This window comes from Malania oleifera, chromosome 3 (genome assembly GCF_029873635.1).
Source record: "Malania oleifera isolate guangnan ecotype guangnan chromosome 3, ASM2987363v1, whole genome shotgun sequence".
Classification (NCBI taxonomy): Eukaryota; Viridiplantae; Streptophyta; class Magnoliopsida; order Santalales; family Ximeniaceae; genus Malania; species Malania oleifera.
This window is the reverse complement of record NC_080419.1, coordinates 16,605,230-16,677,318: the sequence shown is the minus strand read 5'-3', so window position 1 is coordinate 16,677,318 and position 72,089 is coordinate 16,605,230. Positions and strand designations below refer to the sequence as shown.

The window sequence follows — 72,089 nt, the reverse complement described above, 5'->3', positions numbered from 1 at the left end:
ATAAGAGAGGGTGTGGCTGAGGTCTGCTGCATGGGACTGCAAAACTGGATTGGCCTCTTTATAGAATTTGTTATGTTTGCTGTTTGTTTGTCATATATGAAGGATTGGATAAGAGCCTGCTAATCATTTCACTGATCAAAATATTTTCACCAGAACGTAGATTTTGGATCTTAAATTTAGATTTGTAAGTATTTGAAAAATACAGAGAATAAAATATATTGAGTTTGAGCGTATGAATTTCGAACCTTGGATTTGGATTGTTTAAATCCGGATAGAGTTTCATATGATTTTATTTGTGTTTTTTTTTCTCTCAAATCCAAATGAATTCAAATTCAGTATCTCTTTTGGACGCATGATGAGTTTCTTTCGAATAGTCATGCTTTCAAATTTAAGAACAAAAATCTATACTCCTAAGTAGAATCTCAATAAAAATACTATTCTAAGATGCAGACCCTCTCCCATCTCCCTTCGTTTGTGTGGTTCTAACACGATCAAGATCACATGCAATCACATAAATGAGCAATTTTTCGAAAGACTGTTTAGTAGTTCTGCATGAAGTTCGAACACATTTTGTAAAGCAAATTCTTTTGACCAAAAAAAAAAAAAAAACAATGACCTCCTCCATGGTTTGGTAAAAATATAATGACCACTTCAAGGATTCAAAAATTTCACAAGCCTTCTTTAACATTTGTTTTTTTACAGTACTTATACTCCTAAAAAAGTTTATATTTAAAAAAAAAAAAACAATAGGGAGAGTCTAGTGTATCTTTCACAAACCTCATGGAAAGTCTATACAAATTTTGAAACTTTAAGCGGTCCTTGGGATTTCTGAATCTCAAGGGAGGTGTGTGTCTCTTTTTCAATCTTCGGGGACGTCTGTATGGTTTATTAAATTCTTTTCACATTAGTTAATTCCAATTGTAGAATTATGACCTACATGAAATGGAAGGCCAATGGAAATTTTGGATGAATGGATTAAGGTGGCTTTTGATTTTCAAAATGTTGTGAGAGTTAATGGGGAAGTGGAAGGGTTTTTTCCTATTAATGCCTACTTTTATGGGGAGTGGGATAATAGCTATATATATATATATATATATATATATATGGTTGGATATTGTCTTCTTGCCACCAATCTTTCTCTCATCACTTTACCCATATGATATGATAAAGAATAGAGATAGAAACGATTCCTACAAGTCTTCTTCAAGGACTAGTTTATATCATGACTGATCTAGGTATGTTTGTTTGTGGCTTCTTTAGTTTTCAGCATAAAGGGAATATATGTGAAGATTGTGATAATTAAACATCCTATAATTTCAGTAAAATAATAGAATAAATTCTTACATGTGGTGTCAGAGTCAAGGTTGAAATTATCATGTTTTTCCTTTAATATAGAAATTGATTTTGTTAACTGTGTAATGTTTAGTATTCATGATGTTTGTTCGTTTGATTTCGAAAAATTCTCCTGTTGTTTGTCGGATTTAATGAAATATTGATGGAGGCATATAGTTTTTGGATTTATTGGATTGTTATATCATGATTTCGGAATTGTCATCATCTTTGTAGTGATATATTGTGCTAATTATGTATTTAAGGAAAAATTATTTCTAGGAAAGTGGGATTTAACCAGTCCATTATGACCCCCCCCCCCCACTAACTTGAGAATTTACCTTATATAATTTAGCCTGGGCCCACTACCATGTCATTAGCACCACCTCAGCAAACAGAGTTGTAGCAATTAGGGAATATTTCGTTATGCATACTTTATTGTTTGAGTTTAGTATGGACTCACTTACGTTGGGTTAATAAATGTATTTATGCATGCAAGGACTGAAATGTTTTGGGCCGAATTTTATATATCTTTCATGATGAAAATCTTATTCTAGGATTTTATTTATCTGCTATGAGATTGGACAATTTTTGCTGAGTAAGGTATCATCAATGTTTATTTTATGGTTAGTATGTTGTCACCAAAGTGATCTTACTAAGAAAAGTTATAAACATTAAATTGAAATATGATTTTGCAAAAATTATTACAGAATAGTTATTTGATTATTATGGTTAACCCAAAGGCACACCAACTTTCAAGTAATCATTGCATTAGTCAGGATAATTGAAAGAATGGTAATAAGATTGGGATGGATGCCTAAAGGTGACAGACCAATCGAACTTTAAAGGGTTATCAATTATGTCTAGGTGGGTGAAAATCACCAGTAAATGTAAATGTTAGTATATTGCATAAGTTAATCCAAAGATTAAACACGATTTACTAATGAAAGTGTTTTACTCAAAGCATTAATGTTGTGATCATTTTATTGCAGTGTCTGTTCTTGTTTCACTACATTTGTTAGCTTCTTCTGTTCCGATCTTTAATGGAACAAATTTCTCTAGCTGGAATGAACAGATTCAATTTTACCTTGGTGTTTTAGATCCGGACTTAGCTTTGTGAATAATAAATCAGATGCTATTACTGAAATAAGCAGTTCGGAGCAACGAGCTTTGTATAGGTCATGGGAAAGGTCGAACAGATTAAGTATTATGTTTATGCGGATGTGTATAGCAAACTATATTAAATCAACACTTCTTCAACTTGAAAATGCAAAGGAATATTTTAAGACTGTGGAAGATCGGTTTCGTTCAGCAGACAAGTCCCTTGCAGGGAGATTAATGGCTGAACTTACCACCATGAAGTTTGATGGTAGCCAAGGAATGAACGAACATGTCCTTGATATGACTAATCTAGCTGTCAGACTGAACTCACTGGGAATGAATGTTGATGAGAGCTTCCTTGTTCAGTTTATTCTGAATTCTTTGCCTCCTCAGTATTGGCCATGCAGATTTACTATAACACTATTAAAGAAAAGTGGAATGTGAATGAATTGATAAGTACGTTAACTCAAGAAGATGCAAGGCTTAAGCAACAAGGACAACATTCAATTAATGTCATGAGTCATGTAGTTGGAAGCAAAGGAAAGAAACTGAAAAAGAGTTTCAAGAAAGATCCATTGAAGGTTGCGGGACCTTCTCATGGCAATGAGGCTCCTAAGAAGGAACATAATGGACCGAAATGCTATTTGTGTCATGGCTATGGACATTTAAAGAAAAATTGCCTGAAATAGAGAGCTTGGTTCGAAAAGAAAGGTAAGCTATTAGCTTATGTATGTTTCGAATCAAATATGACACTAGTTTCTTCTAATACATGGTGGATTGACTCTGGTTCAACTATTCATGTTTCAAATTTGATGTAGGGATACCTTTAGATCCAGAACATAAAGGAAAATAAGCATTTTATAGTCTTGGGAAATGGAAATCAAGTACTAGTAGTTGGTGTTGGAACTTTTCGTTTGTTTTTAGAGTCAGACTATTGTTTAGACGTGTTTGATACTTTTTATGTTCCAACTATTTTTAGGAATTTAATTTCCATATCAAGACTAGATAATGATGGCTATGGTTTGTATTTTGAACATAAAGGTTTCCGTTTGTTGAAAAATGGCTTATGTCAGTTATGTGTTGGTTATGGTGTTTTATCTGAGGGGTTATATAAATATAATCTTAATAAATAAATAAAAAATTTGAAACACTCCTTACCTTGCATCATAATGTTGGAACTAAACGTAACAGAGTTAATGAAAACTCCTCTTTCTTGTGGCGTAAAAGACTGGGTCATATGGAGAGAGAGAGAATGGAGAGATTAGTAAAAGATGAGATTCTTATAAACGTTGATTTTACTGATTTCAATGTATGTGTTGATTGCATTAAAGGAAAGCAAATCAAACATACAAAGAAAGGGGCCACGAGGATGTGGAAATCTTCTGGAGATTGTTCATACTGATGTATGTGGCCCTTTTGACTCACCATCTTTTGGTGGAGAAAAGTATTTTATCACCTTTATTGATGATTTTTCACGTTATGGTTATATCTATTTGTTGCATGAAAAGTTTCAAGCAATATATGCTTTAAAAACATATATTGCTGAAGTTGAGTGACAATTGGATATAAAGGTGAAAATCATTCGATCTAATAGATGTAGTGAGTATTATGGTAGGTATGATGGAATTAGACAATGTCCAGGACCATTTGCTAAATTCCTAGAAGAAAATGGTATTTGTGCACAATACACAATGTCTGGTACTCCTCAGCAGAATGGTGTGGCTGAAAGGCGTAATCGTACTCTTATGAAAATGGTTAGGAGTATGTTAAGTAACTCCTCAGTACCCATTTCATTGTGGATGAAGGCTCGTAAGACAACCATTTATTTGCTTAACCGGGTTCCTAGTAAGGTAGTTCAAAAGACTCCTTTTGAATTGTGGACGGGAAGGAAATCAAGTTTAAGACACTTTCATATTTGGGGTTGTCCAGCAGAAGTTAGGATCTATAATCCATATAAAAAGAAATTGGACTCTAGAATTGAAAGCGGGTACTTTATTGGTTACCCAGAGAAGTCTAAAGGGTATAAGTTTTACTATCCTAACCATAGTACGAGAATTATTGAAACCGAAAATATCAGATTCCTTGAGAATTGTGAAATTAGTGGGAGTGATGTGTCATGTAATATGCTCATTGAAGAAGTTTGGGTGCCTATCCTGATGCCCAGAACTTCAACAGAAATTGTTGTTTCTCCAGTTATCGAACGGTATGATAACATTGAATAAAAATCTAGTGATCAGTCACTCCATAATGAGAATGTCACCAATGAACTGGTTGCAGAACAATCACAAGGAATAGCATTAGAGAGATCTCAAAGAGAAAGGAGATAAGCTATTTAGATGATTATTTGGTATATCTGCAAGAATCCGATTATGATTTAAGGACACGTAAAGATCCGGTTTCATTTTCACAAGCCATTGAAAGTAATGATTTTGAAAATTGAATCAATGCTATAAATGATAAGTTGAAATCAATAGAACAAACTAAAGTTTGGGACATTGTTGATTTGCCTGAAGGTTTTAAAACAGTTGGGTGTACGTGGGCTTTTAAGACCAAACACGACTGTAATGGTAATATTGAACGATATAAAGTTAGACTTATAGTAAAGGGTTTCACTCAAAAGGAAGGTGTTGATAACAAAGAGACGTTCTCTCTTGTATTTGAAAATGACTGTCTTATAATCATAATGGCTTTGGTGGCTCATTTTGATTTAGAGTTACACAAAATGGATATAAAAACTTCTTTTTAGAATGGGAATTTAGACGAAGAGGTTTATATGGATCTTCTTGAAGGTTTAATGATTAAAGGAAATGAGCATATGGTTTTTAAATTAAAGAAGTCAATTTATGGACTTAATCTAGCTTCCAGAAAATGGTATTTTAAATTTCATGATACCATAACGTCCTTTGGATTTAAGGAAAATACCGTTGATCAATGTATATATCTAAAGGTCAGTGGGAGTAAGTCTATCTTCTTGATTCTATATGTTGATGATATATTGCTTGCCAATAATGATCTTGGTTTATTGAATGGCACTAAGAGATTTCTTTCTATGAACTTTGAAATGAAAAATATGGGTGAGGCAACTTACATGATAGGAATTGAAATATTTCGTAATAGATCAAATGGAGTGTTAGGGTTGTCTCAGAAGGGATATATCAATAAAGTTCTAGAAATATTTCACATGACTGATTGTGCAACCACTCTTGCTCCTATTTGTAAAGGGGACAAGTTCAGTGAAAAGGATTGTCCACATAATGCATTAGAAAAGAAAGAATGAAAAATATTCCTTATACATCTATTGTTGGAGGCTTGATGTATGCTCAAACAGGTACGAAACCGGACATTAGTTTTGCAATTGGAATGCTCGGGAGATACCAAAGTAATACCAGGATGGAGTATTGGAAAGCTGCAAAGAAGGTTTTAAGATACCTGAAAGGAACAAGACACTATATGCTCACGTATCGAAAATCTGATCAGTTGGAGGTGATTGGTTACTCCTACTTAGATTTTTCTGGTTGTGTTGATAGTCGAAGGTCAACTTTTGGTTATTTGTTCCTATTAGCTGGAGGCGCAATATCGTGGAAAAGCGCCAAACAAACTATCATAGGAGCTTCTACTATGGAAGCTGAATTTGTGGCATGCTTTGAGGCCATAGTACATGGTTTATGGTTGCGGAATTTTATCTCGTGACTTGGAATTGTCGATAGTATTGACAAGCCGCTGAGAATATATTGTGATAACTTCGCAATAGTCTTTTTCTCCAAAAACGAAAAATATTCTAATGATGCTAAGCATATGGAGCTCAAATATTTGGCCGTTAGGAGGAAGTTTGAAAACAGACAGTGCTTATAGAACATATTAGGACTGAGCTCATGATAGCAGATTCTTTAACTAAAGGATTGGAACCAAAGGCATTTATGAAACATGTTGATCACATGGGTCTTTGTTGTAATCGTTGATGTATGATAGTGGATCTTTATGTTTTGTTCTATAACCTGTATAATGAATATTATTTTAATTTACCATCAATTACGTAATTATGAAGATGGATTATTGTTAACAGGAATGGTCTTTGACAAAGACATTACAGGGACATTATGGTTACTTCCTATTGTAGTACATGGAAGGGAAGATGTTGCCTTATTAATATTTATCGCCATGACTTATGTTGGTAAGTTATTTAATTATGATATTATTGTAATCTTACTAAAGTATGAATAAGATAATGTTATGCGCATATTATGATTATCTTGTTAATCCAAATAAATGTCATTCATATGGGCCAAGTGGGAGAATGTAGTTATGACCCACATGAAATGGAATGCCAATGGACATTTTGGGTTAATGGATTAAGGCGACTTTTGGCTTTCAAAATGTTGTGACAGTTAATGGGGAAGTGGAAGGATTTTTCCCATTAATTTCTATTTTTATGGGGAGTGGTATAATAGTCATAAATATAGGGTTAAATATTGTCCTCTTGCCACCAATCTTTCTCTCACCAGTTTACCCATATGTTCTAGTGAAGAATAGAGATAGAAAGAAGGCTAGGCAAGAGAAACGATTCCTACAAGTGTTCTTCAAAGACTAGTTTACATCATGGCTAATCCAGGTATATTTGTTTATGGATTCTTTAGTTTTTAGCATAAAGGAAATATATGTGAAGATCATGATAATTAAACATCCTATAATTTCAACAAAATAATAGAATAAATTCTTACACCAAAGTCAACAAGGATTACTTATTTGTATTGTTTTATATGGAAGAGTGGCCTTAATTCAACCTTGGTGTGGTTATTCACCTATTTATTTATTCATTTGATCTTATAAGTTCATCTTAAAGCCATAAAGTATGTGTAAAGAACCGGGAAAATAATAACAATGAAAAATAAAGGATAAAGGAAAAAGGAAAAAAGAAATGGAAAAGAAATTTAAAAGGGGTAACAACAGGGACTTGTCAACGAACTCGTTTTTTTTGTCGATGAAAGTCCTTCTTGGTATCTTCGACGAGTACACGTGTCTCGTTGACGAGGAATTACCAAGAGTAGGGCAAATTCAGGTTTTTAAACATTTTGTCGATGAACCTGATGTTCTCGTTGTTGAGTGTCCTTCTTTGGTTTGTCGACGAACCTTTTAGACTCGTCGACGAACGCCAGCCTATAAATAGCCCTGAGATTCTTTTCTTCCACGAAATTCTCTCTCCTCTCGCTCTCTCTCTCTCTCTAGGGTTCGACCCTACCGCCTTCTCTATTTGATTTTGGTTCGGATTTAGTTCGATTCGACAATCGAAAACCACCACGAGGTTCCTGGGGTGATTCTCTCCAAGTTACTTGAAGTAGAAATTTGATTTGGAGTTCTTGGGCACCACTCCAAAATTAGGGTAAGTAAGATATTTTTAATATTAAATTAATTATTAGGAGTGTGTGGGCCTAGGAAATGTTAAATGATTAATGTTTTGGGGTTGAACTGATTAAGTTAGGATTTGTGGAATACAGGGTTCCGTTTCCTATTCTTTTTTGGCACGACTTCGAGGAACAGGTAAAGGGAATAAATTATACCAAGCTTTTTATTAAATTAAATAAGTTATTTTCGAGTATAGGGACCGTATATATAGTACAATTTTTCTGAACGGAGTAAGCATTAAAAAATGATTGGTTTTGATTATAATTCATATTTGAGAAAAATCGTATGGCATGAAAATAATCTTTCATAATTAACTGGTTGTAAATATTGTACAGTTGTGAATACTGTTTGCTTGTTAGTGCTGTCTGGATGTGAATACTGATTGGTTGTGAATACTACTTGGCTGTGAACACTGTTTGGTTGTGAATATTGCCTGCTTGGGTGAATACTGTCTATGTGTGAACATAAACGTACAGTGAAATACGTAGCTGCCCCACGTGGGCCACATATAGTGGAGTACGTAGATGCCCTATGTGGACCACTTACAGTGGAGTACATAGCTGCCCTACATGGGCCACGTACAGAGAAGTACGCAATTGCCCTACGTGGACCACGTACAATAAAGTACGCAATTGCCCTACGTGGGCCATGTACTGGGAAGTGCATAGTTGCCCTAAGTGAGCCACGTACTGAAATCAATGGATTGTATTGTATCCCATGTGGATGAACTATGGTGTATATGTTTGCAGACTATGTGGGATGATTGATGTGAATGTGTGTATATACTGGTATGTGAACTTAAATGCATGAATATTTATGACAAAGTAAATCTTTCCACCCGAGGGCTTATGGTGAAAGGTGAATGCCCTAATCGGTATTTGTTGTAGCCACACCCGAATCAAAGGGTATGGTTACAAACGGTATCAGAGCAGAGGGAAGGTACATGTATGGGCGTGTAATCTTTCTAATCCTTGAGAACTTTCACCATAAATATTGGTTTTGGTTGTTTGAATACAGTCTGTATGCACTTTGCCATTTGTTGTGATTAATGGATGAGTTTATTTTATAAATATATATATTAAAACTCTTCTGCCACACACTGCTATAGTTTATTTCTTCCTTACTGAGAGGTGTCTCACCTTACCGAATTATTATCTTTTTAGGCCCTTTTGGTGGTTAAGCTTAGAAAGCTCAGAGGGTAGGGTAGTTTCTTTTTGGAAAGTTTGCGTAAAGACTCAAAGAATTATAGAAATTAAGTAAATAAAAGAAAGGAGAGAAAATGATTTTTCAAAAGGGACTCAGTAGGGTCTCATTGATGAACGCAGGGTGCTTGTCGACTAGAAGCCTTCTTGGGCTCGTCGATGTAGGCTCGTATCTCGTCGACGAGAACTTACCATGAGGGGTTTAACAGAGCTTGAATTTCATCGATGAGGGTTACAAGTTCATCGACGAACTCCCTTCACGGACTCGTCGACAAGGTGACGTGTCTCGTCGACGAATTCTCATTTTATAAATACACCAACCTCAGGTTTTCAGCGTGAATTTTTGCATGAAACTCTCTCTCTCTCTCTCTCTCTCTCTCTCTCTCTCTAAACCTCGTCTATCTCTCTCCTTCTCTCTAGATTTCTGACTTAGATACTCGCCGATTCGACGATCGGAAGCCGCCACGCTACTTCTAAGAAGATTCTCTTCAAGTCTGCTAGAGTAGTTCGTTGGTTAGGCAAACTTGAGCACTATTCTAAAATCTATGTAAGTTGGTTATTTTAAGTTTTAAGGTATTTGGTGTTTCTGGACGAGGTAAATGCTTTAGATAGAATAATACTAAAGTTTTATTGAGAAAAATGTAATTTTAGGATGTTAAGCTAGGGAACACACGAGTGTAGGTTTGGTTTAAATTGTGAGTTTTTTAGTAAGTTAGGTAAGGGGATAAATTAAGTCATTTTTTTTCATAAAATTATTTATTATTACACAATATTTATTTTCAGAAAAATATGTATATTATGGAACTATGTTTGGGAATAATGATGTTGAACAGGAGAATGATTTTAACATATTTTATAAGAAAATATAATTTTAGAGCAAATTATGAGTTTAGAAGGCTACTTACATTTGTGTGCCATAAGTATAATATTTCTATGAAAATTATGTTATATTGAAATATTATGATTTTTCCAAGATAAACATGTTATAGCAATTTTCAAGAAAACCTTAAAAACAGTACAAGAACGATGATTTTAAGATTATGTTAAAGAATTTATGTTTATTATGTTATGAATTATGTCGACATAAATGTCGTGATTTTACGTTATAAATTATGCTGGCATAAATGCCGTGATTTTACGTTATGAATTCTGCTGGCGTAAATGCCGTGATTTTTACATTATGAATTATGCCAGCGTTGACGCCGTAATTATGTATGATATGTAAGAAATCATGAAATGTGTTTATGTTAAATATTACTCTGAAATACGAAATAGTTATGTTTTAATATGGAATGTATTATATGTTATCAGAATCCGGATAACTTGGTTCAGTTTTATGAAGCACGGTATCATAGCTATATGTTCACATTTATGTTTATGTTAGTGCCACCACACATTTTATGTAGAGTGTGAGAGATGGCAGTCGATGTGGCTTTATAAGAGTGTCATAGTTACCCTAGTAGTTTGGCACAGGTGGAACAGACCCATCGTACTTACACGCCTATATTTGACTTAGCATGGTCAGTCAGCCATTGATAGGTCTCGCCTTTAGGCCGTATAACCCTGTCATGTTGGGGGTAAGACATGACAACAACTAACTATCTATCATGGGTAATAATTCAAATATGATATGATTATATAAGATGATTTTTTAGTACAGAAATTTAGTAGGTTAAACTATGTTATGTTAAATCATGTTTTACTCATATATGATACAAATGTTTATACCAGTTATGAATTATGTACTATTTATATGTATGTCACGACAAATACTTATGTTGCCACACACTGATATTAGTTTATATCCCTTACTGAGAGGTGTTTCACCCCAACCATACAAACATTTCAGAAAATCCAGGTAAAAGAGCAGATAAAGCTCCGCAACGGTAGGAGTTGGCCAAACTACCCTGTTAAAAGGGTAAATAGGCGAGATAGGGTCAGATGGTTTTTGTGTGATTATGACTATAGAATACTTTTTGGGTCCTTTTGTGGATGACTATATATATATATATATATATATGACAGATTCAATAGAATTTTGGTATTGTTTCTGGTGTTGTATGACATGTATGTAATTTTATGTTTTCCGCTGCTTAGGTATCAAAGTTGTATGACAGGTATATCCCTAGTGCCCATGGGTCCAAGTTGATCATGATTATGACAATTTAGTATGATGTTAAAATTATTAATATTATTATTACGTAGAAAAAAAATATGGCGAATAGGCAGGTCGTTACAATTTGGTATCAAAGCCTAGGTTGCTAGGTTTTGTAGACTTTAGAGTGCAGCGGAAACAATACTAGAGTATAGGAAAAAGATTTAAGGTTTTGTTTTGCAGTTTGGAGGCAGGACTTCTGTGGTGGTTTCTATGTCTTTTCTGGGGTGGCGATTTCAAGAAAGTCATAGAAAACTATTGTCGAGTTGTGTTTTTGAAGTGTAGAACTGAATCTTGAATTAAAATAGGGCTGTCATGGTAGATGGATATCATGAGTTTTGATTAAATACGTAAATTATAAGGATAGGGTTCCTAAGTCATGTTTATTGTCTTTATAGGATGGACCCAGGTGGTGGTAGTGCTTATGCAAGCGGTAGTGAGGGTGCAAGGTCCTCGGGTGCAGGCGGAGCTGATTTAAATGCAATATTACGTAGTGTGGCTCAGCAAGTCATGATTGAGATTGCATGGAACTCTAAGGAGCAGGGAGGTCCATCTGCAGGCCACGAGTGCACGATAGAGAAATTCACTAAAATGAATCCTTCGGCATTTTCAGGAGGAGCTGATCTTGCAGTCGTCGAGAACTAGATGTAGGAAATAGAGAAAATATTAGCAGTGCTGCAGTGCATGGAGGAGCAGAGGTTCTTATTTGCCACCTATAAAATGACAGGAGAGGCTGAAAGATGGTGGACTGTAGTAAAATTATTGGAGAACCAGAGGGTGGTGCCTATAGCTATGACTTGGTGTCGGTTTAAAGATTTGTTCTTTGACAGATACTATCCAGCCACTACCAGGGAGGTCAAAGTGGAGGATACCTGAATTTGAAACAGGGACAGCAAACAGTCCAGAAGTATGCAGCGAGGTTTATAGAGTTGTCCCGCTTCGTCACGTACATCATACCCGATGAGGCAAAGAAGGCGAGACAGTTTGAAAGGGGTCTGAGGCGAGAAATTTATAAGCAGGTAGCAGTGTTGAAAGTGCAAGACTTTTCCGAGTTGGTGGACAGAGCAGTTGTGGCTGAGGCTAGTGAGCGGATGGGTGCGGAGGAGCAGAGGCAGAAGAAGAGGACTATGCCTTCAAGCTTACAAGTAGGCTCTAGTCAGAGCTAGTGGAGGATAGGTAATTATGGCAGGGGATAAAGACAGGAGACTAGAGGTCGTGAGATTCAAGATATGCAGATTTACCCAGTTTGTCAGACATGTGGAAAAAGACACTTGCGGTGTATCGCGACATTTAGTATGAGATTGTCATACACCACTTGATACCGTACTTGCTCCCAGACCGCACCGAGGAGGTTATCAAGTGCCTTGTGGAGGCCAACAAAGGAATGTAGCCCTGGCAAGGGTTTATACTTTGACACCGAAAGACGCGGAGGCCGCAGACAACGTCGTGATAGGTTCCTTTACTACTTTATCATATCAAGCTATTGTTTTATTTGATATAGGTGCCACACACTTTTTTGTGTCTATGGGATATGTTAAATTGTCGAGTGTTGAGACACAGTTATTAAATGTTGAATTGTCAGTAGCAATACCGACAAGGTCAGTGGTGGGGTGTCGTAGGGTGCTCAGGGGTTACCCAGTAAAAATTCAGGGGAGGGTATTACTAGCTGACCTAATTATGCTAGATTTGCATGGATTTGATGTAATACTGGGAATGGACTAGCTGCCTACTAACCATGCTAATATTGACTGTCATATGAAAGAGGTGATTTTCAGACCATTAGGAAAGCCAGAATTCATATTTGTGGGGTCGTGGGTGTATTCTCTACCTCCGTTAGTGTCAGCCATGCAGGCGAGAAGACTACTTCTGGACGGATGTCAAGGGTTTATGGCTTATGTAAAGGAGGTGACAGAAAATGAATTGCAGCTTGGTAGTATACCAGTGGTTAAGGAGTTTTCAGATGTTTTTTCAAAAGAACTCCCTGGATTGCCTTTCGACCCCGAGATAGATTTTGCTATCCACGTACTTCCAAGGACGACACCGATCTCTAAAGCTCCTTACCGAATGGTTCCAGCAGAATTAGGAGAATTAAAGGATCAGTTGTAGGATTTATTGAATAAAAGGTTTATTAGACCTACTGTATCGCCATGGGGATCCCCATTTTTATTTGTGAAGAAGAAGGATGGGTTTATGAGGATGTGCATATATTACAAGGAAATAAATAAAGTAACAATTAAGAACATGTATCCTTTACCTCATATAGATGATTTATTTGATCAGCTTCAAGGTACACAGGTCTATTCCAAGATCGACCTCAAGTCAGGTTATCATCAAGTGAAAGTTAAAACTGATGACATCTTAAAGACAACTTTCAGGATCAGGTATGGACATTATGAATTTCTAGTTATGTTATTTAGTTTGACGAATGCTCCTACTGTATTCATGGATTTGATGAATAGAATCTTTCATCATTATTTAGACCAGTTCGTTATGGTTTTCATTGATGACATACTGGTCTACTCGAGGAGTTTTGAGGAGCATGAGATGCACCTAAGGCGAGCACTTCAGATGCTTAGGGAAAATAAATTATATGCCAAGTTTAGCAAATGTAAATTTTGGTTAAAGAAAGTTGCGTTTTTGGGTCATGTTATATCAGGGGATGAAATTTTTGTTGATCCTAACAAGATAGAGGCAATAGTGAATTGGGTCAGGCCGAGAAATGTACAGGAAATCAGGAGTTTCTTGGGACTGACAAGATATTACCATCGGTTTGTAGAGGGATTCTCAGCATTATCAGGACCTCTGACATGATTAACCAGAAAAAATGTCAGGTTTGAATGGGACGACAGTCATGAGTAGTGCTTCTAGGAAATGAAGCAAAGGCTCGTCACAGCACCAGTATTAACTATTCCATCGGGAGGTGATGGTTATGTGATCTACTATAACGCATCTTTGAGGGGGCTTGGATGTGTATTGATGCAATAGGGCATAGTGGTAGCATATGCCTTTAGACTATTGAAAGAATATGAAAAGAATTATCTCCCTTATGATCTAGAATTGGCTGCAGTGGTTCATACACTGAAAATTTGGAGGCATTATCTATACGGAGAGAGATGTGAAATATTTTTAGACCATAAAAGTTTAAAATACTTCTTCACGTAGAAGGAGTTGAACATGTGACAGAGAAGATGGTTAGAACTCATCAAGGATTATGATTGCACCATTAGTTACCATTCAGGTAAAGCTAATGTGGTGACTGATGCACTGAGCTGAAAATCCATGATAGCAGCATTGTCAGCAGCAGAAATTTAGCACCCGATCCAGATGGACTTGGAGAGACTTGGCGTGGAGTTAGTAGAGAGTGTTCACCAAACATTTATTGCTAACCTGGTGGTGCAGCCTACCCTACAGGAAAAGATTAAAACAACCCAGAAGAATGACGTTGAGTTGATGGAACTGATAGCTAAAGTGCAGGATGGACAGAGAGATGAGTTCAATATTTCTAATAACGGAGCTCTGAGGTTCCGTACTAGGCTGTGCATGCATGCAGATGTGGATATCAGAAGGATAATCCTAGAGGAGGCTTATAGATCGTTATACACAATTCATCCAGGCAGTACTAAAATGTATAGGAATCTGTAAGAGTATTTCTAGTGGAGCGCCATGAAGAGAGAGATTGCCAAATTTGTGCAACAATGTTTGACGTGCCAGTAGGTAAAGGCTAAGCACTAAAGGCCGGTGGGCTAGCTACTGCCACTTTACATCCTGAAATGGAAATGGGATCACATTTCTATGGATTTTGTAACAGGTTTACCACCAGTACGATAGGGATAGAATGCTATTTGGGCGGTCGTCGATCGACTGACGAAGACCGCTCACTTTATCCTTATCAAAGTCAACTACTCCGTAGACAAACTAGCGGAAATATATATTCAACAGATAGTACGATCACATGGTGTGCCTGTGTCTATAGTATCAGACTGAGACCCATGTTTCACGTCACGATTTTGGAGAAGCTTGTAGGAAGCTCTAGGGTCTCAGTTATCATTCAACACGACATTTCATCCTCATACGAACGGGCAATCAAAGAGGACGATTTAGATATTAAAGGATATGTTACGGGCATGTGTGCTAGATTTTGGGGGTAGTTGGATCCAGTATCTGCCACTGGTAGAGTTTGCATACAATAACAGTTATCAGACTAGCATTGACATGACACCTTACAAGGCGTTATATGATAGGAGATGTCATTTTCCTTTATACTGGGATAAGGTAGGTGAGAGGCGAGTTTTGGGACCAGAAATAGTGCAGTAAGCGTACGATAAAGTCCAAATTTTTAGAGAAATACAGCTCAGAGTTAGCAGAAAAGTTATGTAGATAATCGCCGCCGAAAATTGGAATTCGAAGTAGAAGACCATGTATTTCTGAAAATAGTGCCATGGAAAGGTACCGTGAGGTTTGGGAGGAAGGGTAAGCTGAGCCCTAAGTTTATTGATCATTTTGAGATATTTGAGAGAGTGAGATTAGTTGCCTACCGGCTAGCTTTACCAATAGTTTTATCTAGAATACACAACGTATTTCATGTTTCTATGCTGAGAAAATACGTCACAGATCCGTCCTATATGGTCAGTTATGCAGAGATAGAGCTCAGAGAATCATTGGCTTATGAGGAGATACTAGTGCAGATCTTAGATAGGAAGAAACAGGAATTACATAATAATAAAATTCCATTAGTAAAAGTCCTGTGGAGGAATCATGCAGTGGAAGAAGCTTCATGGGAGCTTAAAGAAGAAATATGACAGAAATACCCGCATTTATTTTAGTGGGGATCAGTAGTAATCAGGAAAAGATGCATGTAAGTATGTTAAATTTCTTTTGTGCAAGTTAGTTAGTACATGTAATAATTTTCTGTTAGTAGGTAGTATTTTGGTTTGAGAGAAATTTTCTTTTATGCATTTGTAATCACCCAGAACCCTGAATGTAACCACGGTATTCCTCCGCCACAAGCGAGGATAAATAATAAAATAAGTAGCTCATTTTTCTCAAGAGATGATGTATAGTTCAGATAGCAATTTCGAGAACGAAATTTTATAAGGAGGGGAGAATGTAAAGACCCAAAGAATTATAGAAATTAAGTAAATAAAAGAAAGGAGAGAAAATAATTTTTCAAAAGAGACTCAGCATGGTCTCGTTAACGAACGCAGGGCGCTCGTCGACAAGCAGCCTTCTTGGGCCCGTCGACGTGGACTCATGTCTCGTCGACAAGAACTTACTGGGAGGGGTTTAGTAGAGCCTGAATTTCGTTGACGAGGGTTACGAGTTCGTCGACAAACTCCCTTCATGGACTTATGGACAAGGTGACGTGTCTCTCAATGAATCGGTATTTTATAAATACACCAACCTCGAGATTTCAACGTGAATTTTTGCATGAAGCTTTCTCTCTAAACCTCATCTCTTTCTCATTCTCTTTAGATTTCCAGCTTCAATACTCGTCGGTTCGACGATTGGAAGCTGTCACACTACTCTTAGGAAGATTCTCTTCAAGTCTGCTAGAGTAGTTCATTGGTTAGGCCAACGTAGGCACTATCCCAAAGTTTGGGTAAGTTGGTTATTTTAAGTTTTATAAGGTATTTGGTATTTCTGGATTGAGGAAAATGCTTTAGATAGAATAATATTGAAGTTTTTTTGGAAATAAAATATATATAATTTTAGGGTGTTGAGCTGAGGAACACACTGGTGTAGGTTTGGTTTAAATTGTGGGCTTCTTTGTAAGTCAGGTAAGAAGATAAATTAACTCAGTTTTTTCATGAAATTATTTATTATTATACAACATTCATTTTCAGGGAAATATGTATGTTATAAAACTATGTTTGAGAATACTGTTGTTGAACAGAGAAATGATTTTAACACATTTTATAAGAAAATATGATTTTAGAGCAAATTATCAGTTTAGAATGCTACTTACATTTGTGTGTCATGAGTATAATATTTCCATGAAAGTTATGTTATATTGAAATATTATGATTTTTCCAAGATAAGCATGTTATAGTAGTTTTCAGGAAAACTCTAAAAATAATACAAGAACTATGGTTTTAAGATTATGTTAAATAGTGTAAGAATTTATATTTATTATGTTATGAATTATACTGGCGTAAATGCCGTGATTTTACGTTATGAATTATGCCGGCGTAAATATCATGATTTTTATGTTATAAATTATGTCAGCGTTGATGCCGTGATTATGTATGATATGTAAGAAATTATGAAATATGTTTATGTCAAATATTACTCTGAAATATGAAATAATTATGTTTTAATATAGAATGTATTATATGTTATCAGAACTCAGATAGCTTAGTTCAGTTTTATGAAGCACGGTATCATAGCTATATGTTTCACGTTTATGTTAATGTTAGTGTTACCACATATCTTATGTAGAGTGTGGGAGATGGCGGTCGATATGGCTTTATAGGAGTGTTGTAGTTCTCCTGGTAGTCCGGCATTGGTGGAACAGGCCAATCATACTTACACACCTATATTTGACTTAGCATGGTCGGCTAGCCATTTTTAGGTCCCGCCTTCAGGCCGCACAACCCTGTCATGTGGGGGGTAAGATATGACAACAACTAACTATCTATCATGGATAATAATTCAAGTATGATATGGTTATATAAGATGATTTTTTAGTACAAAAATTTAGTACATTAAACTATGTTATGTTAAATCATGTTTTACTCAGTTATGATACAACTGTTTATACCAGTTATGAATTATGTACTATTTATATGTATGTCACAACAAGTACTCATGTTACCACACACTGATATTAGTTTATCTCTCTTAGTGAGAGGTGTCTCATCCCAACCATACAAACATTTCAGGAAATTCAGGTAGAAGGGCGGATAAAGCTCCGCAGTGGTAGGAGTTGGCCGAACTACCCTATCAGAAGGGTAAATAGGTGAGATATGGTTAGATGGGTTTTTGTGTGATTATGACCATAGAATACTTTTTGGGTCCTTTTGTGGATGATTGTATATATATGAAAGATTCAGTAGAACTCTGGTATGGTTTCTAGTGTTGTATGACATGAATGTAATTTTATGTTTTTCGCTGCTTAGGTATCAAAATTGTATGACAGATATATCCCTGGTACTCATGGGTCCAAGTTGATCATGATTATGACAATTTAGTAGGATGTTAGAATTATTAATGTTATTATTATGTGGAAAAAAATATGGAAAATAGGCAGGTCGTTATAGTTTGGGTGGTTGTAAGAACAGAGATATGTTTAGTTAATATTTTGATATTTTTCTCACGATGTAATATGGAGAATTTGTTATATTCCTTTTTGGAGTTGTAGAAATTAGAACTCTGGTATTTTATTTGAGGTTGTTTATTATTTTCCGCTGCGTGAATGGTATCAGAGATAGTTAATGGTCTCATCACACCCCGGGCCCCACTTGGCGGGTTTGGGGCGTGACAAAGTGGTATTAGAGGTTTAGGTTATAGATTCTACAGAATTTAGAAGGATTAATACTAAAGTATAGGTTCGAGTTAGGATGAGGGTAAAAACTGGTAAAATTAAGGTATTTATAGGAATTTGAGTATTATTTCATAACTTGGAGGCAGAAATCTCTTAATGGACTTCTGTGATTTTTTGAATCAGACAACGGTTTCAATAAACCACGGTAAATCCATCGACAATGAAGTTTCCAAGCAAAGAGATTGAAACTTGAAATTAGAACTCGAAGGGTAAGATGATTAAGATTAATTGGGTATTGCATGTTTAATTGAGGATTTGAATATTAGTCTGGTTTCTTGTTTTATAACTGTGTCATTTATGTTAAGATATGGAGATTTTAAATATGTCTCTATCCTATCTTCATGATGGATCCTAGAGGTAAAGACGTGGATGGTGGAGGGAAAAACGAGTTGGGGGATTCCAGTGGAGATAAAATTGAAACCTCCAGACTGCTGTGAAATATAGCTCGGAAGGTTAGGGAAGAGATGAGACAAGACCCCAAGGGATTGAGTTGCCCACCTATGAACCAGGGTTGTTCGATCGATCAATTCACTTGCCTGAAACCCTCTTCTTTTGCGGAAGGTGCTAACCCAATCATAGCTGAGAATTGGGCGTAGGAGATGGAAAAGATACTAACAATTCTGGATTGCACTAAGAAACAGAAGGTTCTCTTCGCCAATTTTAAATTGACAAGAGAGGCCGAGTGGTGGTGACTAGCGGTGAAGCTATTAAAAGAGCAGCGGGCGGTACCTACTGTTATGACATGGAAGCATTTCAAGGAGGTCTTCTACAACTGGTATTTCCCCGCCACGACCAGGAATGCAAAGGCAGAGGAATTCTTCAACTTGACACAGGGGCATCTCACTGTGCAGCAGTATGCTACTAGGTTCGTGGACACTTCGCTTCTTTCATGGTCTCAAATGAATATCAAAAGGTGAGGTGGTTTGAGAGGGGCTTGAAATAAAGAATCCACGAGCATGTGACATGCTTACAGATTTAGAACTTTTAGAGCTAGTGGATAAAGCCACCGTTGTAAAGTCGAGCTTGTAGAGAGACATAGGGATGTCAGAGTAGAAAAAGAGACCCATGCCTCCCAGATCCCATGCTAATGTCAGACAGGGTCCATGGAGGGGAGATAGAGATACTGGGGGTCAGAGGCCAGTTAGGAGTGATCAAGGCCATCGAAGTAACTCAACACCCTCTTATTGTGTGAGGTGTAATAGGAGGCATTGGGGAGAAGGCCGGGGTAGGAGTCCTATGTGTTACCGGTGCGGCAAGTACGGCCACATAGTTTGAGATTGTCATGAACCCCTAGGTCAAAACTAGGGACCGTTGAGCAATGCACCTGCTCCATATCAGAATCGGGGAAACAATCTGGTGCCACGCGGCGGACCAGCATGTGTCTACACACTTGCCCCTGCTGAGACAGACACTACTAGAGGTGTAGGTAACATGTTTATGTTTGAGATAAATAATAAGTTTCATTTAATTCTGGGTGATGTAATGGTTCACATGCTGGAATATATTGAAATGTGTGAAATGTGGTTAGTTAACTTCTAACTATGTAAAAATGATTGATTAACAAATTTTGGGGGCGAAATTTTTATAAGGAGGGGAGGATGTAGAGACCTGAAAAAATAATAATAATGAAAAAATGAAGGAAAAAAGAAAGGGAAAAGAAATTTAAAAGGGGCATCAGTAGGGACTCGTCGACGAACTCATTTTCTTTGTTGATGAAAGTCCTTCTTGGTATCATCGACGAGTACATGTGTCTCGTCAACGAGGAATTACCGAGAGCAAGGAAAATTCGGGTTTTTAAATGCCTCGTTGACGAACTCAATGTTCTTGTCAACGAATGTCCTTCTTTGGTTCGTTGAAGAACCTTTTAGGCTCGTCGACGAACGCCGACCTATAAATAGCCCTAGGATTCTTTTCTTCCACGAAATTCTCTCCCCTCTCATTCTCTCTCTCTAGGGTTCAGCCCTACCACCTTCTCTCTTCGATTTTGGGCCAGATTTTGTTTGATTTGATGATCGGAAACCACCACGAGGTTCCTGGGGTAATTCTCTCCAAGTTAGCTGGAGCAAAAACTTGATTTGGAGTTCTTGGGCACCACTCCAAAATTAGGGTAAGTAGGATATTTTTAATATTAAATTAATTATTGGGAGTGTGTGGGCCGAGGAAATGTTAAATGATTAATATTCTGGGGTTGAACTGATTAAGATAGAATTTGTGGAATACAGGGTTTCGTTTCCCGTTCGTTTTTGGCAGGACTTCGAGGAACAAGTAAGGGGAATAAATTATACCAGGCTTTTTATTAAATTGAATCGATTATTTTCAAGTATAGGGACCGTATATATATATATATATATATATATATATATATATAGTACGATTTTTTTGAACGGAGTGGGCATTTAAAAATGATTGGTTTTTATTATAATTCATATTTGACAAAAACCGTGTAGCATGAAAATAATCTTTCATAATTAACTGGTTGTAAATATTGTACGGTTGTGAATACCATCTGCCTATTAGTGCTGTTTGGATGTGAGTACTGTCTGGTTGTGAATACTGATTGGTTGTGAATACTGCTTAGCTGTGAACACTGTTTGGTTTTGAATACTGTTCAGTTGTGAATATTGCCTGTTTGGGTGAATACTATCTATGTGTAAACATAAACGTACAGTGAAGTACGTAGTTGCCCTACGTGGGCCACGTATAGTGGAGTACGTAGTTGTCTTACGTGGGCCATGTATAGTAGAGTACGTAGTTGCCTTACGTGGACCACGTATCGTGGAGTATGTTGCTGCCCTACTTGGGTCATGTACAGTTAAGTATGTAGCTGCCCTATGTGGACCACGTACAAAGAAGTACGCAGTTGCCCTACATAGGCCATGTACAGTAAAGTACACAGCTGCCCTACGTGGGCTGCGTACTGAGATCAATTAATTGTATTGTATCCCATGTGGATGAACTATGGTGTGTATGTTTGCAAATTATATGGGATGATTTATGTGAATGTGTGTGTATGCTGGTATGTGAACTTAAATGCATGAATATTTATGGCAAAGTAAATCTCTCCGCCCAATGGCTTATTGGTGAGTGCCCTGATTGGTATCAGTTGTAGCCACATCCGAATCAAAGGGTACGGTTACAAATGGTATCAAAGCAGAGAGAAGGTACATGTATGGGTGTGTAATCTTCCCAATCCTCATGAACTTTCACCGTAAATATTGGTTTTGATTGTGTGAATAGAGTCTGTATGCGCCTTGCCATTTGTTGCGATTAATGGATGAGTTTATTTTATAAATATATATTAAAACTCTTCTGCCACATACTGCTATAGTTTATTTCTTCCTTACTGAAAAATGTCTCACCCCAGTGAATTATTATCTTTTCAGGTCCTTCTGGTGGTCGAGCTTAGATAGCTCAGAAGGCAGGGTACTTTCTTTTTGGAAAGTTTAGGTGGTTGTATGAACAGAGATATGTTCATTTAATATTTTGATCTTTTTTTGGCGATGTAATATGGAGAATTTGTTATATTCCTTTTTGGGGTTGTATAAATTAGAATTCTGATATTTCATTTGAGGTTGTTTATTATTTTCCACTGCGTGAATGGTATCAGAGACGGTTAATGGTCTCATCACCCCTCGGGTCTCACCTAACGGGTTCGAGGCGTGACAGTATGGGTTCATCATTTTCAAAATTAGGTCAAGATTGGGAGTACAATTAAGTGTAGTGAATGTATTATCTCCCATCATCTTTGTTTGTTAGCAAATTCTCTTGGAACACAGGTGATTTTGATTAAATTAATGGTGTTTGTGTTTTGAACTTACCTTTGTTTGATTATTATGCTCCCTCAAGACCCTCCAGTAGTATGGTTTGACAATAATGATCATCTCACCTTAGAAAACTAAGCAATGCACTAGTGTGCTCTTTTAGGGCATTAATCATTGGATTAGTTCAAATCATTTTTATTAATACAAAAATCAATCAACTCAACAAAGAAAGTAACTCAAAGTAAGGAAATAAAGATCAAAATGTTGTTTCAGAGAAGAGGCATAGTTAATCTTCAATTTTACCTCTTCTTTTTAGCATTAAATATCCTCAAGACTCACAGTTGTTGGTAATATAGTTATGCAACGAGAGTCTCTCACCTTAAAGAACTCTAATAATGCACTGATGTGTTCTTTTAGGAAATATGATGCCATTTTGACGAATTGTGTCACAAGAGGCATATATACGTAAAACTATGAATGCTCTTCAGGATGTGATGGTGATCATTCAGTTAAGATGATTGTAATAAAAAAGCGCTTACCTAGTAAAGTGAATCACGCATCACCTACTCAAGGAAGTAAGTAGAGAATCTCCTAAAGGAGGCACAAGTCAAACATGCAGGTAAGACATAAATCGCATATGAGATGGAATCGTTTGTCACTTAGTCGACAAAGAACATAGAGTCAATAAGTGATGATGATCGCCTAACTCATTAAGAGATGATCGTCTCCTAACTCATTAGGCGAATGTCGTCATCATTAAGTGACAAGGCAAAATTGCATTATCGACAATTATGTCACACACCCGCATCTCCACATTGTTATATATGAGCCCTTTGCCATGCCTCATATTTCTCCAATTAGTGATGATTTCCATTCTCTTATCAAATTCTAAAAGAGTTTTTTTTTTTTTTTACTTATTAAGTTGATTAATTTTGCTTAAATAAGTGCAAAATTGCAGAAGGAATAAAATTCCATCACTAGAGCCACACCAAAGCTTATTTGTTCTTCCATATAAGTTGGTCTAAGTCTTAACATGACATTTTAAGATTGCCTTGTGTTTGAAGAGCATGGATTTTGAGAGTTAAATTTGAATTTGTCTAGATATAAACAAAAACGTACCAAGTATCAAAATTCATGCTCCCAAACACTAGACACTCTATTTAAGAGCATGAATTTCAGTCTTTAGATTTGGAATTAGATGGATTTGAACAAATTTCAATATAATTTAATATTATATTTTATACAAATCCAACATAATTCTAAATCTAAGGCCTGTGAATTTCAAATTTCATGTGAATGTATCATTTCTTACAAATCTTTCTCTTACCATAGTATAATGTCATTTTAAACTAATTAAACTACTCCTAAATGATTAGATAGAAAAACTTGGTAGTCCTTCAAGTGACAACTTTTAAATACCTTTATTACCCTTTAAATGTCATTCATTTAAAATCTTATATGTTTAATTTGTAACATAATGTCCAAAATGTCTCTTTTTATTTTATTTTATTCCACATGATTCCCTTTCTCAACCCTTTATTTTCTAACACTTTGCCTTCTGTTAGTTTTGGTGTATTCCCAAAAAGAGAGAGGGGGGGGGGTAAAATGGGTATTTAAAATTTTGTCCTACCTAGGTTTATCCAAAGCTGCAGTATTACGCAACCTAAGGTCTGTCTATGCAATTATAAACCCAATCAACACATGTACTACATATAATGAATCAAGCATACAACATACATGTGTTGAAAATAAAAGTGTAGAAAATAAATTTGCAGAAATATAAAGAACACGCACGATATGTTATCGAGGTTTGGCCAATACTACCTACGTCCCCGCCTTGGCTAACAAGCACAAGGATTACCACTATAAGCTCACTTAACAGGTGGAGCAGTACCTAAACAATCAGGTCAATTAGCACAGGGCTGACCTTAACCTTTACAACCTGGTCAATTAACACAAGGCTAACCTCAACCTACACAATCCGTCCGGGCTGGATTACTGCCTCCTCAGGCCACATCTGGAACACAACAGATTTCTCAATAAAATTTGCATACAACAAATATGCTTCTTAACTAAGCAGATTATGTACCAATATGTACAAGTACTAATCAATGCATCTCAAACACAGTAAGAACTATAAGCTCAGTGCAGATATGTGCATCTACTCTCAGTATTATGTCAGTATACAATCCATGTGTGAGAGTGTATGTGTTGGCAATTTATCTTTGAAACACTATGCATATAATAATTTCAATCGCAAATATAGTTTCAAAGATTTCAATAGCTCAATCAAATATCTCAAACAAGATTTTCAAAAGTTCAACCACGAGATATTTCTAAAAAACAAGCCTTATTAAAAATATTTTTCTTCACAACACAAGACAAGCTTTTAAATCTTGTAATGAGAATGCAAAGAATCACAAGCTTAAAAAGGTTTCCCACAAATGAATTTATGAATTAAATCACTGGGAAGACCTCTAGGTTTACTCTCACTAAAATCAAAAATCAATACACTTATATGAGAGTATAAGCACATGAGAACTATATAGAATAACTCAAGATACTCTTTCTCAAAAGGATTTTGCAATAGAATGATCAATGGAAGAGTATATGACTTTGAGCATGAAGAATATGGAAGTAGGGAAGATTTTGGCCAATAAAATTTTCAGAAAATTTTTTGCTAATCTAAAACCCTAATCACCCCTTAATTTTGCAAATGAAATGTTATATATAGAAATGGGAAGAATTATAGTCCTTGGGAACATATTGGTCATTTTGGAAAAAGTTTAAGTGATGTTAATAAAATTTAACAGCATTTTTAACCTTAATAATTCTCGCCAACCCGAGAGCACCGGTCGACCGAACTTAAGGTTCGGTTGACCGAGTAACAGAGTTCGGTTAACCGTGCAAAAAATGAACTGAGAGTTCGGTCGACCGGGCGGTTGGATTCTCCCCCGTGGGGTTTCGGTCGACCAAAGCGTTGCTCGTATAAATCTGGTCAGTCGACCGAGGAGTCAAACATTGACTCGTGTGGGAGTTTGGTCGTCCAAGTTGTGTGAACTTGACAAGGTATGGTCGACCGAGTTATGGTCAAACTGTTGACCTCTGACCGGTTCGGTCAACCAAATGCTTTTATACATTCCAGTTCGGTCAACCAAACATGCATTTTTAATGCATTTCGGTTCTAATCCCTTTGTATATAAACCCTACTCATATGATGATTTAATTTAAGAAGATAGGGCATATTTTTATGAAACATAAGGAGTCCTGAGGTCAGTCTAGGTCTTCTTGAGGACACCGAAAAAATCCGGTGTTGATCGACTATTTAAGATCATTTGATTTTCAAGTAATGCGTAGGGACTTAGAGTCGTTCTAAGGCCTTTGAGATTTGTAGTTCCTACATGTATGATATGCATTAAATATTATAGACTTTTCCTATATTACTATTACAAACCCAAATGAATAATAATGAATTACAACATAAATGATTTTCAAGGTCTTCATGCTCTACTTCATATGTCATCAAAGTATTTGCGAATATAAACCTGCACACAAACTTAATAGACATTAAATACCTGAATATTTATCATAATCAAAACAGGGTATGACTCATAGGGTCAACACCTTCACATTCTCTTCACCTTCCAACACTATCTTTACCCTATCATCTTATAAAAAAACTCACTCTTCTCTTACCTTCTTAAGACATATCACTAGCTCATCTTCTCACAAGCTCATGGATCTGTGTGCTAATTTGTTTCACAAGTTCATATTGAAATTTTTTTTAAAAAAAAAACACTAATGATACATAAGATGAGGTAAATTCTTAAAAAGCTTTTCTCTAATTTTTCCTTTTCTTTTTCTTAGATGCTAAATTGTATTCATTTGCATTGCCAATATAGATCAAGTTCTCTTTCTCTCTTTCCCCCTTTTGTTTTGTTTTGTTTTGTTTGGATTAAAAAATAAAGAATGAAACATTAAGAAACAAATGATAATTAGAATAATAAAGACCCAATGAAGTCCATTAATTCTTGTTTTAATTTAAAGGAAAGACATATATTGATATTATCCCTAATTTGTTGAGGAAGTCTAGAGATTTTCTAATTCAGTAGTCCATGATCCTAACATTTAGATAGTTTGTAATCTTAACTCTTTACCATGGGGCATGGGGATACTTATGAGCCTATTGTAAATATTGACTTTTACTTTTGTAAGCATCTTATGAAAAACGCTTCCAAATTTTGTTTCGACAAGCTACTTCAAGACAATGCTATACAATAATTTTACATAAGGATTTTGTACTTTTGGGAAAAAAAAAAAAATTCTACTTTGCACACATAATTGATGAGATCAGCAAATTGGGATGAGAATGCATAAAGGTTTTTTTTTTTTTCACTTTATGTGTATTATATTTCTTTCTTAAGACTATGTTCTTATTTGTAATGATAATATCATTTTTTGGATATTAAAAATGTATTAGTCCCTAACAATTTGCTTATAAAATTAAGATAATTACACATAAACCAACTCTAATTCAGCAAATTCTTGACGATCTTATAAAAAATCTAATTAATTATAAAAATAGATGTAATAATTAAGCAAATTCTTGACGATCTTATAAAAAATCTAATTAATTAATTATAAAAAATCTAATTAATTATAAAAATAGTTGTAGAATTTTATTTTATAACTTAAATCATTATTATGGATAATTGAAAATTGCGTATTATTGTGCTAACAATAATATTAGATAAGATGTGTTTCAGGAGTCGGGTTGGTCGAACATTCAATTGATGCACGGAAGCCGTGTCTGCATTCTGGACTTTACCTGATCAGCGAAACCTAGGGGGAGGACGCTGATCCGTAAGTTTGGTGCAGCACTAGGGGATCCAAAGGACTTGTTGGTGACTGGAATTCCTATGTAATAATAATAAAAAATTAGATAATTTACAAATAATTTAATTTTATTACCTAAAAAAAGTCTATTACTATTTATATCATATAAAATATGGCACTTGTTTGTAAGTGCATCAAATGACTATCCATGTCCCACTTATTAGGAGCAAATCTGCTTGGGCCTAGTTGATTTGAGTAGTCCCATTGGGTTCAGACCAATTGACAAACCCTCCTTTCCCATCTGCTAAATGAGGCCCAAGTTGGTGTTCTATACTTGCCAATGGCTGATCCATTCACCTCAACATAGCCTAACTAAAAATCTGTTTCGTTTGGTATCTTTATTTCTTTTAAATTCATGCCAGTATAGATTGTGTATTTTAATTTGCTTATAATTCTTTTGTCCTTTTTCAAATTATGTTTTGTATAAAATTCCAAGAAACAAGTTTATAATCATACCCAACTATCTCCATCTACATATATACCTACCAACCAATCCCGATATATGTAATAAGTCGAACGATCAACAAAGTTTTTAGAAAAAAAAAAAAGAGGAATCGGACTATTATCTTTACAAAAGAAGATAAATGGATAAATCACATAAATTTATATTTGAATACATGAATTTTAATTTTATGTGAATTTAAATAAAAAATGGAATAAAATTATATTAAATTTCAAAATCTAATTTAAGATTCACAAAGTCAACTTCCCAAACATGTTCAAGTGAGGAAGTGTACCAAGTTTTGGGGTTTACAAATAGGAAAAACCATGGGATTGAAATTTCTTAAAGAGAACCAATTAAGATTTGACACGTTTTTAGGGTTGCTGATATAAGAAAAAACGGGGGATTGAAATTCTCACAGAGAACCAATCAAGATTTGACATGTTTTTAGGGTTGCATGATCTCAGTTGCTCTCAGGCCTAAGGGTCTGCCCCCAGCTAATCTCCACCACAAGATCAGACCTTCGATGGGACCCGCTCATGGAATTTTGAATGAGTGCGTAACACTCTAGTGTAACTTCCCCCTCCCCTACCAGTCTAATCTCGATCATCTCCGAGCTCAACTCAAAATACAAAATAATCAACCTCCAGAGAGAGAGAGAGAGAGAGAGAGAGAGGGAGGCAGGAGAGATGTCTTGCCTGGCTTCTTGCTGTGCGGCGTCGACATGTGGTCTCTGCAGTTCAGTAGCATCTGGGATCTCGAAACGTTCCGCGAGGCTCGCCTACTGCGGCCTCTTTGGTACCTCTCTCATCGTATCCTTCGTTCTCCGAGAAGTCGCAGCTCCACTCCTTGAGAAAATCCCTTGTAAGCCGTCTTTGATTCTTTTGTGTCGATGCCCATTTCTTCTTTATTGTACTTTCTCGATGAATTTTATGAATAGCCACTATCTACAGGTTTTGAACATAAAATTGTGTTAGAAAACTAAAAATATAAAATGATAAAACTTAGATACAGATAAAATAAAAATAAAATAACGATTCACAAATTGTGAGTCAGGGATATCTCGAGATTCAAGCCCTCTGTGGTTTATTGACTTAGCCCGGGTGCAGTAGAAACTTGTCGCCCCTAGGATACAACAGCCGGATTTGAATCGTATGACTCTCAAATTTCGCACAAACGAAGGAGTCCAAAGCTCCACAAAAAATACCTTTCTTTGCTTGTCAAACTCTTTAAACTCAAAAGAAGGATGATATGATGAGAATGAAGATAAGAGATTAATGTGCTGTGCTAATGCCTCAAGGTTCTATTTATAGGCACAAAATGACTCTTCATTCTCCATGTACTTAATAAATAAGTTATGTATATATTAAGTAGATGCAACCCCATATTCAAGGTACATTCATATAATTAATTTTATGCATTTATGAGATACATGAATAAATGACCATAATCCAATCCAAGACACATCTTTTCCAAGATAAAATAATAATATTATTATAATACACAAACAATATAATAATATTAAAATACACTAACTATTGCCCCCTCATTTTAATATTATGTATCTACCGTGCATGTAGAGAGTTTAACAATCAAAGATGAATAATTATGCATAATGAAGGTGTGTTCTGTATTGAACCTTCACTTAGCGAACAATAATCTTTACTCCAGAGTCATCTCAGACTTGAACTATGACTGTTTAAGGGAAGTAAAGTATTACTAGTAGCTCACACATAATCATTTAGGTGACATGAGTTTTAATAGCCAGCACGTTTTGGCCTTGTGCTAATCTTAGTTTCATGAGCATATTTGAGAATAAGCCAAATTCTCATAGAGAGTGGCCCCACTCCCATGCTCACATAGGCGAAATTTGTTAAAGGTGCTCCTGTAACTCCGACACCCCACTCATAAGAGATATAAATTATCATTAAGAGTTTTAAAAAACTCAACCTCCTCCGTTACAGGATAAATGCACTTACACCATAGGGATGAGTTTAAAAATAATAGTGCATTTCTTACAACCACCATATGATTCGTTCTTCCCATTAAACCCAATTACAAGATCTTTGGTCCTTGGTTTGGGTATCCTCATATGTCGTTCATGATTTTACGGACTTTAATCCCATCCCTCTCGATGTATTCCAGACCCTTTCTCTTGCTAAGGCCTTAGTTAATGGATCCGCAAGATTTTCAGAAGATTTTATATAACTTACATTAATGATGTCCCTACTCAAATATGATCTCACAATACTATGTTTTCTTCTTATGGGTCTAGATTTACTGTTATAATAATGGTTGTTCACTCTACCAATTGCAGCAGTATTATCACAATTAATTAGGATAGGTGGTATTGGTTTTTCTAAAAATCGGATTTCATACAACATATCTCTTAACCAACTTGCTTCTTCACTAGCTGAGGCTAAAGCAATAAGCTTAGCTTCCATAGTTGAGTTAGCCATTATTGTTTGTTTTTTATATTTTCAGCAAATAGTACCACCACCTAAAGTAAAAATATAACTTGTGGTAGAGAGAGAATCACCTGACAAAGTATTCCAATCAGCATCACAAAAACCTTTAAGTACAACAAGATACTTAGTAAAAAATAAACCATAATTTTTGGTACCAGCTAAATATTTCATTACACGTTCAAGAGCAATACAATGTTCTCTACCCGACTTGCTCGAAAATCTACTAAGTATTCCTATTGCATATGTAATGTCAGGTCTAGTTAAATTAGTTGTATATCTCAGGCTACCAATAATGCTATTATATTCCTCTTGATTAACCACTCTATTTTCATTTTTGATAGGAAACAAGTGATTTCTTGAATCAAAAGGAGTAGTAATACACTTGCATTTATTATAGTCATATTTATTCAAAAAATTTTCAATGTAATGCGTCTGATCAAGAAATATACCATCACATGATCTTGTAATTTTCATGCCTAAAATAATATTAGCCTCATTTAAATTTTTCATCTCAAAATATTTTTTAAGCATAATTTTAGGTTCCTTGAAAAGAGTGTACACTTTGAACCAAAATTTATCATAATAGACATGTCTATTAGCACTTGAGTTTGCCCACCACCTCTCAATACTGTGGACCATATTTATTAAATATTAGTAAGCATTGCCACAAATGGTTCCTCAACTATATTAGATTGAGGAAAAGGCCCAAGTTTACGAAATTTGCAAATTCGAGCAATTTACCCACTTTTGCCATAAACATAACAAATATTGTTGTTTTGCTTGTGTCTTTAGTTCAAATTGTTTAGATTAGGGTTGCCCTTATTCATTTTGTGAGGTCTAATGTTATTTTTCATATTTCTCCTCTTAGACTTTTGTTGAGGGTTTTTAGGAAAAAGACTATTTGGTAAAGTATTATGTTCGGAAGCAATTAACTTTACCTTTGTAGTATTACCGTTTTCTTGCATGATTGCATCTAACCTTCTTACCTCCTTGATATCATACTTATTTTGCAAAGCCTTCTATTTTTACTTTGCCTTTCCATCTCTTGATATGGACTCTTTTAAACCGAAAAGGCTTGTTGCGATCTCCAACATTTTCATTTGATTTCTCAATTGTAGGCTCCATATATTGATTCTCCTTAAAATTGTTAGAAAACTGATGATATAAAATGATAAAACTTAGATACAGATAAAATAAAAATAAAATCACGATTCACAAATAGGCCGAGGCACAGATGTCTCGTTCTCTTTAAGAAGATTCAAGCCCTCAGCGGTTTATTGGCTTAGCCCACGAACCAGTGCAGCAGAACTCCTCAAGACTTGTCTTCCCCAGGATACAACAGTCTGATTTGAATCGTATGACTCTCTTTAATTCCGCACAAACGAAAGAGTCCAAAGCTTTACAAAAAACACCTTTCTTTGCTTGTCAAACTCTCTAGACTTAAAAGAAGGGTGATATGATGAGAATGAAAATAAGAGATTAATGTGTTGTGCTAATGCCTCAAGGATCTATTAATAGGGCACAAAATGATCTTTCATTCTCCATGTACTTAATAAATAAGTTATGTATATGTTAAGTAGATACAACCCTAGATTCAAGGTACATTCATATAATTAATCTTATGCATTTATGAGATACATGAATAAATGACCATAATCCAATCCAAGGTACATCTTCTTTTTCAAGATAAAATAATAATATTATTATAATACACAAACAATATAATAATATTAAAATACACTAACAAATTGTAATGAAATCGGAATTGAATTTTTCTCTCATTTTTTTCATACTTCTCATTAATTTAACTTTCTTTTGGTGGGCATGAAATTCTTTTCTCATTGGCTGCGTAGCCATACCTTGTGTTTTCTATTCAAGAAATTTCTAGATAAACAATACTATCTGTAGACACCCCAATTTTTTTCCAGTCCATTTTTAGGAAGACCAGGCGCAATAAAAGTTGACTTTAAATCCTTAGAGTTGGATGACCCCTTTTTGGAAAAATCTGATCGAGTCCTGTGTGTCGATAAGTGAGTCTCAAATTTCAAAGTTGATCCCTTTGTAAAAAATGAGTCCCGATACTTTGAATTGTGTCCCGGTATTCTAAAAATTTGAGTCCCATTAACTTTAATTTTAAAACTGATTCCTTCTAACTTTCAGTTTAGGTCCTTAAAGTTTGAAATTGAGTCCTTGCATTTTGTTCAGTGGAAAATTGAGTTCGTTTTAATTTTTAATTTGAGTCCTTGAATTTTTAATTGAGGTTTTCAAATTTTTGAATTGAGTTTTGGATTTGAAACTAAGTCTTTCAATTGTAGAATTGAGTCTTTCAATTTTAAAAACCAGGTATTTTGTTGAGTCTTAAGGTTAGTTTTTATTACCAGTTTTTTTTTTTCCTTAAGCAAGGTGGGTCAACTTTGATGTGAGTTTCTGGTCAAAATTTGAAAGCATACATGAGGTCATACATTTTATTAAAAGAGGAAGGGCATGTGCCCAAAATTTTGAGGTACATTGGGGTGTTGCAAACTGTGTTGTGCATACATACAGTAAAAATATCAAAAAATTGTACATTACAAATGAGAGAATACAAGGAAAGAGAAAGCAAGTACAAAAAAATGTTGCAGGGAAAGGGAATGCGGGGGTACATCCCATACGTGAAAATACACACAAAAATTACACGAATAATAATAAATATAGGGAAAATCAAAGCAGCTCCAATCCCTGTCTGCCAGCTGGAATAGCTGAGAGCACCTCCCAAAGCTTCCTACGCACAAAGAAGGAAATAGCACATCAGTTACCAAAGGAAATTTATAAAAAGATAAATAAAAATCACATGTGCGTAGGGAGAGAATGAAAAATGGTTAAGAAAATATTCCTTGTCAGACAATCGCAAGAATAAATGGGAAAAGTTGTTAGAAGGGAATTCTGTTGGAAGGGAGCCTCACGGGAAGCATTTGGGCGCCAAAACTTCACCCAGACTCCCTATAAATAGGGAGTCTCGCACGGTGCACAACACATGCAATTAGAAAGGGAAGAAGGCTCTACAAAAATTGAGAGCGTTAGAGAGAAAAATCAGAGAGCTAGAGAGGAAACTCTGCAAAATTGAGAGAAGGGGAGTGAGCATTAGAAGAGCAACATAGAGAAATTAGCATTCGAATAGAGAGCAAGCAAAATAGCCATTAGCAAAAGAGAGCAACATCAACCCTCGGGGCAGCTAAGGGACAGAAGCAGAAGCAGGGCAGCATTCAGAATATAGAGTAGCATTCAGAGTACATAATACCTTCAGAATACTGGAGCAGACACCCAGACAAGCACAGAAGAAGGGGAGAAGAAGACCGGAGGAGAGGAAGAATTAAGGTAAAAATAAAATGACTATTCTCTCTTTGGATTATATACTATGTTTGTTAACAGGGATGCAAGTACCCCCATCTGAAGCCTCAGGTTCACATTTGAACCCAAGCTGAAGCACTGAGCATCCCAAACCCGAAACCCTTGACCCATTTAACATCTTGGACCTTGGTCCGAACTTGAACTTGAACCTGAACTCGAGTTCGAATCGAACCCTTTGAAATAACCTTGGTCCATTTTAAAGTCTACTCGAGGCCCTAACCCACTTCTAAAGCCTCTGAGCCCACTTCGAAACAGAAGGCCCACTAAAGCTCTTTAAGCCCCCCAAGCCCATTTTTAAAATAACCCTGGGCCCTTTTAAAAATTAACCCTAGGCTTGTTTTAAAAAACCAACCTGGGGCCCGTTTTGAAAATTTGAACCCCAGGCCCGTTTTAAAACCAACCCCACAAAGCTTGTTTTAGAATTTTAACCCCAGGTCCATTAAAATATTTTTTTTACCCCAGACCCGTTTTTAAAATCAAACCAAAACCCATTTTGAAAATTTTAACCCTAAGCCCATTTTAAAATCAAAACAAAGCCTGGTTTAAAAGTTTTTTTAACCCCAGGCGCGTTTTAAAATTGACCCTAAGCTCGTTTTAAAAATTTTAACCCTGGGTCCGTTTTTAAAATCCGAAGCCCATTCATTTTAAAGTTAACCAAACCCATTTATAAAACCCAACCAAAGCCCATTTTGAAAACAAACCCAAAGTCCACCGAGCCCATTGACCCCACTCGTTTCAAATCAAATCATTGCAGCCCCCACAAGAGTCAACCCGACATCAACTCATAGTATTGAGACGAGTTACTCATCTTCAACCCGAAACCCTGAACTAGAGCCCTAAGATCAATTGAGCCCTAGATCGTTCAAATGCAACCGGTGCTCAAACAACACTCACTCACATCATCACAAAAACAAAGCCAATATTCCAATCACAACCTAACCAGTATTCAAATCACATACATATCTTACAAAAAATAAAAAAAGAGAATTGGGAGAGATATTTATCTGTGTGTGTCTTCAAGAGTCAAATGGGTCCTCACCTTTGAGATTTCAGACCTCTCAAGGTCAGCAAAGGTTTAGGCCTGCGAGTTTGTCCCATAGTAAACGGGGAAAAGATATAGGGTGAGAGAGGGGAAGCTTCTGAAAGAGTTTTGCTTTGAGAAGGAGATAGGGATCGGAAAGTGAGCTAGGGTTTAGAGAGGATCAAAGGAAATTGCAGGCTTAGGGTTTCTGAGAAGAGTCTTTACAAGAGGAAAAGGAGAAGAGAGTGTGAACAGGGAATTTCAGCGGAGAGTTAGGGTTTCACCCGAAAGGTTTACAGAGAGATTGTAGGGAGCTAGGGTTGCAGAGAGTCGCAGAGGAGCGAGAGCTTGAGAAGGGAGAGAAAGAATGAGAAGAGACAGAGAGAGATACAGGATGAGTGAGGAGGGAGTTGTGGTAGAAACTAGGGTTTCATTCCCAGGTTTTCGAGAAGGAGAGAGCGGTATAGAGAGAATGAGTCTAGGGTTTCGTTTGCAGGGTTTCAAAGAGTTGAGGATCTGAGAGAGACAGTAGATAGGGAGAGGAGAAAAAAAGAAACAGTAGGGGCCGAGGCTCTGCTCGCAGGGTTGCATAAGGGAAGAAGATCTCAAAAACCTTAGGGTTCCTAAGAATGCTTGAGGGAGGACAGGGAAGAGAGGAAAGGAAAGAGAGAAGAGAGAGGGGCGAGAGAGAGGGAGAAGGAAGAAATGAGAGAAGAAATTTTTTTGGTTTAAATATCTCAGACCTCAGAACCATAGGATTTCAGCACGTGGCATGTTTTTGCCCGTTCGATCAGAAGGCCACGCAGTTCCTTCCAACACCGTCCATTTTGTATTTTTTGTCAATGTTCTGGATCTAGCCATGATAGCGATATGTGTTCATCTGCCCCCCCCCCCCCGGGGGCCGTTGGATCCCAGTTTTCCAAGAATGACTGCGATTGAGCCATGTCATCTACCCGAGCGTACTCCATTCTCCACCGTCGGATCTCTAATCCCCAGAAACGGTTGCGATCACGCTGTATCAAAAGTCCCATCAATGTCCACTCCTCCACTCGATCGTTGACACATGGCATCTCCACCTCCATACACACCCAGCCTCACGCGGCCTTTTGAGAGCTGTCTGATCACCCCCTCGTGACAACGAACACGATAAGGCCACGTGTCTGATCCGGGTCACGTTTGACCTGTCGCTCAGCTGCCGACGCATGGCCTCAAGCTGGCTTGAATCGGTTCCCCATGAACCATTGACTTTCCCCTGGCTGGTTGACGTCTTGACCCGATTCTGAACCGGATTCCTTTTAGATACTTTATTTATTTGTGTTATTTAAATACTCAATAATTCACAAAAATTCAGAAAAATCACAAAAAATTTCAAAAAAATTACAGAAAATTCAGAAAATTTGGAAAAAATTTTAAAAAAATATTTTTTGACTCAATTTTCATAAGTTTCCTTATTTTTGTACCATATTATTTAATTATCTTAAAATTTGGGGAAAATATGGAAAAATTTTAGGAAATCATAAAAAATTCAGAAAAATGAAAAAAAAATTGAAAAAATATCTTTGAGACCAAAACTTTTTTTTTTTTTTTTTGAACTTTTCATCCCAAATTAGTTCAAAACCCTTCCGATATTCTTAAATATCATTTTATACTTAGAAAAACCCTACAAAATTTCAAAATTTCAAGAGTCTATTTTGTACAATACTTTTCCGATTTTCTATCCCTATGATTGCAACAAATGGGTATGAGCTTTTTGAGCTTTGCATACCCTTGTGAGGGAATATGTACATATTGTATATCATGTCTACATTTGTGTGGTTCATTTCTTTACATTTTGTAAATTCACAAAGGGAGTAAGATAAAAAGGCTATTAAGTTTAATTTGGGATAATTTTTAATTAATTAGGTATCATTCATAGAACGGGCTTGTAGGGGGTGCTAATATCTTCCCCTTGCATAACGGAACTCCTGATCCTTACTTTGGTATGTGCAGACCAATTCTACCCTTAATTGGATAGCAATCGTGTGTTCTAACCACACTTTGAAAGGTTAGTGGTGACTTTATCACATCCATTTTTCACAAAAATCATCAAACCACACTTTTTATTTCGCCCGCACCTCGGGGCACTATTCGCTCCGCAAGGATGTCGCGACACTATCAAATTTTGGATAGATTACAGGATTATTAATTTTGTAACTGAAGGCCCACAATTGCATACTTCATGAAGCTAAGAATTTCTGCATTTGGGCATTGAGTTCTGATAAGTGTGCAGGGAAAATGTGGGATTGCTATTAGGATGTGTTTGGTTCAGGAAATTTAATATTCCAGTAAAGTTTCAAATCACTGGATTCTAGAGTTTTAGTACTCAAATTCCTAGGAAATTGTTCATTAGTCATAGTAATATTAAACTCCTAGGAATGTAATATTCCTATATTTCCTTTTACCCAAACCTTGGTGATAAATAATATCAAATTTTTTTTTCTAATATTCAAAACTACCCAAATACACTATGTAACAAGAAGCGATATTCTTATTCTTGTATAAACCTCTAGATAAAATAATTTCAATTTTTTTTAAGAAAATACCCAAAAAAATTCATACTTCAAAATGCACTTGCACAAGTATCTAACACTAATGAAAATTATAGGGAGATAATAACACTCATTAAAGAACATTAATTCACATTTTTATTACAAGGAAAGCTAAAAATATTAAAACCCATAACAACACAATAATATAAAGGGTCAATAACTAAAATTGATTTTAAAACAAGTTATAACAAAATCTATCTCCACATGAAGAGATATTATCAATTTCCTATTCTAAAGAGAAAATCATTAGTTTGTCTCCAATATTAATTATATTTTCAGTGCTAGCCAAAAATATAATAATATTCTATTTGGACTAAAAATTTAATTATTTTGACTAAATTAAATTCTCTAATTTAATTATCAAATAATAAAATAAATAATCCACTTGTAAAGATCAGAACACTCGTTAGTGTGCGACCCCATAGGTTCAATACTAAGCCGATAGTAAGTTGGTCAAATCAATTTACTAATCAAGGTTGGCGTCTAGCAGCACTTCTTAGTGACCAAATAGCATGAAGTATACAACTACGTTCAAGAACCTTTAGAAGAATAATTGTAGTATTTTCTTCCTTCATTATAGCTCCGGGTATACCTTAGGATATGGTCCGACTGTCAAATCCCAATAGGTAACCTACTATGTTCCATGTCTATTATAACTAACCAATGAATGACATAAGTAACTCTTTTCTTCTTTCATTCAATTGTCCTGGCTAATGTCTTATTTTAGTCGTTATAATTAATGACAACATAGGCTCAAACTCACCAAGAGTTGACAGATTCCATCTTGATCAATCATTAATTTTACAAGTATTAAATCATACCCAATATCCTTTCAATTATCACCGTAGGGAAATAGGTGTCCAGAATCAAAGTATGATAAATAACATGTTAATTACTATGACGATCCCAGGTCAAAGAAAATTCTTACATCATATTCCTTAAGAAAATATCCTATTGACAAATTGATGGTAATTCTAACCATTAGGAATTTTCGAATGAGTCAGTTCAATGATCATATCTCCATATGCATCATCTATATATGTAATTTAGTTAATGAGATCAACTAATCTCTATCTTATAGAGACCACCACATATATATTGATCTAACCAGATCATTAATGTCCTAATATTAATAATCCTAAGACTAAGAACAATTTAGATTGAATAGTAAAAGGCCTAACTTTCATTGTCACGATCTCCATCATGATGACAAGCCTATAAATTTAATCAAGGATCTTTATTTAGTTAAATAAATAACTAAATAATAAAACTGCTAATGGCAATTAGTAATCAAAATTGTTGATTAAAAAATGTGTTCGAACTATTACATGTGATGTAGTTATTAATAATTAACATACTGATTTTGTTTAATTTTTACATGCATATTTGTATTTCAAATAATTATGAATTATTTATTACATGTGATGTAAATTAATTGCATGTAGACGACCTAAATATTAAATCCATATGTTTTTAGTGATTATCTCACTATGTTATTAAAATTGTTTTAATAATTTTTCCGTCTCACTGAAAATTGAATTCTTGGGCAGTAAAATATAAGATATTTTATTATAAAGCTTTCCATCAAAATAAATAGTTATATTTATTTCTTGTTTACAAGGTGCGACTTGACAACTAGGAGACTTGTAGTTCAAAGAATAAAATAGAATTATTTATTGCGTTTGATGCATGCATGGAAAGAATTATTTCATTTTATACTATAGGCCTAGACTTCCCGCCGGCGCGGGGGGGGGGGGGGGGGTATGATATTTAACTGATTCTTTTCCAAAGTGATGGATGAACTCAACTATGCCAATATGAACGACCTAACAACCAGGGGGCTATTTGGTATGGAGCTAATTATGGAAGTCGTATTGAGATACAATTGGTAAAAGTACCTACTTTTAAAATATGCGTGAGAAACGGCTTGACTACCAAGGGACTCATTCATATTGTTAAAAAATTCCCATACTCCACTAAAAGAAAATAGAGTTTTCTGTAACTACAATGAGGGTAACGTAGTTCATGATATTAGTGGAAATATCATTTAGGTAAAAGGTCCATGTCTTTGTGATATAGTGTTCTTATATTATTTTATTTTTCCTAATCTCAAAATTCTCAAAATGTTTGCTAAATCACTGCGCGGTATACTTGATACCAGTAAATTGGTTGGACCAAATTTTGATTATTGGTCCGAAATTTGAGAATTATTCTCATGCATGAAAAGCTTATTAATATGATTGATGACAGAAGCCCCATCCCTAGATGATGCTAAGACTACCGAGGATATTCAGAAATACTTGGAAAAAAGTCTTACTGCCAAATGCATCATACTAGCGTCTATGAGTTCTGAACATCAGAGGAAATATCAGGATATGGATCAACCTGCTATCATCGAACATCTTAAGAAGATTTATGGTGCACAAGGCAAGATAGCTAGATATCAACTATCTAAGGCTTTATTTAAATCTGCATTGACTGTGAGCTCTCAAATTGGGCCCCATGTGATCAAAATGATTGATCTTGTTGAACAACTTGTGAAGTTGGGGTGCACACTTGGCAAGGAGCTTTCTCAAGATTTGATCTTGCAGTCACTGCCTAGTTCTTTTTCATAGTTCATTGTTAACTACAACATGAATAAAATGAGTTGTGATCTTCTTGAGATGCTCACTATGTTGGTTGATTATTATGATAATCAAATTGCATCTGAGAAGAATAAAGGAACTATCATGTTGGCTGGCTATTCTTCCAAAAGGAAGGGTAAGGATGAGAAAAGCCTAAGAAGAAGCCTACTGTGCCTAATGGTGGTGTGACCAAACCTAAAGGCAAAGAGGGCAGAGTTAATCAAGCTGCTAGTGAATGTTTCTTCTGCAAGAAGAAAGGTCATTGGAAGAGAAACTGCAAAGAGTATCTTGCATTTCTAAAGAAACCAAGTGAGACTATCATGAAAAATGTTTTCATGATTTCTTCAACTATTACCAATTCTTCAATGTGGGTATTAAATATTGGCAGTAGTTTTAACATCTACAATATGTTGTAGGAACTTCAAATCAGTAAGAGGTTAAAGAAAGGGGAAGATAATCTTCAAGTTGGGAATGGTGCAAATGTTGTAGCCTGAGCTGTAAGATCAATTTCTCTAATTATGTCTATGGGCAAAGTGCTTTTGTTAGAGAATTGTTATTATGTTCCGAAATTTGTTTCAAACATAATTTCAGTTTCTATGTTGGACAAGTATGGTTTTCGTATTGTTTTCAATAATAACATTTGCTCCATTTATCTAAATAATGATTTATATGTGAATGGTTATCTCCAACATGTTATATATGTCTTACCTAATGTACATGCTAATACGATTATGCATGTTTCTAATCTTAAGAGAAAAAGAGATGCTCAAGTAAATCAAATATATCTTTGGCATTGTAGACTTGGTCATATTGGAGAGAAGAATTAACAAGTTGCACAAGGGGGGTTACTTTGATATTTATGATTATGAATCATATCCAACTTGTGAATCTTGTCTCAAAGGGAAAATGATCAAATCTCCATTTGTTGGAATTGGAGAAAGAGCTTCTGAATTATTGGGACTAATTCATTCATATGTTTGTGGGCCCATGAAAGTTCATGCCAAAGGAGGATATTCTTACTTTATCACATTCACTGATGATATGTCAAGATATGGATTTGTGTATCTTATGAAAGACAAATTTGTGTCATTTGAATTGTTCAAAAGATTTCGTAGTGAAGTTGAAAATCAGACTGGTAAAAATATCAAAATATTGAGAACTGATAGAGGAGGAGAATATCTTAGTGATGATTTTATTGGATATCTCAAAGAGAATGCGATTCTCTCATAGTGGACACCTCCTGGAACACCACAACATAATGGTGTGTTTGAAAGAAGGAATCGAACCTTATTAGATACGGTGTGGTCCATGATGGGGTTCATGGATCTTCCAATAAATTTATGGGGATATGAAGGAATTGAACACCACAGCAGCATATTTATTAAATAAAGTTCCCACAAAGACGGTCTCTGTGACACCATATGAGATACGGAAAGGTCGTAAGCTAGGCCTTAAGCATATTAAGGTTTGGGGTTGTCCGACTTATGTTAAGAGATTGCAAACAGACAAACTTGACTCAAGATTTGATAAATGTAGAATCATTGGGTATCCCAAAGAAACTATGGGATATTATTTCTATCACCCTTCTGACCCGAAGTTGTAATGATGGAATAACATACTACAATTATTCTTCTATGGGATTCATTAAGGAGTGTTGCGAGATGCCAACCTTGATTAGTGGATTGGTTTGACCAACTTACTACCGACTTAGTATTGAACCTATGGGGTCGCACACTAACGAGTGTTCTGATCCTTGCTAGTGGATTATTTATTTTTTTATTTGATAATTAAATTAGAGAATTTAATTTAGTCAAATAAATAAATTTTTTAGTCCAAATGGAATATTATTATATTTTTGGTTAGCACTGAGAATATAATTAATATTGAAAACAAACTGATGATTTCCTATTTAGAATAGGAAATTGATAATATCTTTGTGTTATTTCACTGATTAAAGGAAAAATAATAATTTATCTCCATTAATGGTATCAATGGAGTGTGGCCGTATTATTGCAATAATAGTGGGGAGGTGATATATTATTATAATTATTTGCATAGTGCTGTATGTGATTGTATATAATATATATTGCAATAATGATTGCAATAATTTAGCCAAATGAGTACATGCTTGTGTGTGAATGGAAGATGTTGTGAGAGAATAAAATCATAAATCTCCCAATCCACATTGCTATGCAGTAGTGGTTATAAAAATATATAATATTATATTGTTAGTTTATAATATAAGGAATACCTTGTCTGTTTTGATTGCCATATAAAATCAAAAGTCTCCCAACTCACATTGCTATGCAGTAGCGGTTATAAAAATATATAATATTATATTATTAGTTCATAATATAAGGAAAACCTTGTCTGTTTTGATTGCCATTTAATATTAAAAGGCTCTCTCACATGGTTATAATATTATATCCAAGTGGATAGCCGATTGTAAGTAATAAGATGATATAATAATAAATCTTACATTATTGCAGCGTGTGCTATATATGCAATTATTCCTTCCTCACATGACTTACATAATATAATTCATCAGAGATAGATAATGATTTAGCTCTTTTTGAAAGAGTAGAGGAAGAATGGGTAAGAGCAACGAAACTCTAAAAACCAAGAGATAAATCACAGAGTTTTGTCTCCTGTTTCCATTAATCAAGGAGTTGATTATAAAGGTTAGTTTTGGCGTGGATTTGCATAGAGTTTTCGTAATATTGAAGAATTTTAATATCCAAAACTCGCTCCCAGGTATATTGTTTTAATGTTTAGAATAATTTTAAACGCAAATAGATCTATTTTTCGCTAATTTATTGCAATCATTATTGCAATATATATATATATATATAATCACACACAGCACCATGCAAACTTTCTCTCCCGTAGCAATGCTCAAGTCAATTTGGATTCTACTTGTTATAGGAGCATACTATGATTATGAAATATGACAAATGGATGTGGAAACAGCTTTCCTTAATGGTGAGTTAGAAGAGGATGTGTATATGATACAACCTGAAGGTTTCATATCCCCGTCTAATCATAATAAAGTTTGCAAGCTACAAAAGTCCATTTATAGATTAAAGCAAGCTTCTAGGAGTTGGAATATTTGTTTTAACTAGACAATTGAAAAGTTCAATTTTGTTAGATGTAAAGAAGAACCTTGTGTACAAAAAGGTAAGTGGGAGCATGATTATTTTCTTAGTGCTGTAAGTTGATGATATATTACTCATTGGGAATGACGTACCGGCATTACAAAATACTAAGATTTGGCTATCTAAACAGTTCTCCATGAAAGATTGGGGAGAAGCAGCTTATATATTGGGAATAAAGATCTATAGAGATAGATCTAAGAAGTTGCTTGTGCTTTCCCAATCCATATGCATTGTTGTCATCTTAAAGAGATATAACATGGAAGATTCCAAAAGAGGCTATCTACCGATAGGCACTAGAATTACTCTCAGCATGACATGTACACGACCTGATGTGGCTTCTGCACTTGGAGTGACTAGTTGATATCAAGCGAATCCTAGCGAGGAACATTGGAAAGTGGTCAAGACCATTCTTAAGTACTTGAGAAGAACTAAAGACCAATTCCTCATCTATGGAGATTTTGAGTTGAAACTTGAAGGTTATACCCATCCAAGTTTTTCTTCAGACAAAGATGATTGCAAATCTATTATTGGTTATGCTTATGCCTTAAATGGTGGTGCAATGAGTTGGAAAAGTTCCAAACAAGCTACTGTAGTTGATTTAGTGACTGAAGTAGAATATATAGCGGCAAGTGAGGGTGCTAAGGAAGCAGTTTGGATGAAAAAGTTCATTATTGAACTTGGTGTGATTTCTTCAATAGAGGGTCTAGTTCCATTTTTATGTGACAATACTGGAGCTATCGCTCAAGCAAAAGAGCCAAGACACATAAAAAAGCCTAACATATTTTACGGAGGTATCACTTGATTAGAGAAATCATTGAACGTGGAGATGTCATTATTCAAAAGATTGAAGGAAAAGAAAATGCAGCAGATCCGTTCACTAAGGCGCTTGGTGCAAAGGAGTTTGACAAGCACAAGTGGAAATTGCAAATGAAATACATGACCAATTGGCTCTTGTGCAAGTGGGAGATTGTTGGGGATAGAATTAGTATGCCCTAGATCCAATCTCACATGTAATAGTTTGAACACATTTTTTAATCAACAGTTTTGATTAATAACTGGCATTAGCAGTTTTATTATTTAATTATTTATTTAACTAAATAAAGATCCTTGATTAAATTTATAGGCGTATCATCATGATGGAGATCGTGATAATGAGAGTTAGGCCTTTTACTATTTAAATTAAATTGTTCTTGGTCTTTGGATCATTAATATTAGGACATTAATGATCCCGTTAGATCAATATATATGCGGTGGTCTTTTTAAGATAGAGATTAGTTGATCTCATTAACTAAATTACATATATAGATGATGCATATGGAGATATGATCATTGAATTGACTCATTTGAAAATTCCTAATGGCTAGAATTACCATCAATCTGTCAATAGGATATTTTCTTGAGGAATGTGATGTAAGAATTTTCTTTGACCTGAGATCTTCATAGTAATTAAATGTTATTTATCATACTTTGATTCTGGACACATATTGCCTTACGGTGATAATTGAAAGGATATTGGGTATGATTTGATACTTCTAGAATTAATGATTGATCAAGATGGAATCTGTCAACTCTTGGTAATGAGTTTGAGTTCTATGTTGTCATTAATTATAAAGACTAAAATAAAACCTTGGTCAGGGCAATTGAATGAAAGAAGAAAAGAGTTTCTTATGTCATTCATTGGTCAGTTATAATAGACATGGAACATAGTAGGTTACCTATTGGGATTTGACAGTCGGACCATATCTTAGGGTATACTTAGAGCTGTAATGATAGAAGAAAATACTACAATTATTCTTCTACAGGTTCTTGAACGTAATTGTATACTTCACGCTATCTGGCCATTAAGGAGTGTTGCTGGACACCAACCTTGATTAGTAGATTGGTTTGACCAACTTACTACCGGCTTAGTATTGAACCTATGGGGTCGCACACTAACGAGTGTTCTGATCTTTGCTAATGGATTATTTATTTTATTATTTGATAATTAAATTAGAGAATTTAATTTAGTCAAATAAATAAATTTTTAGTCCAAATGGAATATTATTATATTTTTGACTAGCTTCGAGAATATAATTAATATTAGAGACAAACTGATGATTTCCTATTTAATATAGGAAGTTGATAATGGCGGGGAGGTGATATATTATTATAATTATTTGCATGGTGCTGTGTGTGATTGTATATAATATATATTGCAATAATGATTGCAATAAATTAGCCAAAAATAGATCTATTTGCGTTTAAAATTATTCGAAATATTAAAATGATATACATTGGAGCGAGTTTTGGATATAAAAATTCTTCGATATTACGAAAACTCTATGCGTATCCACACCGAAACTGACATTTGTAATCAACTCCTTGATTAATGGAAACAGGAGACAAAACTTTGTGATTTATCTTTTGGTTTTTAGAGTTTCGTTGCTCTTAGTTCTTTAGCGGGAGAACCTGATTACCTCTACTCTTTCAAAAAGAGTTAAATCATTGTCTATCTCTGTTGAATTTTATTATATAAGTCATGTGAGGGAGGAATAATTGCATATATAACACATGCTGCAATAATGTGGGATTTATTATTATATCATCCTATTACTTGCAATCGACTATCCGCTTAGATATAATATTATAACCATGTGAGGGAGCCTTTCAATTTTATAAAGCAATCAAAACAGACAAGGTCTTCCTTATATATATAAACTAATAATATAATATTATATATTTTTATAACTACTACTGCATAGTAATGTGGATTGGGAGACTTTTGATTTTATATAGCAATCAAAACAGACAAGGTCTTCTTTATATTATAAACTAATAATATAATATTATACATTTTATAACCACTACTGCATAGCAATATATATTGGGAGACTTGATTTTATTCTCTCACAGCAATTCTATTCACATACAAGCATGCTTTCATTTGGCTAAATTATTGCAATCATTATCGCAATATATATTATATACAATCACACACAACACCGTGCAAATAATTATGATAATATATCACATCCCCGCCATTATTGCAATAATACGGCCACACTCCATTGATACCATTAATGGAGATACATTATTATTTTTCCTTCAATCAGTGAAATAACGTAGAGATATTATCAATTTCCTATTCTAAATAGGAAATTATCAGTTTGTTTTCGATATTAATTATATTCTCGGTGCTAGCAAAAAATATACTAATAAAATAGAGGGTTCTTTGGCTGTGTCAATGCGTTGTGTTGACCCCAATAATCTATGCGTCATATCGTGGCCATCACTTGCAAGTTGCAACCAAGGTAGAAATAGAAAGATTTTTTTTTTTTAAGCGGGAGGGGGGAGTTGAAGTAATCTAATCATAATATTTTCTTTGAACTTTATTAGAGAGTCTTTGAGCACCCTAGAGCATCTCCTTGCCCTAACTTAGCCTTTCCTTTATGTAACAAGCTTTCCCTAGAATAATTGACATCTATCTTTAGTTTTAGTGGGTTATAGGATTTATGTGGGGCTTATACCTCTTCATTACGTCCATTTAGGTTTTATTTGTCATCTTTAATGCTAGATGACCTTTGATCTTCATTTTATTCATCATATTTAATGCAAGATGGCATTTGATCTTCATACAGATGTCTATTTGGCACTTAATTTAGTCATAGTGTTGTTATTCTATTCCCAATTCCTCCCACTCTTGAGCCTTACAAGGCCAAATTTGCCCCACTTGAAGAAAATTTATAGTATGCCTAGGAACAAAAGGCCAAATAGGCCCACTTGGTAGAATGTCCCTACAAAAACTAAATAGGCTCACTCGGTGAAACGAATAAGTACAAAAAGCCAAATGGGCCCATATGAAGAAACTTGCTAGAATGGTCAGCTATGAAAGGCCAAATAGGCCCACTTGGCAAAATGACCAAATACAAAAAGCCAAATAGGCTCACATGAGAAAATGACCAATTTCAAGAAGCTAAATTAGGTTCACTTAGGCAAAAGGCTAAGTACAAAAGGCCATATAGGCCTAAATGAAGAAATTAATCAAAATGGTTAGTTATAAAAACAAGTGGTCAAAATAGACTTATTTGTCAAAATAGTCTATGTATCAAAGGCCAAAATTAACCTTGACAAATAGCCTTGGAGAGCAGCCCACCTCCCAAGTTGGTAACCCTAGGAAATACCCATGAAAGAAAAGGTTGCTTCAGTCAGAGGATCTAGGTGGTAATTTTGGCAAAATGCCTTGATGAGTAGGTCACCATCATACGTAGGAGGTGGCAACCCTAAGAAATGCCCATGAAAAGGTCTGAAGACCCAAGGTGGTAAATGCCAAATGCCATTGGGGAAGCAGGTTTACAACACCAATAAGGCAGGAAGGGTAACCTTCAGAAATACTTTTGAAAAAACCCTAGTAGGGCACATCTGTCCAAGCATGTGGAGTACAAGAGAATGGCTCAAAAGCCACCTCAATTCAAGCATCTTAGGAACAATTTTAAAAAATGAAAAAGGAGCTACATTACATTGTAATTCGCAGCAGAGGAAAATTTCCTGATTTAAACCACAAGAAAATATTCCCAATGCTGAAATTGCCTTCTAAGGGTCGGGAACAGGTGGCATCGAATAGGGATAACATAACAAAATTCTGAACTAGTCAAGTGCCAAATGGGTATTCCTATGAAGATCAAAGGTCACCTTGCATTAAAGATGAAGAATAAAACCTAAACGGGGCTAATGTAGGGGTATAGCCCCCACATAAATGAGGTAGATGTCATTTATTCTAGGGTAAGCTTGCCTATGTGTTGGAGAGGCTAAAGTACATTGGACGGAGGAGACACTCGAGGGTACTCCTAGACTCTCTAATACACATTCAATGAAATATTATGTTTACATTACCTATACTCTTTCCGATACTAACTTGAGAGTCGGAGAAGGCCCTTGGAGGCCATGAGGATCTCCCATGCTCTCTCTCTCTCTCTCTCTCTCTCTCTCTCTCTTTCCCTTGGTTGCGAGTGATTACCATCGCAAAGATCGGGTTTGATTTTTGGCATCAACAGTTCAACACCTTGTGTTTTTTGTGCTAGAAAATTTCTAGATAAACAACATTATGACATTTTAAATAGATAACAAGAGTACTAAATTTGTAAGTGAAGGCGCACAATTGCACATGTCATGAAGCTAAGACTTTCTCCATATGTGCAAGAAAAATGTGGGATTACTTTTAAATGGAAACTTGGAAGGGAAGGTGCAATTGGGTTTGTTTGGGATCACTTAAATAGTTTTTGCATACGAATTCAAATTTGTTAAGAGCTTCTTTAGCATCTAGACACTTGGTTACTTTGCAGATCTATTGAGTTATGGTTTGCTTTTGCATTGATCTGATATAATTATTCTCTATAGGGATAAGCACTTCCGACAGTCACTCAAAGGCATGGTTTCAAACAAATGCGGTTCTTCGTGTGAGCTTAGGGAATTTCTTGTTTTTTGCAATATTTGCTCTTATAATGATTGGTGTGAAAGACCAAAATGATAGACGCGATTCATGGCACCATGGTGGATGGATTGCAAAGATGGTGATCTGGGCTTTGCTTGTTGTCCTCATGTTTTTCCTCCCGAATGTTATCATCTCAATCTATGGTTAGTTCCTCCCCCCACCCAAATAAAGTGACTCTTATTTCTGCTGTTTTTCTTCTACTAGGCTCAAGAAACAGATGTTATGATCCTGTATTGATAATGTACATATTTCATAATTGCAGTATGGAAAGGTCATTGCCTAAGCTAATTGGTTATTTCTTTAAAGTTTTGAGTGAGTGTGTTAAATGATCTGGGAAGCAGCCAAAGAGGTTAACATTACTGAGTTAGTCTAAATTTGGGGGTGAGGATGAAGCTCATCAATGGAATAACATTTTTTGCCTATTAAACTTTGAAGGTGTAATTTAGGTTGTCCAGGTTCAACTATTCCCTAGGTCCATCCAGCCATATCTGATTGCATAGATTGTCACTGGAACCAACAGCATGCTCTTCTACCTCCTTATACTGATGTGGCACTGCTGACATTACCTTATATAAAATATATAATCTCTCTGCTAGATGAATATGTTAATTTTATTGAATTATCAACGGCATAAATTTCATCAGTCTATGGATTTGAAGGTTGGTTGTATCATGTATGTGGCATTGTCTGTACCACATAGGCACTGATAAAAAATATTGTCTATGCCATATAGGCACAGTAGGCAGTGAGCTCTGCAACTTTTTGTAAATGATCATGATGCTTGTAATGCTCTATTCCTACTGGAATGTAACTGAAATTAGAACCAGAATTTGTTGGATCCTAAAAAATTATGTTAGTTTCAATTCGGTTTTTGATTATACATTTGTGTATTTGAATATCCAAATTCTACTTTTTGTTTTTTATTGTAACTATTTTTTTATATAAAAAAAATGACATTATAAATCTAATTGGGTTGAATTTAAGATTTAGTTTTATCCAACTATAACTGAATTTATAAGGTAAATTCAAACTCGCATTGACAAATCTGAATCAGCATCACAATCAGATTTTAATGAGGTCAAATTCAAATTTGTTCCACGAGCCAACTGTTTACAGCCTAGTGCTTCTCATGTACAGTCTTAGGTCTTTTCCTAGAGCAAGACCATATGATCTGAAAATTCATGTTATTGAGGACATTTCAAAAGCATCTACATAAATAAATTGAATGAATGCAGAATTATATAGATTAGCACCTATAAAGCATGGAAATGGACACAATGTTTGAGACATCAAAACTTAAAATTTCAAGTTCAACACAAGACACAGCAGGGCAATGGGGAAAAAAACATATATATTTTTATATATGATTTTGTTAATTACACATTTAAAAAATCCAAATAAAGTCCTTTAAAAATAGTATTCAAGTATTATTGAATTTGCATATCATGATGATAAATTTGTTCCTTTTGATTTTTGGACTGTTTATTGACTAGTGCAAATTTTTTTGGTGATTTGATTGATGCAAGTTACAGGTTCACTTAATTTAGAATTTTAGACTGTCTTTTTAAAAAAATATAGAAAATCTCTCAAATTTTGATAATATTACAATGTGTCCTTTAAGATTTTTTTTTCCCCTTATAATAATTCCTATTGTATCATGTAAGTGTTGGACACCTCGTATTTGGAGTGTCCAACACGTCTCTGTTGGCTGCGTTGCTCAAATTAGGTTGCCATGGCACAGCCACCTTATTGCTATTTATCTAAGTTTATATGTACCTATCCAGATACATATTTAATTGGTTTATTGGTTTAATTCAACATTCATAATTTGGTTCTTTTGCCAACTTATCTTCTTTGCAGGAACTCTATCAAAATTTGGGGCAGGTTTATTTTTATTAGCCCAAGTAATTATATTGTTAGACTTTACACACTCGTGGAACGATGCATGGGTTGCAAAAGATGAACAGAAGTGGTTGGTTCATGTTGCTATGACTCATAATTTTGCCTACTCTTGCTCCTTCCTGCTTTCTAACCTCATTAATCTTCCTAGGTACATTGCTTTGCTTGCTGTATCAGTGGGATGCTATCTTGCAGCATTTACATTCTCGGGGATTCTGTTTATTTGGTTCAATCCTTCTGGTCATGATTGTGGCCTCAATGTTTTCTTCATTGTCATGACCATGATCCTGGCATTTGCTTTTGCAGTAATTGCATTGCATCCACAGGTAATTACATTTTTTTTTTGAGTTATTGATGGCACTTATTTTGTTTGCATCCATTGTGTGTGGTTTTCTTTTTTGCGTGCGTGCTTGCACTATATAATATCTTAAGTACACAGCCTTGTTTATGTTGATGGACCATCAGTAATTGGATAGTTAACAAGGACATATATTTTTAACCACTCTCTCCTTGCCTTCTGTGGCGTGTAGTTCTGATTTGCAATATTATCTGGACCTGCTCTGGGATGCATAGACAATTGATTGGTAGTCATTTTTCTCATTTCTTCTCCTTGTATTATGAGAGGCAGTTCTTTTGAAGGCAAGGGTATTGTGTGAAACAATGTTACCTAGAACATAGAATGTTTTGGTTCGTGGAATGGGAACGAGATCGCACTACACCACATGCTCTAAAATTGGAACGTTGGGGTAACCTTATTAGATATATTGATGAAAAAAGTGTAATGGAACTTGTATATTTTGCAGAGGATGTTGAGCTGTTTCTAAATCTAGAAGATATTTTCTGTTGTGGCATAGATATTATTGTAGAAGTAGAATTAAATTGTATGATTCCCCTCTTTTACCTATGAAAAAGTTATGTTATGTGGAAAGTATTGAACTAAAACTTTGGATCCTTAGATTTAGTGTTTCAGAACAAAAATGTACCACATTTTGGAAGGTAACTATGGTGTGAAAGGATTTGCATCACTCGGAAGACTGGCTACATCTTTTAGGCTACCCGTTCGTCACACTTATTTTAGGCATAGGTGTAGGAAATTATGTTTGTATTATACATTTCCCTGTATTGTATAATTTTCTGCTTTGGTGGGGTTTTTATGTAAATATGTGTTTTAGTTAGTAGGTATAAATACTTGGCTTGTAAGTTATTTGGATCAGTTATTAATTTGAATTCCAAAATCCGGACTGTTCCTCCCCCCTCTCTTTTTTGTTTTCTCTCTCCTCCCCTCTCTCTTTCTCGTGCAGCCTCTTCCTCTTCCCCTCCTTTCTTCTTCCTCCTCCTTTCTTCTTCCTTCCTTCTTCGTTCTTCCTTCTCTCTCTTCCCTTTCTAGTTTCTGTCCTGACTGCTGTCTCTCTCTCTCTCTCTCTCTCTCTCTCTCACATTCTGAATTTCTACTTCTGTCCTACATCAATTTGGTATCAGAGCAGGTTCAATTCACCCGCATTCTTCCTATCCTTCATCTAAACATTCTATTTCAACCACTAAAATAACTGCAATTCCAAAACTCAGAGATTCATCCAAGTTCAAATTTCTTCCTGCATTGCTTCAAACTAATTCCAACCATTCATGCAAAGAAATTATAATAAAAGCTAAGGAAAAAAAAAAAGCTGGAAATTCGAAGCTTTGTTCATCTGCAACTTTTTAAAAAATTATAGTTGTGCCCCTTGAATTCAAACCATAATCTCCAGCCAACATTTCATGACACCCACACCATCGAAGAAAGAACAAGACTCCCCAAAACACCATCACCTGAAGTTTCATCAGCATCTGATCACCGAGGGCCACCACACACCAACTAAAATTTCCCGGTCGACCACCCTACAAAATTCCATACTTGCTGTTGTTTTCTTAAAACACTGCCATCAAAAAAGACTCACAAACCCCTGATATGCCAGTTTCCAGAGTTCCTCACTGGCAGCACGAGCGCCCCACGTGCCAGTGATGCACATGTGACTGATCCAGAATTCTTTTGCATTTTCCAAATTCATGAGAAATTACTTCCAGCTGTGATAATTTGGTTGTCTCCTGGGATATTGAAGCTGAACGGAGGAAATTTAAGTGTCAGTGTACGTTACATGATTTGGGAGGATAATTTCAATGCCAACAGTGGATTTAAGCCTGTTTGGTGCTGTTTGAAGGTTGTTTTATGAGGATTTGAGAAATTGGGAGTTAAGAAATTGCAAGACTATGCTGAGAGCTTGATAAGCATTGCAATTTGTGCTCAAAGTATTTGTTGAGCGGTGAGGGTAGCAGTTCCTTTACCTTCTCCCATTTCTTAGCCATTGGAGACAGTGGAGTCTATTATGGATGATGAGTTTGTGACCTCTCTTCGTGGTTTTCACATTACTTGGCTTGTTGAGAAGTGTTGCCGATTCAGATGCTAGATGGCTTACTGAGAATTCTGTCCATGAGAGCATTCCTGAATTGTTAAGAGTCATATTTTTACATTCACACTCTCCAGAGCAGAGCCCTTTCAACTGGGGAATATGATGGAGGACCACCACTTACATCCGCCCATTCAGCACACTTATTTTAGGTGTAGATTTAGGAAATTATGTTTGTATTGAACATTTCTTTGTATTGTGTAGTTTTCTGTTTTGGTGGAGTGTGTTTTAGTCAGTAGTAGGTATAAAGACATGGCTCGTAAATTATGTTTGCATCAATTTCTTTGCTTGCTGTATCAGTGCAATGCTACCTTGCACTATTTACATTCTTGGAGGATTCTGTTCATTTAGTTCAATCCCTTTGGTCATGATTGTGGCCTCGATGTCGTCTTTATTGTCATGACCATTATTTTATGATTTGCTTTTGCAGTTATTGCATTGCATCTGATTCGGATTTTTAATGAGTTATCGTTGGAGCTTTATTTTGTTTGTGTCTTATATGTGTCCTTGTCTTTTATCTTTTCTCTTCTTTTGTATGTTTGTGTGTGTGTGTGTGTGTGTGAAATCTCTTAATTACATGGCCTTGTTTTTTATGTTGATGGACCATCAGTAATCAGATAGTTAACTGGACCAAGATATTTTCAACAATCCTCTCTACCTGCCTACAGCTGCATGTTGTTCTGATTCACAATATGATCTGGACATGCTCTGTAATGTAGGGACAATTGATTGGTGGTCATTTTTATCATTTCTTCTCTTTGTATTATGACATGCAATTCTTTTGAAGGCAGGGTATAGTGTGAATTTGCATCACTTGGTGGATAGTCAGAGGGGTTTGAAGATATAACCAAGAACATCAACTTGGAAATCTAACCTGCTTTGTCGTGCATGGACAATTGATTGGTGGTCATTTTTATCATTTTTTCTCTTTGTATTGTGAGAAGCGGTTCTTTTGAAGACAGGGGTAGGTGTGAAAGGATTTGCTTCACTCTGTAGATAATCAAACAAGGTCAGATATAACTAAGGTTGTCAACTTGGAAATGTAATAATAAACGTTCAGTTATGGGAGAACAAATCCTTCGTGTGATATAGATAGTTATTTTAATTTTCATTATCCCATATTTAAAATTTTTTGTAGCATAATAACTTGAACATCTTGCTAGAGCTAATTTCTGAAGTCAAAAAGACCATCTTGATGGTTTTGATGGTTATTATTTATTCATTTTCCATACTTTTTTGAGGATTTCACTGAAAAATTACAAAATGGCGATTTAGCTACCATAGAAGCATGTGGGTAGAAGCTTGAGGCTGTGAATTTTGTATAAATTGTAAATTCTTATTCTTTTAGACCCACTAGTTGTACATGGGGGGCCTGTCCTAGGTAATTTAACTACTGTTTTAGAATCTTGTTTTTGTTTATTGAATGGAAACGCATCGCTGATTTGTTGGCATGATGATGATTAATGGCTTACTCTTTGACATAATCAACACAACGATTGGGCAACTAAAGTGCACCTCATCGTGAAAAACAAAAGGGCCTTTGTGCATTGTCATAGCGTAAAATGTGATGGGGACCCAGAAAAATTTAGAGGCTTATTCTGGGGGGATTGGGGAACAGTTACAATTTTATTGAACTTCAAGGTAACAGATTTTGTTTGATGACTTACAAGGTGCTTGTGATTGGAATTGCAAACAGGTGAATGGGAGCCTATTGCCTGCTTCTATAGTTTCTGTTTATTGTGCTTATGTGTGCTATACCGGTCTCTCTAGTGAACCTCGAGATTATGCTTGCAATGGTCTTCATAACAAATCCACAGCGGTCTCCATGAGTACACTTATTCTCGGGATGCTCACAACAGTTCTCTCAGTCCTATATTCGGCTCTCCGTGCTGGTTCTTCAACAACCTTTCTATCCCCACCATCTTCTCCAAAAGCAGGTACTTGAAGGTCAAAGCATTAATTATTCTCTTGTTCCTTTTTTTCTTTCTTCTTTTTTTTCCCAATTTTTAAAATTTCAAACTTGTGCATGCTGGCCCTCAGCTACCCAATGCAATGCAACCATCATTTCCTGTGACTTGGGCCATAATTTTTTTGGGTACAGGTGCTCTATTTATGGACTCAAAAAAGCATGCTAAACAAGTAAAAAAACAATCCTAAGCAACATGTAAACCAGGAATCAGATTATTGAAAACTGGAAGTTTGTGAACTTGTATTGGTCTGACTCGCAACCCAGTGAAGGACTCTTGATCTCATAATAGAACTGATGCAATTGAAACTCTTGGAACATTGGAAAGCCTAACAAAATTAGAGCCAATAGTCAGTTTCAAAACAACAGTCAAGTATAGCTAAACAAAATAGATATTATAGTCAAATTGTTTGAAGGGGGTTATAGAGCCAATAGGAGGAAGGCAAGGGTAGAGCTAAAATGTCAATTGAGGTAGGTAAACCTCCGACATTTGGAGGATGTTGCTTATATCAAGCAGACTGACAAAAAAACAGGGGATATAAATGGTCTACTCCACACAGCAGGACTTGAGGGCTTAGTTGTTGCTGTCGTAGCAATCATATGACCACTAAACATTACATCGAATTATACATATACATATATATGTATAGAAAAAGCCAATCCTCAGTGGATAAGCTTTCAGTTCCAGAACAGCCCAAAAGGATATTTTCTTTTCAAAAGTAGACATGAGCAGGTTGCTGCCAAAATAGTTTTCCAGCGTCATCAAACGTGAACACACATGCATGCTCTCACTCCCCTTCATATCATGATATGTTGCCAAGCTGTTACGGAATTAGTCATTCTGGAAGTTGAATCCTTGTAGAAGCTGGGAAGAAGCCTCTGCTTCAGTCAGAAGAGTTGGAAGCTGGGAAGGAAAAGGAGGAAAAAGAAGCACGGCCAGTGAGTTACTCCTACACCTTCTTCCACATGATATTTGCTTTAGCTAGCATGTACTCAGCCATGCTTCTTTCCGGGTGGACCGACTCTTCCGGGAGCTCAGATCTGATTGATGTTGGTTGGACTTCGGTTTGGGTTCGAATCTGCACAGAGTGGGTTACTGCAGGACTATACGTTTGGACCATCATTGCCCCTCTTATCTTTCCTGATCGCGAGTTCTAGGTTTTCTTCTCATGGTACATTTTGAGTTCAAGGGGCTGCATGTTGATATTTGAGTTTTTTTTTTTTAATGTTCCTGTGCCATATTTGAATCTTCCACTAATGTATTATAAAGCCAACTTGTGTAATACCCTGTTTGCTCAATTGTTAACGTAAAATTTGTATCCCGCTTGTAATAGAAATTGCGACATCAATCTCTCTCACTGTGGGGCAAGACAGCGTGGACGGGGGATTAGTCTGAGTACCTCGTGACACCACCAGTGATCATATATCATGTAACTATATGAGCTGAGGGTGCTAAGACACTCGGCGAGCAATAATGTTCAAATTAATTTACTTTTCAATAGTAATAGTAATAATTAGCAATAATAATTAATATAATTTTTTTTATTTTATTAACAGATTGTCACTTGAATCATGGATCTTTACAATTTATTAGTTTCATTTTTGAAAATAATTTCAAATTTTTGTATACAGGTACATATTGAACATAATGAACACATGATATAATATTTTTATTTTCAATTTTCAAAAACGAGAATGCAAAAACTCGCTTTGGATGCTTAATCAAACGGGCTGCCCCAATTACTTTTGTTTGTATAGTGTTAGGGAAAATGGGGTTGGAATGATAGGACTTGAGCTAGAATTGATGCATAGTAGTATGTCCATACAGCTCCCAGCTTCTGTTAACAAGTATTATTTATTTATTTGTTATTAAGGCAAAAAGGCAACAACTTTTCTGTGGTTTGGTAAAAAAACAATGATCTTTTTTGAGGTCCTATTTAAAATTTAGAAAATATTATATCTTCATTCTCATATTTGGTTATTAAGGAAAGTGAGAAAGAAAAGAAAAAATGCATTAAATTTACAAACAAAAATATAAACTTGCACATCATTAATATTTAATTTTTTTTTTTGTAATTTTTGGTTATATTAAGAATCTGTTTGGATTAAAGATTTTATTTGGGAAAATGAAGAAAAAGAAAAATAGGGGGAAAGTTTATTTTTCATTATATTTTCCTTTAACGATAAATTCTATTAAAAAAATGAAAGTTTGTTTTTATATAATTAAAGATAAGAAAAATTAAATATTAATAATGTGTAAAATCAAAATTTTGTTCATGAATTTGGTATTTTTTTTTTTTTCTAATTCCTTGATAACCAAACATGAAAATATAGATTCCTTAATATTTTTATTTCCTTTTCTTAATATTTTTCGACTTCCAATTAAGGGCTAAAACAAACTTTTATTTTTTATAGTATTTGATAGAGAAGGAAAATAAAGAGAAAATGAATTTCCTCTTTATTTTCATTTCCTTTCGTTTTCCCATCTAAAATCCTTGATACAAGCAAATCCTAAAGTTTTAGCAAAAATATAATGAATTCCCCTTGAGTTTTCAAAAATTTCAAGTATTTTTCCTGAGATTTGTCAAAAGAGATATAAATTTTCATTTATATTTTATAAAAAGATAAACTTTTCAAAAGAAGATTTATATCTTTTTTTGGAAATTTCATAGGAGACTTATGATATTTTTTAGATCTTTTGTCATATTTTAAAAAATTTTAGGAGAGATTTTTATGCTTTTAAAGGAAGTATCTCTCGAGTGCCTTTTACCCTTATTATTATTATTATTATTTTGGTCATGAAGTATAAATGGTTCTAAATTTAACAATTAACATGAACTCCGTGGACCATTTAAAAGCTCTGCAGTGCTGCTGCAGATCCAGCTATGCCTGGCTTTAGATGCAGGTGCTGCCGCCTGCCGTCGGTGAGCCGGTGGCGTGACCGTTACCCTTAAGTTTGAACTCTTATAATAATAATAATAATAATAATTATTATTATTATTATTATTATTATTATTATTATTATTCAGCATTGCAGACTGGAAACTGGAACTGGGGGGCGTTTCTTATTATTTATTATGCGGCAGGCATTGAGTACCATAACCATAACCATAACCTAACATTGAAAAATTTCCTAGAAAATTGGAATGGAAAGGAGGGAAATTTCTTGTACAGGGTTTAATGTCCCGAAAGCTTATTTAATGCAGATTAGTTGAATGGTTTAGATAGAAAGTTAAGCTTATTTAGTGCAGATTAGTTTATCGGTTTAGGTAGAAAGTTAAGCTTATTTAATGCAGATTAGTTGATCGATTTAGGTAGAAAATTTCATATAAATGGATAGAATGACATAATTGGAAGACTGCGATAGTTCTTAGAGGAACCTAATTTTTTTTACCATACCTAATTTTTTCTCCTCTAAACTCGAATTGTCATATTAAGAATGAATCGATTTTAATGAGTACAATCTCATTTGTAACCTTACTCGCTCTATAGAGTTGAATTGTCACACTTAGACTCAAAATAGACAACACCCAGAGATAAGCCTAATCTTGTGCATATTGTGTGATATATTACAAGATGGGGAAAGACGGGGAAGAGAGAGAAATCAAAGTTACTACATTATAGAACTAGGGAGAAGAACAAAGAAGAAGAAGGCTACTTAGGAGAAAAGAAGGAGAAAATGGTCAATGAATGTTGTTGTTAGTTTTAAATTGGTCAATAAACTTCAATTTGTTCTCATATTACTCCAATTTGTTGACATATTATGGATTGAACGTTATGCATTATTTAAACATCCAATGTGTAATGCTCGTCTCGTGTTACTAGTAGACTACTATCTTAACAGCCTAATCAACCACTGTATATGAACCCTTGTGTCCCACCATTACTCATTTACTTTTTTTTAAGAAATTATTTAATCACCATACCAATGAGCGTTTATAGAATTTGCAGAATACTTTCATTAATATGAAGATATCCTATATATAGAAATTGTACAAAGTATGGTAGTTACAAATTTAAAAATATTCAAATACATAACAAGAAGATCCTAGGCTATCAGATATCAACAAATATTCAAATAATATGACAAGAGAATCTCAGGCTATCGGATATCAACCAATATTTAAATAGGAGATCTGTGACTGTTTGAGCAACGAGTAAAACCGTCGACCGTTCCTTCTGAAAATGTTTCTTTCTAAAGCTGTCAATGTAACCGTCAACGGTTGTCAAGAAATCTGGTACAAGTACATGATTTCCTTTGTACGCCCTCTCAAGATAGGTGTGCAATCAAATAAGCCGATCTTGGTGCACAAAGTTTGAAATTTTTGACGTGATAGAGCTTTAGTCAGGAGGTCTGCAAGCTCATCATGAGTGCTGACATGAGATACTTGCAGCAATCCTTTGGTGACCAGATCACGGTAAAATGAAGATCAATAGCAATATGTTTGATCCTTGAATGCATGACAAGATTAAGACTTAACTAAGTAGCACCAATATTATCACAAAACAAATGTGCAGGCTTAAGTATTGGAATACCAAGTTCATGAAACAAGGAGCGAATCCAAACAAGCTCGTAGGTGTTTGAAGCAAGAGCATGATATTCTACCTCGGTGGAGGAACAAGCCACAGCATGTTACTTTCGTGTGCTCCAGGAAATGGGACAATCGCCCAAAAAATAAAAGCAAAGGTGGAGGATCGGGTATCTCTATCACCTGCCCAATCTGCATTAGAGAACCATTAAAGAGTGAGATTCCTAGTGCGCTTGAGGAGAATGTCATGATCAAGAGTGCCCTTCAAGTAACGTAGAACGCATTTGGCAGCAGTCCTATGAAGTTGAGATGGTTTATGTATGAATTGAGCCAACTTATTGACTGAGAAGGCAATTTCGGGCCGAGTAAGAGAGAGATATTGGAGTGCTCCTATAACTCGGCGGTACTCAGTCGGATCAGCAGGAGAAGAATTATCATGAAGTTGAAGATCTAAGATCCTTTGTGGCAAGTGGAGTCATCACTGCCTTGGCATCGTCCATCTTGGTGCAAGAAAGAAGATCCCGAATATATATTTTTTGGTATATGCTTGGCTGAAATCACCTCAATACTAAGAAAATAATTTAAGGGACCAAGGTCCTTCAGAGAAAAACGATGACCTAGCTGCTAACTAAACTTTGGAGATAGCAGTAGAATTACTTCCAGTGAGTAAGAGATCATCCACATAGACCAGAAAATAGAGTGTAACACAATCACAGTTATGGATAAATAATGAGGAGTCAAATTTGAACTGCTGAAATCCCAATTGAGGAAGACAAGTGCTCAGTTCTTGATACCAAGCATGAGGTGTTTGTTTCAAGCCATACAAAGACTTTTAACCTGCAAACATGAGAAGGCAGATTAGGATCAATAAAACACGGAGCTTGAACCAGGAAAACATCCTCCTGAAGGTGACAATATATAAATGCATTATTAACATCCAACTGTCGAAGGGGCTAATTTTTCTAGACAGCAATGGAGAGAACAACTCGAATAGTCACCAGTTTCACAACAAGGCTAAACGTCTCATTATAATCAAAATCATGTCGTTGATGAATGTAGTGATCCCAATAATAATAATAATAATAAATTAAGTAATTATTATTATTAATTTAATAATATAATATAATATATTAATACATTATATATATATATATATAAATCAATGTTCCTGAAGGATCTTTGATCCTTCAGGCGAATTACAGAGAGCGCCAAGCCTCTCTCTCTCTCCTCTATTTCTCTCTCCTCAACAACTCTCTATCTCTCTCCTCAATTTCTTCTCAGATTCTCGACCAATTGGAGAACGGAAAATATCACTAGGTTCCTATCTCGGCCACCAACATTTTAACCGGAGTGGATTTGTCGTAGGAGCGTCATAGGCACCACTCCTAGGATAAGGTAAACTCACTCTCTTTCTCCTCAATTTCTCTCAAATCTTTAGCCAAATTGATGATCGGACACCACCACAGGGTTCCAACTTCGATGCTTAACAAGTTAACCGGAGTGGAATAGTTATTTTGGGCTTCCAAGGTACTTTTCCTGGGGCGAGGTAAGGGAAATAAATTATGTCAGGAATTTTTATAATTTAACCGATTATACTGTAATATGAAATTACAGGAATTATATACACCTTTTTCTGAATATTCTGGCATATAGAAATTAGATTTTGGACTATTATTATTATTAGGAGTTAATTAAATTAGTGTTTGTGAGCCTAGGGTTTTTATAATAATTGTTATGTTAAAGTTGAACTGATTGAATTAAAGAATTTGATTTTTGAATTATTGTAGAAGATTTTCTAAATGATTTGACCAGTTAAAATTATTGGTTCATTTTATTATACATATTTTGTAAAGAATTATAGTGAGTAGGGTTGGTTATCTCCGTTTTTCCTTTAAATACATATTTTGAGTTAAATAAATGGTGGAGATAATTAAACTTATATTTTTGGTAAAACAGATATTGGGTATAAAATGACCTGTTTCTAGTAGTTTATATAATTATGAGAAACACTCAAATCGTGTGGCATGAGAAAGAATATTATTATTTAATTAAAGTTTTGAGTTTTAAGTATGATATATTGATGTACTGAAATGTGTGGGTATTATACTATTTTTGAAACTGTGGAAAAGAAAGTAAAGTATAGAGTATTATTATTGTTAAATTGCAATGTATGGTTTAAGAACTCCGATGGGCCATAGATTGCTCGGTACTATAGCTACAGTAATGAAGAGTTAGTGCAACCACACGTCTCAAGAAAAGTGTTGGTATTGAATAGTCGATTGAGCTATTGAAGTGTAGAGTCCCCCCTGGAGTCTAGACCAGCATAGGAAGTCCATTCGTACTAGCAGACATAGAGCATAGTTGACTTAGCCTGATGGCAGACCGACAAGAGCTAAGTCTAGCCTACTGGCCGCATAACCCGTCATGCGGGGAAACATGTCGTTTATCCATTTAGGGTGAGTTCTTATATTCATATTTTGTAGATTTAATCAGAGTATAATAGAGTGGAGTATATGAAATAGAGCATTTATGTAAGAACCCGACCCAAGATAAGTGTATTAAATAAATAAATAAATAAGAAAGAAAATTTAAAAGGTAAAAATCAACAGGGCTCGTCGACGAGGCTTCCTTTTTCGTTGACGAGGCCTCTTGTTTAGCTCGGCGATGAGATTCAGTAGCTCACCAACGAGGACATACCGAGAGATTTTGGAAAATTCTGAAATCTCAGGCTCGTCGACAAGGCGACCTTGGCATCGATGAACTTCCTTTTAAGAATCTTCGACGAGGACACCGTCTCATCGACGAGTTTGGCCGGGTGAACTTACTTATAAATATCTTTTAGCTTTGCTTAATAAGGAAGAAACCAAAAACCTCTCTCTCTCTCTCTCTCTCTAGAACTCGAATACTCTCTCTCTCTCTCTCTAGGATTTCAGGCCATCAGTTTTCGAAATCAACGATCCAACGTTGCTACGTGGATCAAGAGGAGAATCTCTATGTTTATAGCAGATCGGAAATTCGTTTCAAGGATTTTCGGGTTTTGACCAAAAATCGAGGTACCGGTTCGTTTTCGTTTTCATTTCGGTAGATCTGTAGAGAATAGTATTGTAAGGAAATATTGTTCTTCGTTGTTTAGGTTTTGGTGCCTCGGTTCGTTGTTTTGGAGTCGTTGAGCTCATGTTTGGGTATTCAGGGAAAGGTAAGGGGATTCTATTTATATTAGTTATTTTTGAAATCGGAATTAGTAAACATGTAGTTTACGATTGTATGTATGTTTTGGCTACTTATTTGGGAAAATCTATCAGGTGAAAATGCAAGATTTTTGAGTTACAATTTTGGGAAAAATTTGGGGGTTTCGAGTATCATCTCTATTTTTATTAGAAAATCGTATGTTGTATAAAGCTGTAGTAATGAGATGACCATACTTATATTTGTAGTAAACTGTATTCTAGAATTGAAAATGATATGATTGTTGTATACTCAAACAAGTAGGGGTGAGCATAATTCAGTGAAAACCGAATTAACCAGCCGAAATTGGTCAGTTTGGTTTAGGTAAAAAACTCGGTTCGGTCGGTTCGGTTGGGATTTTACAAAAATTTGGTTAATCGGTTTTGGTTCGGTTAACAACAAAAAATAATTTGGTTAACCGATTAACCGAATTATTAATTAATTAAATTTTAAGTATAAATTATGAACTTGAGAGTCTCGGCGAAGGGGATGACGACGCCGAGCTTGGTGCGGTTGCGGAGGAAAGTGATGGTGTTCCGGAAGACGAAGAGAAGGATGAGGTTGAACTTGAGAGTCTCAACGGCGCCCTTGGTGGTGGACTGGTGGTGACGCATAAGCCCATGATGTCGAACACCGGCCGGTGCTTGTATTGGATGAACTTCCAAGTAAAGAGGGTGGCACAGATGGCGAGCCACAGCAGGATCACCCACACGTGCTTCCAGTTGTCCTCCACGAAGTACTGGAGGTTGCAGTAGCCTCTCCAGAGCAGGTTGGGTACTTGGGTTCCGTGGTGGGCACCAGCTTCTGACTCAGTAATTGGTTGTTCGTCTCCAGGTTCGCCGACTGCCTCGACGCTTGCAGGCTTGCAGCAACAGCATCTCCAGAGTCCAGCCTCTCGGCCCTCAGTGTCTCAGCCACCAACTCGCCGTGCAAAACCGGACCCCAGCGTCTCAGCCACCAGCCATCATTTTTATTAATAAAATTAATAAATAAGGTATTTAATTAAGCTGGATTTGATTTTTTTAATTTTTTTATAATAATCAATTTTAAATAATTTCGGTTAAAATCGATTAACTGAATGGGTAATTCGGTCAGGTTCAGTTCAGTTTCCTCCTCCAATTCGGTTGATTCGGTTAATGGTATTATTTGACCAAATTTTTTGGTTAATTCGGTTAATTACCCAAATTTGGCCAAACCGACTGTTTGCTCACCAATACAAACAAGTGTGGAATGAACAGTTATGTGTAAAATGTTCCAGGTTTTGTAAATAGTTGTGATCGCTAATTACCGTAAGCTGATGGGTATAGGAACATGAGTTCCAAAATTGTTCCAAGTTTTGTGAAATTTTCAACGTCTCGACTAATTACCGTGGGCAAATGCCATGTCTCGGCTAAATACCGTGGGCGAGAGTGTCTGACTCCATATCCGAGGGTGTGAAATATCGCCTGTTTGTTCTGGCTGGTCATCGATGGGTGTGAGTGGAACCGACCGTTTGCTCACCCCTACAAACAAGTGTGGAATGAACGGTTATGTGTAAAATGTTCCAGGTTTTGTAAATAGTTGTGATCGCTAATTACCATAAGCTGATGGGTATAGGAACATGAGTTCCAAAATTGTTCCAAGTTTTGTGAAATTTGCCACGTCTCGACTAATTACCGTGGTCAAATGCCATGTCTCGGCTAAATACCATGGGCGAGAGTGTCTGACTTTATATCCGAGGGTGTGAAATATCGCTTGTTTGTTCCGGCTGGTCACCGATGGGTGTGAGTGGACACTGTATTAGCAACGATATCACTGTGGGGCTTTGGTTATTGTAGGGTATCGGGTGCTTGAGTGTGACGACACCGATCATATGTTTGGTATCGTATGTACTGGAACTGGATTGTGAAAAATAATGGAACTGTATTATGTTATGTTTTACGTCGAAATAACACTTGTATACCACACACTGATATAACATGTTTTCTTCCTTACTAAGAGGTGTCTCTCCCCGATTATACAAATGTTTTTCAGGACCTTCGAGTAGCCGTCACTAGTGTTCTAGCGTTCGGGAGCGTGGGTACTGGTTAGCTACATATAGTACTTGAGTAAGTACTGATTTTGTAACCGAGTTTTCATGGTTGGGTTTTGTAGACACCCGAGGAATGTACTGTATTTTGGAGCATAGATTCTAGTCATGTATAGACTCTAGTATGATAAGTTGTATGTATTAGAAAGAATATTTTCATTGTGTATTTGATGTATATGTATGTGCATGTGATTGTGTATAGGGTTTACGTGTACCCCACGGGGTCGGACCCTCATTCAATGTATTATCATGTATATTTTAATTGATACATAGATATGTTAGGTTACTAAATTCACACCTGTGGCCCATCTGTAGGCTTGGGGCATGACAATTTAACTAGCCTGCGTGGCCAATATATATATACTAGCTTGTGTGGCGTTTAACTAGTCTATGTGGCCTATATTTAGCCTGTGTGGCATATACACTAGCCTATGTGGCACTAGCCTGTGCGGCATATCTTTAGCCTGTGTGGCACTAGACGTATGACATATAAATAGAAGGGAATGGCCTGTGTGGCGTGTATATAGAAGTACTATAGAAGTGTAATTTTATTGTTTAATTAAAGTTATGAGTTTATAATATTTATATAGGTGTGAGTTATAATTTGCATGTGAAAGTTATATATAGTAAAGTATTAAATGTATTTTATACCATGGCATTACATGTAAGTGGGACGACGTAAACTCTCCACCCGAGGGCTTGCTGAGTAAAGCGAGTGCCCTGATAGGTATTAGTTGTAGTCACGTCCAAGTTAAATGGGCAAGGTTACATAAGGTATCAGAACAAAAGGGTGTTACATGTATGAGCACGTAATCTCCCTAATCCTCGGGAACTCTCGTTTATAAATAATGATGTATGTGTGAATTAATATATATTAAATGAACTACATTAAGATAGATTTATAAAGTAAAGGAAAGTTAGGTATTTTAAATTATAGGTGTGAGTTACAGTTTATTTATGCAATTTTCTTTAAAGTTAAAGTTAAAGTTATATTTTGTATACACTAAACTCATTGGCCACACATTGATGATAATTTATTCCATCCTTACTAAGAAGTGTCTCAACCCATCATTATCAAATATTTTTCAGATGCCCTGTGGAGTATGACATGAATCAGAGTAGCGCATCGAAAGCGTAGGTGGGGTTAGAAATAGTAGTTTAAATTAATTATTAAATTTTTTTATTTTTGGTTTATCTTAAAATTTCCAAGGATGTATTAAATTGATATAAATGTATTATTGGTATTTTATTTAGGTTTTGATGAGTTGGGAACTTCATTGAGATACTGGGATGGATTTAATGTTATGTTGAGATATTTTAATTACTCTGATAATTGTTATGGAGATCTTCCGCTGTTTTATTATATGGTATTAGAGATTTATTTTAAATAACACTCCGAACCCCAGTTTCGGGTTCGGGGCGTTACAAGGTGTTATCAGAGTTTAGGAAATATGTAACGCCTCAAATCCTTAAAGTCAAGTCCAGTGCGTTATACTTGATAAAATCCTGATAATCCATAAACCAATATATATGCAGCAGAAAACATAAACATAATCTCCATAATTATAATACAAGAGTTTATTATCTTTATCCTTAATCCATATTAACCATTCATCCACCTGTTTTCACAAATCCATATACCTTTAAAAACTCATTCCACAAAATCAATATTCACATTCATTCCTTTCTCAATGGACTTAAAACATAAAATATAAAAACATAAACTTAAACTTTATACAACCCAACAGTATTATCAAAATATACCCTTTCTCTTTATAATCCTCAAAAATGCTATAAACCCTCGAGCTCTCTAAGGCCAACCTCGAGGATGTCCTGAAAAAGAAATAGTCATATTCGGGTGAGACATATCTCTGTAAGGGAAGAAATAATATATTAAAACAATGTGTGGCTAACATGAGATTGTATAACAACATAATATTTAACATTTGAAAATTGATAACATAATTTCTGATATCATTCTCTGAACCTAAACACTCACATGCAAAAGATTTAACCCACGAGATAACCCAAGGATAGGGGTGATTACCTGCCCATACAAGTTGCACGCCTCTGGTCTAATACTTAAGCAACCCTAGGGTCACTGCTGAAGCATATCAGGGCACTTGCCTTACTCAGCAAGCCCTCAAGTATTAAATTGATTTCGTACTCACACAACTCAAACAATAGTTTACCAGCGAAGGCCCAAGGATAGAAAAATCTACCCGCTCATACAAGTAGGTTCCCTTTGCCCTAGTACGTTATGCAGCTACTGCCACATCTGAAGTTACTAGTGCACTCTCTTTTCTCAGCAAGTCCTCAGGCGAAGAGTACACCTCGCCCAATCGTAACATGTTCTACGAGCATAGATACTTCTAATATCATAATGCATTATTATTTCTGTCATTATTCAACCATTCACATCTGTTCATATTCATAACTTAAACATTGCATTGCATTTCACTTTAAGTGACTCTTTCCCATTTACATCGTTTACATTTCACATTTCATTTCATTGTCATTTCATTCCATTTTCATTTCATTCATTCGTACTACAACCGCTCTTTAGCCGTCATCAGTTAGTCCAAATAGAAATGAGCTAGAATCTGCTAACACGACTCCTTTTAGCTGTCTTCAGTTAGTCCACATAGAAATGTGTTAGAATTTTCTAATACGGCTTTCAACTATCATACAGCTTCTTTTAGCTGTCATCAATTAGTCCACATAAAAATGCGCTAAAATCTACTAACATGACTTTCAGCTGTCATACATTTACATGGTTGCATTAACATACACAGGTAGCATAGTTCATTTCATATTTTACTCTTAATGCATTACTTACTTAGCCTGCATCCCATTCATATAACGTACATTTGCACAGAACTTACATTTACTCATGCAATGCAATTTAACAATAAAATTCATACATATTCTTTGTAAAACAAGTCAACCCACATTTAGCATTTAACTACTAAAAATATAATTTACATATCTTACATAATTTCCCAGAAAATACCTTTCACTTTCATCAGCTCATTTTCACTTATACATAGCTAAATAAACGGTCCTAGGCTCATAAAATATAACTTACACGGTTGGCCTTTTAAAAGCCCATAACAAAACATATACATAAGTATAACATAATTCATTATATTTTATTTCATAAAACCTGATTTAATATATAATTTCCCCTTACCTAACTTTTGAACTACATCAGCAGGATCCCCGAATTGATACCGGTGGCATTAACTTGGACCTTGAATCAAAACCCTAGTTTGATGAGATAAGCCCCAAATAAGCTATTATTTCTGTATTTTCTCAACTTAATAACCTTAAATAAACTTATAAAAACCCAAAATTGGGAATCCAAACTCTTACCTCAACTTTGGAGCATTTTCCAAAAAGCCCAATTTAAGAAACCGATCCACTAGATGTGTAGAGAATTTTCCCTAGAACACCGTAGCGACTTCCGTTTAGCAATCCGGGATGAATCCGAGCCGGATTTGAAGAGAGAAGAGAGAGAAAATGACTTTCTAGAGAGAGAAACGAAAATTTCCTGAATTCTTCGCGTGGAAGCAACCTTGGATCCTTTTATAAACGTTGTTGCCATGTAGATTCGTCGATGAGAAGGTAGGGTTCGTTGACAAACTACTGAAGAGACTTCATCAATGAGAAGATACATTCATCGATGAAATTCAGAGTTCAAAATTACTCTCTCGTGATTTCTTCGTCGACGAGGGGCTAGACTTCGTCGACGATCTTTAGAAGAACACTCGTCGACAAAAACAGAACATTCGTCGACGAGACCTGCAATTCCTCCCTTAAAAATCTTTCCTTTTTTTCCTATTATCCGTTAATCCATTTCATTTATTATACTTCCTAATTATTTTAATAGTTTTAATTTTCTGGTCATTACAAAATAGATTCTGCAAACTTTAGGAGGATTATTACCAGAGTATAGGTATGAATGGTGATGAGGATAGGAACGGGTAGATTAGGATACTGGTAGGAATTTTGAGTTTTGTTTCATAGCCTGGAAGCAGAAATCCCTTGATGGTTTTTTGTGATTTTCTAAATCAGTCATGAGTTTTAGAAAATCATGATAAATCCATTGACGGTGATGTTTCAAAGCAGAGAGACTGGAACTTGAAATTAGAACTTGAAGGTTAGGTTGATTGATTTATGGGGATAATCCTCTGAAAGAGAATCCTAGTAATTTAGGTGTTGTAATTTGATGGTTTATAGTCATGTTGGTGTTTAATGTTTAAATTAAGGATTTGAATGTTAAGTAATGTATATATGCATATCAGTGGAGTATATTGAATTTATGGTATGAGGATGGTTAGATAAAAGGATTGGTTAGCAAATTTTGAGGACAAAATTTTTTTAAGGAGGGGAGAATGTAATGATCCCAAATAATAATAATAATATTTATTATTATTATTATTATTATTATTATATCAATAATATTAATTAATTAATTAATTAAGTAATTATTATCAATTTAATAATATAATATAATATATTAATATAATATAATAGTTTATGTATGTATATATATATAAATCAATGTTCTTGAAGGATCAAAATCCTTCAGGCGAATTATAAAGAGTGCCAAGCCTCTCTCTCTCTCTCTCTCTCTCTCTCTCTCTCTCTCTCTCTCTCTCTCTCTCTCTCTCTCTCTCTCTCTCCTCCATTTCTCTTTCCTCAACAACTCTCCCTCTCTCCTCAATTCCTTCTCTATTTCTCTGTCGATTGAAGAACGAAAAATACCACTAGGTTTCTATTTCGGTCACCAACATTTTAATCGGAGTGGATTCGTTGTAGGAGTGTCATAGGCATCACTCCTGGATAAGGTAAACCCACTTCCTCTCTTCTCAATTTCTCTCAAATCTTTAACTAAATTGATAATCAAATACCACCACAGGGTCCCAGTTTTGATCTTTAACAAGTTAACGAAGTGGAATCGTCATTTGGGCTTCCTAGGCACTTCTCCTGAGTTGAGGTAAGGGGAATAAATTATGTCAGGAATTTTTATAATTTAACTGATATTGTAATATGAAATTATGGGAATTATATACACATTTTTCTGAATATTTTGACATATGGAAATTGGATTATTATTATTATTATTATTATTATTATTATTATTATTATTATTATTATTATTATTATTAGGAGTTAATTAAATTGGTGTTTGTGAGCCTAGGGGTTTTATAATAATTGTTATCTTAAAATTGAACCGATTGAATTAAAGAATTTGATTTTTGAATTATTGTAGAAGATTTTCTGAATGATTTGACCAATTAAAATTATTGGTTTGTTCTATTATACGTATTTTGTAAAAAATTAAAGTGAATAGGGTTGGTTATCTCCATTTTTCCTTTAAATATGTATTTTGAGTTAAATAATTGGTGGAGATAATTAAACCTGTATTTTTGGTAAAACAGATATTGTGTAACGACCCGAAAAATAATGACATTTAAATGTTAAAGAGAGAGGTAAATAGAAACAAAAACAGTTCACGTTCGTCAACTACATTGCATTTTGGATAGAATAACCCGGAAGTAATATATAGGGCCTCGTCGAAAAACACAAGGAGTTCGTCGACGAGCGCATAACAGGACCTAGTCGACGAGATGACGTGTCTTGTCAACGAAGGCTGCAGTATAAATAGTGTTTAACCTGGATTTTTTATGAAAAATAGCGCGAGAAACCCTCCCATTTCTCTCTCTACGTCCCTCTCTCCTTCTCTCTTCGTTTCCGAGCCCGTTTTGCACCAGATCGAAGATCTGAGGCTACCACGATGCTCCTAGCGAAGTTCTTTGCAAGTCTGCTGGAGCTGATCATTGGAAAAGTTGGTTTGGATTTCATCTCAATCTTAGGGTAAGACATTTTATTCAGTATTTGCTTTTTCCTCGGTTATAAGAAATGTTGTAGGTAAAAAAATACTGATATTTTGTTCTAGAGAATTTTGTTTTCAAGATGTTGAGTTAGGAACCCTGCAGGTATAGAGCCAGAATTTTATAGGGACTTTTCAAAGTTAAGGTAAGGGAAATATGCTATGCTAGGAGTTTTAAGAAAGTTAACAAAAATTTCATAGACACACACACACACACACACACACACACACACACACACACACATATATATATATATATATATATATATATATATACTAGTTTATTATATAGTTTTTACAGAGTATGAGTTTAAATGCTTGTGTGACCTGAGTAGATTTTCATGTGATGAAGAACTTATACAGTTATAGATATATATTTACAGAGATTATATAGAGAAATTTACATGCATATACAGCTTTCATACGAATAGTTTCATGGAACAGATATATATATATATATATACACATATACATGTATACAGTTTTACTCAGATCAGTACATATATTACAGCTTTATACAGAACAGTATGTACAGTGTTATAGCATGTCATGTTTCCTATTACCATAACATACAAAGTATACAGACAGAGTATACAGATAGATATACATAGGTAGCATCAAGATGCTATAGATACAATATATAGAGATTACAGTATTTACAGTACAGAAAGATAATGTTATGGTTATTTTGGAAACATGATGAAAACAGTAAAAGAGTATATATATATATATAGTATCAGATCCCTGTGAAAAGATTACAAACAGATACAGTACATATATAAAATACAAAGCACGGTACCATTGCTATATACAGATAGAGTGCAATCACATATCTTAGATAGTGTGTGGGTACTGTCAGTTGCACTCGGAGAATATGCAGCTCCCAGTTCACTTGGTGTAGGGGGCCGGTTTGATGAGGTACTAGCCAATCCTGAGCTTAGGAGTGGATGCAGTTTGGCCGGAATGAGGTAGTGTAGAGTATATTGAATTATCTAGAGGGCCGACCAGATGAAGTCCCGCCTACGGGCCGCACAACCTTGTCATGAGGGGTCAAATCATGACGTACAGAGTCCTAGGGATAAAGCACATTTATGTATATGTATACAGTTTTATAGTATATGATGAGTATAGTATGATATTATCAGTATGAAAAGTAGAAAATACAGATGATACAGTTATATTTTAAATTATGAAAAGAAAAATATGCTTTACAAATTATTTATTGTATTACAATTCAGTTACTATTTTAAAAATTATTCTTAACTTAGTTGCCACACACTAGTAATAGCATTTTTTCACTTACTGAGCGTCAACTTACCCCATGACTTTAACATTTTTCAGGTGAGCCAACTAGGCGAGCAGATCAAGCTCGCGAATAGAGAATATTTTGATTACCCTAATTATAGGGTGAGTTTTTGACAGAGTTGTGTATTTTTTTGGGATAGATGACGCTGGAGGGATGGTTTTGTATGGCTATGGTTTATATATACTGGATTCTGGTATTTTATAGTATATATGTAAAT

General features: G+C 35.3%; 1 protein-coding gene across 2 annotated transcripts; it reads left to right on the top strand.

Moving 5' to 3' along the window:
• The first annotated feature begins 28,262 nt into the window (after positions 1–28,262).
• On the top strand, positions 28,263–56,381 carry LOC131150238 (uncharacterized). Of its 2 annotated transcripts, XM_058100843.1 has the most exons (7): positions 28,334–28,693; positions 48,446–48,682; positions 50,400–50,511; positions 50,590–50,764; positions 54,576–54,816; positions 55,708–56,017; positions 56,180–56,381. In XM_058100843.1, exons 1-6 carry the CDS (start codon positions 28,519–28,521, stop codon positions 56,001–56,003), a joined length of 1,236 nt encoding a protein of 411 aa, XP_057956826.1. In that variant the 5' UTR covers positions 28,334–28,518; the 3' UTR covers positions 56,004–56,017; positions 56,180–56,381. The 2 variants fall into 2 exon arrangements, with proteins under 2 accessions (XP_057956827.1, XP_057956826.1); XM_058100844.1 differs by having other exon boundaries at positions 28,263–28,693; positions 55,708–56,381.
• Positions 56,382–72,089: the final 15,708 nt, after the last annotated feature.

What these genes read in the sequence shown, in the direction of transcription:
- LOC131150238 (XM_058100844.1), top strand. Translation starts at nt 28,519, where the DNA reads ATGTCTTGCCTGGCTTCTTGCTGTGCGGCGTCGACATGTGGTCTCTGC. An exon ending in TGTTATCATCTCAATCTATG is followed by an intron (nt 48,683 to 50,399) that starts GTTAGTTCCTCC and finishes TCTTCTTTGCAG; the next exon opens with GAACTCTATCAAAATTTGGG. An exon ending in TAATTGCATTGCATCCACAG is followed by an intron (nt 50,765 to 54,575) that starts GTAATTACATTT and finishes AATTGCAAACAG; the next exon opens with GTGAATGGGAGCCTATTGCC.